General features: G+C 35.1%; 1 protein-coding gene, 2 long non-coding RNA genes, 1 other non-coding gene and 1 pseudogene across 7 annotated transcripts; 1 reads left to right on the top strand and 4 right to left on the bottom strand.

Annotated features, from left to right (window-relative positions):
* The first annotated feature begins 20110 nt into the window (after window positions 1-20110).
* Window positions 20111-23690, top strand: LOC125590211 (protein PHLOEM PROTEIN 2-LIKE A8-like). The gene is made up of 3 exons (XM_048763510.1): window positions 20111-21916; window positions 22359-22583; window positions 23051-23690. Exons 1-3 carry the CDS (start codon window positions 21435-21437, stop codon window positions 23415-23417), a joined length of 1074 nt encoding a protein of 357 aa, XP_048619467.1. The 5' UTR covers window positions 20111-21434; the 3' UTR covers window positions 23418-23690.
* A 21107-nt stretch (window positions 23691-44797) lies between these two features.
* On the bottom strand, window positions 44798-46350 carry LOC111213980. Of its 3 annotated transcripts, none has more exons than XR_002663498.2 (4): window positions 46216-46350; window positions 45735-45915; window positions 45430-45608; window positions 44798-45165 (listed from the first exon to the last, which is right to left on the bottom strand). It is a non-coding gene; the product is annotated as an uncharacterized LOC111213980 (long non-coding RNA). The 3 variants fall into 3 exon arrangements; XR_002663500.2 differs by having other exon boundaries at window positions 45735-45908; window positions 46216-46344; XR_002663499.2 differs by having other exon boundaries at window positions 46010-46319.
* A 14976-nt stretch (window positions 46351-61326) lies between these two features.
* On the bottom strand, window positions 61327-63297 carry LOC106454818. Of its 2 annotated transcripts, XR_007326440.1 has the most exons (5): window positions 62913-63297; window positions 62649-62838; window positions 62446-62514; window positions 62233-62268; window positions 61327-62152 (listed from the first exon to the last, which is right to left on the bottom strand). It is a non-coding gene; the product is annotated as an uncharacterized LOC106454818 (long non-coding RNA). The 2 variants fall into 2 exon arrangements; XR_007326439.1 differs by having other exon boundaries at window positions 62649-63296.
* Window positions 63298-65799: 2502 nt separating this feature from the next.
* LOC125591022 lies at window positions 65800-65920 on the bottom strand. Its single transcript, XR_007327010.1, has one exon. It is a non-coding gene; the product is annotated as a small nucleolar RNA snoR130 (small nucleolar RNA).
* Window positions 65895-67411, bottom strand: LOC111213969 (annotated as a pseudogene).
* Between the last annotated feature and the right edge of the window lie 4678 nt (window positions 67412-72089).

Here is a 72089-nt window from a genome sequence, read left to right as displayed (position 1 = left end):
AAAGACGACGACGACCACCGTTGTCTACGGTAAAGCTCTTCCCACCTCTCCTCACCTCTTCACAAGCTCACCGTCTGTTTTCTCGTCTCGGGCTCAGGCTCTTCACCGTTCAAGCTTGGCTCCTCTGTTCAAGCTCCGGAGACCCGCCGTCAATGGCTGTGAAGAAGCCCCACCGTAAATGGCGTGAAGAACCCTAGATCTAATTTTTTTTAGTTAGATTTAATTATTTTTCTGTTTTGTTCATTGTAAACCGATTTCAATTGTAAATCAATTCAATTGCAAACCATATTTTTGTGTTTTAATTGATTAATCAAAATTTTTTAATTGATTAATCAAAAAATTTTAATTGATTAAATAATAAGAAAAAATATATTTTTTAAAAAATATATTAATTGATTTTGTGACCGAAAAACGACTACGACATCGACCATATAACAACTTAAGAGCAGCTGTGGAGTAGTCGTAAACGAAATAGCAGTTAGTTGCATATCAGTCGTAATATTTTGCGACTGAATTGTGACTGTTTTGCGACTAATAACAGTAATCGTAAATCAGTCGCTAGTCAGTTGCAAAATAGCAACCGATTAACGACTAATTGTTTTAGCGACGCGTGGTATTCCGACTATGCGATTCAGTCGCAAAATAGTCGCAAACACATGTTTTACGACTGATTTGTGACTATTTTTGCAGTTGGTAATTACATGTTTTCTTGTAGTGTATTTTTATTTGCCTATATATATGTGCTTAAGGGTAACAAAAACCCTAAGATACCTCAGCCACATTTTCTCATTTTTTAGATCTGAAAACTCTTATTAGTTCTTGCTATTAATCTAAGTACTTATCTTGCTTATATCTTCCTAATCTTCTCTAAACATGATTCTTCAAGGATCGGTGACAGATTCTTGGGTTTCTATGGCTTATAGTGAGTAAATTTTTAGAGTTCTTGGGTGGGTAGATTAGAGTGAAAGATGGAAGATTGATGATGCTTATGATTAGATTAACATTGTTCTAAGCTTGTTAGGTATTCTTAATGCTAGATTGGACTTGATTTCTCTAGTTTAGATCTTAAGCTATTTAACGCCCGAAAGGTGTATGTTGAAATGCTTGAACCAACCTAATATTGTCCTTTACGGATTTGGCCAACGGAAGTTGATGCCCGAGATGTTAAGTGGTTAGTAGACTTGTGATTCTTGCATGCTTGATTGCGTTAGGCCAATGGAAGTTTTTGTTTAATTCATGATAAGCATAGGGATTTCTGTCACAGAAGTGGATTAATCTATCTGAATGAGATCTAGACCTTTAGAGCATATGTTAGTCGATGATGTCTGGTATCTAAATCTGAAGTCAATCATCTCTGATCGATTACCTTACCCAAGAGATTGTCTTTCTTAGTTTATTTCTAGTAGTAGTTATTAGTTGTCTTTATATTTCATGATATCACTCAAATTACCCAAAGGAGTGATTTATACTTTCTCAAATAAGAGGTCGAGTTGTAGCACTTAGGGATCGAATTCACAGGGAGCTAAGGAACCAATTAGATCTAATAGTTTATGATTAAGCTAGGCTAATAGTTTTAAAGCAGTAAATAAAGATATGGAAAGCAGTAAACAGAAAAAAAGTTGAACAAGACAATTGTTCAGCTTGGCAAAGAGTTGTTTGATGGAAGGATGGTTACTAGACTTAGGGTTTCATTCAAGTTAATAGAACTCTAAATTATAGATGCTAAGGATTGATTTTAGAACTCGATATCTAATGCAAAAGAAAACCAGCTCTCGCTGTGAGTCTAATCTATTGACTAAGTTCGGTGTTTCAGCTCTCGCATGTTAACACAGATCGAGCGTCGATCGATGCTATGGTAAGAGCGTCGATCGATGCTACGGATTGAGTGTCGATCGATGCTATGGTATATGCGTCGATCGACACTGCCTTAGGCAAGCGTTATCGATCTGATCAATTATGTTCAACTAGATTCCTAGACCAACTCTCGTATGCGCCCAGGTAGCTAGTCTAGCACGGCTCGGGTTCCGTTAATTGATTGCACTCTCGTGCATTTCAATTGTCCTATGATTCTAGGAACAAACAATCAGTCACACTCTCGTGCTTTTCTAACTATTCCAGATCCTAGTATTACAAGCTACCCTGGTGTAGAGATCTATAATATCCTAACAATCATATAAATCAGAAGTTCATTCATAACCCTAGAAATTCCTAAACCTAGCAGGTGGATCTACTCATGCATGATAATTGTTACAGAAATCATAGAAGAATATATATAGAATAGATAAAAGAAATAATGAATCCAAAGGAGTTCCAGGAGGACTCTGATAGGAGTTCCTCCTTTTTCTTCTAACTCAGAACAAGAATCAAAGAAAGCTTAGATAGCGTGTAGCCGTCAACAATGTCTTAGAAATAACATAAATAGGGTTTCTGGTCGTCCAAGGGTATTCTGGTAATTTGGGTTGCTTCTGGGCTTCAGTCGGTCATAAAATATGCTCGGCCCGCATTCTGGCATCCATATCAGTCGATGTCAAGAGTTCTGCATCGATCGACATACGTTCCTCTTCTCGACAGCTTGCTCTCGCGAGACAGACTGATCACTCTTCAGTAAAACGGGCATAACTTCTGCCTTAAACCAGTGGAATTGGAAAGATAACTCACAGATCTATCTTGTATCAAAAGATGAGCTCAATCTAATTGTCGGAAGGTCTCCGTCCATAGTTGGACATCTGACACGTTTGTGCAGTTCTGCACCTCAAAAGACTTCAAAATCACCATATTTCTCCAGAACGTACCCGAACCTGTAAATACTCTAAATAGACTCTATATAGTAGTAAATATATATTAAATCACTTATAGACCATGGCTAAAAGTGGGTAAAATCCATGGTCTATCATTTCATTAGCTTAGAATTCACTTCACCTTCCTATTTGCTTAGATTAAGGAGATTTGTGTATTCTTAGTGTTATAGATCACTAGTTCTCTGTGGATTCGATCCTAAAGTGCTGCATCGATATACCATTCGATTGTGGTAGCGTGCACATTAGGTTAATTGGCCTGTGGTAAAACGCAGAACATCAATTTGGCGCCGTTGCCGGGGAACTAGTTCGATTTGTCATTAGGATTTCTTATTTCCTTGAGACTAAGCTTTTGTTTTTTTATGTTTTGTATACTTTTGTTCTGTTACTAACTCCCTTTCAAGTGTTTGTTCTTTTGCTAGGTACAATCATAAGAAAGGAAGATCATTGCCTCTTGACTTGGAATCAACGTTGAAAACTATTTTGGAAAGCTCAAAGAGAATCTCGGAAAGCCAAGAGAGAACCTTGGAGAGCCAACAGAGAACTATTTTTGAGAATCAAGAGTGGATGATATCAAGAAGCTCCACATTCTGTGCAAGAGCTTACGAACCAAACCCCACAAGCTATTATGAAGCTTATGAATCATCCACCTCAAACAGGTATCAGCCTGATGGAGACTTTGGTCAAGCAAACCATTGGGAGTTTGGTGAGAGATACCAACCTTGGAACACAGAATATGGCTATCAAGCATCTCATCCTTCCCAATCCTATGATGAAGAAGAAACTTGCAGTATGCTGAAGTTGATTTTGGAAAAGTCAGAGAGGATGGCTGAAAGGATGGAAGCCTGGGCACATGCAAACAACAAACACACCCACAAGATCGAAGAACAGGAAGAAGAGAGCATCCATGTCCACGACAACAATCCATATGAAGCACGTACCACATACATGGAATGTGATTTTGAAGAGGATGCTCATCTTGAGTATGATTTTCAACATGAAGCTGAAGAGCCTATATACGAGTTTGAATCACTCTCTGAATGCATGGCGGATGAGAATCTTGTTATAAGATCTGAAGAACAAACCGAGACTATGACATTCATGATTTATTATACAAGCATCGATGAAGAAGAAGTAGGCTTTGTTGAGAACACTCTCGAAGATCTGGGTGATGAGAATTTGGTTGTTGAATGCTTTGAGGAGACAAAAGAGAGCTTGGTTTTTATAAACGAGCTCTTGCGTGAAGAAGAAACGCATGTGATCCCTGTAGCCAAGGAAGAAGCAAAGGGTGAAGTGTAAGGCCCGATCCTGGATATCTTAATCCAACCGAACCGCGGTCTTACTACAGACTATAAGTCAGTTCGTGTTGCTTAAGTCCGGATTCTAGACCATATTTTTCTAAGTGTTTAACATTTATTCGAGGTTCATACAATCAAACAACTAAACACAGCGGACTAAAGGCAAATGATTTCATATATATAACTAAGTCAAATGTGATTCATACATAGTATTCATTCGTTCATCATTCAATGCACACTAGGCTAGAACATAATACTTAAGGTTGCACAATAGGCTACATATATCCAATATTACAAACGACTTGTCCACCACACACACATCCCATCCACGGCTGAGATCCTCACGGTTCCTTGGCTTTTCCACGACTACCTGTGGTATCTGGATCCATCACAAAACACACACAAACACTTGGTTAGATTTATCATCAACAATAGCAATCAATTGCATGGATGGATCCGATCCTAAACTATCAAACCACACCAGGCCAGAAAATGACCATCTCAAATATACATGGAAAAACTAATTAAAATTCATGTAAACTCATGATAATTCAAGACTTAGAGAATGGCCAAGTCGGATTCCACAGAACCAGTCTCGATCCCACTGATCTCGACACTGATTCACCAAACCGGCCTCAACTGATCATCTCTAAATCAATTCGATTGATTCCATTTAAACCCATGATAATTCATTATAAATACCCACTAAGAAGAATCAATCATCAGATCCCCTCAAATCCTTCAGGAACTATGGGATCCGATCATACCTTCCAAACCAAGGCCATGGAGGATTTCTCCTAATCGGCCAAGACCAAGGTTCGGCCTTGTTGAGTCTGAACCCACAGACTCGATCAGATTATAGATGAAGTAAGAATAACAAGTAGACAAGACAGAAAGGATGCTTCCAACACAACCGTCCCACACATCAGGCCGGTTTAGCCGCGGTGGCGGACAATGAACCATGGAAAGCATCACTGACCTTAGGCGTACGTTCCCCTGGAGGGTTCTCCTTCTCCTGGTCCTTATCTTGTTCCTTCCGTCGAGTATCCATCCTTGGTCTCCAGTCAGTCTTGATCGGACAGTGCCTTGGTCGGAAATCTCCCCCACGGTCTGATGCTCTCTTTCTTTCTTTATCTCTCTGTCTCGATTTTGGCAGAGTTTTCCCTCTGTCTTCTGATGCCATTTTCGATGGCAGAGGCTCTCTTTTTTATAGAGAAACTCGGTTCCCAACTTCCCATGACGAACCGGTACGAATGAGAGAGAGAAAGGGCACAACTGCTCCAATTGGCACCTGTTCGTGAATCAGGGGTGAACTGCCCCTTTGGGACACGTCCTAGACACGGAGGGAACATTCCCTTACTCCGTAGGACGTCCTGGTCTGATCGTCCCAATCATGGTCCAATCGATCCAACCTGGCACATACCCGGACCGGGGTTCCGATCCGGTAACCGTCCGGACTGTCCGCACTGGTTTGGACCCGAACACTTCGGTGAGCTGAGATGAGCTTCCCCTTAGCTGTCTCAGCTGACCTAGCTAGTCCTTCAGCTCCAGTGAGCTGAACAACTCCAGGTGAGCTGGTCACATTCTTTACCCAGCTGGATGAGCTTGACCCGGACCACGCCCAGCTGTCCGTCTACTCGTCCAGCTCTCCTTTACTTCCTTCCTTCTTCTGATGATCAAGTATCCATGTCCTGAATCACTTAACCATCAGTTTGGACCATGATACACCTGGTTTCAGGTCAGATGACCTGACTTGGTGCGTCTCCATGTACCATGGTCCATCCTGCGATCCTATCTAGGATCAGGGACATGACAAGTCTCCCCCACTAACAATGGATTCGTCCCCGAATCCAAGTTAGAATCCTCGTCATGCGTAAACTGTTTGTACCACTCTGGATACTCAGATTTCATCCTTGCCTCCGTTTCCCAAGTGATAATGTCTTTACCATTGTACTCCCATACCACTTTAATCATGGGAACGGTCTTCTTTCTCATTGCCTTCTCTGATCGATCTACGATCCGAACCGGCCTGGTCTCTAAGGTTAGGTTCGTACACAGATCATCAGGAATCTCAGGCAACACAACCTCCTGATCTGTCAAGCATTTCCGGAGTTGAGACACATGGAATACATTGTGGAAAGCATCCATCTTGGATGGCAAGTCCAACTTGTATGCTACTGCTCCCACTCGTTCAATGATTTTGAACGGACCTAAGTACCTCGGACCTAGTTTCTTTCTTCCAGAAATTCTAGTCCGGCCCTTGAAGGTTATCATCTTGAGATACACAAGATCCCCAACTTCAAATTCCAAGTGTTTCCTACGCTTATCAGCATAGCTCTTTTGGCGATCTTGTGCTGCCTTCATATGGTCCTTGACCATCCGAATCTTCTCTGTAGTTTCCTCAACAATTTCAGGACCCAACATACTACGCTCCCCCACTTGGGTCCAGCATAAAGGTGTCCTGCACGGCCTTCCATACAAGGCTTCATATGGCGACATGCCAATGCTTGTGTGGAAGCTATTGTTGTAAGCAAACTCCACCAAGGGTAGATGCCTCTCCCAAGACTGTCCCCAGTCTAAGATGCATGCCCTTAGCATATCTTCCAACGTCTGGATAGTCCTCTCTGACTGTCCATCCGTTTGGGGGTGATATGCAGTACTCATGTTTACTCTGGTTCCCAAAGCCTTTTGAAAAGCTTGCCAGAAGTAAGATGTGAACCTCGGATCCCTATCTGAGACTATGCTTGCTGGAACACCATGTAACCGCACAATCTCATCCAAGTAGATCCTTACAATCTCATCCACTCCATACTCCTTCCGTATGGGTAGGAAGTGTGCCGACTTAGTCAGACGGTCCACCACATCCCATACTGCATCTTTCTTGTTCCGGGTTGTAGGAAATCCAGTCACAAAATCCATTGTGATGTGATCCCACTTCCATTCCGGAATAGGCAGATTCTGAAGTAAGCCACTGGGAACTTGATGTTCAGCCTTGATGAGTTGACAAGTTGGACACTTAGCCACCCATTCAGCCACATCAGTTTTCATCCTTACCCAATGGTAATATCTCTTCAAATCTCGATACATCTTGTTCAACCCAGGGTGAACAGAGAACTTAGACTTATGAGCTTGTCTCATAATTTCTTCCTTCAGTTCCTTATCATTAGGAACACTGATCCGGCCATTGACCAAGATGGTACCGTCGCGTGCCGTTTGGTACTCAGTCTTGTCATTGGCTGCAACCGTTTTCAGGTTCTCATCCAAACATTGTGCTTTACGAATCCTGGTAAGGAGATCGGCTTGGTTCACTGCCTCTAACCCCAAGGGTTCTTCCTGACCCGTAAGAGTGTTGAGACGTAGTGACCTTACCATCCCTTCCAGATCATCAGCCTCCCTTTCTGCTGATACCTCAGCCCGTCTACGGCTCAAGGCATCAGCCACCAGGTTAGCCTTACCTGGATGGTAAGCTATGTCCAGATCATAATCTGCAACAAACTCCATCCACCTCCTCTGCCTAAGGTTCAACTCAGGCTGAGTAAAAATATACTTCAGACTTTTATGGTCGGTAAGTATCTGCACCTTTGCTCCATAAAGATAAGATCTCCATATCTTTAAAGCAAAAACCACAGCTGCCATTTCCAGGTCATGGGTCGGATAATTCCCCTCATGCTTTCTCAATTGTCGTGATGCATAGGCTATTACCTTCCCTTGCTGCGTGAGGACACAACCAAGTCCTGTGATCGATGCATCCGTGTATACCACATAAGGCTGATCGGCGTCAGGTAGCACCAATATTGGAGCACTAGTCAGCATGTCCTTCAGTGCTGAGAAACTTTCCTCACACTGGTCCGACCATGCGAATTTCACATCCTTCCCGGTCAGTTGTGTCATGGGTTGAGCTACACTCGAGAACCCCTTTACAAACTTCCGGTAGTACCCAGCCAAACCTAGGAAGCTTCTCACTTCCGTAGCATTCCTGGGTTGTGGCCAATTCCGTATACACTTGATCTTTTCAGGATCAACTGATACACCCTTGTCCGACACTATGTGTCCAAGGAACCCAATGCTCTTCTGCCAAAAACTACACTTGCTTAACTTAGCAAAGAGTTTCTGCTCCCTCAGGCGTTCCAATACTGCCCGGAGATGCCTTTCATGATCCTCCTTGGTCTTTGAATACACGAGTATATCATCTATAAAGATGATCACAAACTCGTCCAAGTATTCTCGGAACACCCCATTCATCATGTTCATGAAAGCAGCCGGTGCATTGGTCAGTCCGAATGGCATGACCACAAACTCGTAGTGTCCATACCGTGTCCGGAAAGCCGTTTTCTTGATATCACTTGGCTCAATTGGAATCTGATGATATCCAGATGCCAAGTCTATCTTGGAGAACCATTTGGCTCCCCTGAGTTGATCCAACAACTCATCAATCCGAGGCAATGGGTACTTGTTCTTCACAGTCACCCGATTCAGCCCTCGGTAATCAATGCACAACCTGAAGCTTCCATCCTTTTTCTTTACAAAGAGGACTGGTGCTCCCCAAGGTGATACACTAGGGCGTATGAAACCCTTATCCAACAACTCCTCCAGTTGTTTCTTTAGCTCGGCCATCTCGGCAGGAGCCATGCGGTATGGACTTTTGGACAATGGGGCCGTCCCTGGTTCTAGTTCTATCTTGAATGGGTCTGCCCTATCAGGGGGAACACCCTGTAGCGACCTGAACACATCCTCAAACTCATTGACCAGCGGTATCCCATCCGGGTCACCACCCCCCACGACCTCCTTAGTGGTGATGGTAGCCAAATAGGCTTCACAACCATCCAACAGCATCCTTTCCGCACGGAGTGCTGATACCACCTTCAATCCAGGAGTCGAACACAATCCTTGGAACCAGACCGGACGACCACACTCTGTTTCAAACTGCACCCTTCCACGATGACAGTTCAGAGTGGCCCGATGCTTCCCAAGCCAGTCCATGCCCAATATCACTTCGTGATTCTCAAGGGGGACTACAATCAGATCTACAGGCATCTCCGTGTCCGTGATCAATACCGGAATGTCCTTTACCAGCCCAAGTGAGTGCATGACCTGACCACCGGCCGCTCTCACTTTGCAAGGATCACTCCCAGTTCCCATATGGAACAAACCTTTACCAATCATTCCTGGACTCACAAAACTATGTGTAGCTCCAGTGTCAAACAATACGTGTGTTTCCACACCCCCAATACTTAAGGTCCCTACACAAGGTCCATTCAAAAGTATCCTAATCCATTCTAGATTCCATACCATGCAATCTACAATTTAAAAAGATCAAGTTTACAGAAACTATTACCAGTAATCGATTGAAATTGTCCAGCCTCATCCGTGTCCTTGCACAGTTCGTACACCCTTGGTGCGGATGACTGGTTCCGGTTCTGGTTCGGCCTGCTCGTCTCTCCACGACCTTGCTCCGGGCCGGATTGATTCTTGGGACAGTCCCTACGGTAGTGTCCCACCTTCCCACATCCGTGACAAGTGGCTGAGCCACTGCTAGAGAGTGGACTTGGACAGTCCCGAGCCGAATGATTCATCTTACCACAGCGGGTGCAAGCTCCCATGGCCTTCCAGCACTCCCCACCATGGCGTCTTCCACACTTAGAGCACTCCGGCTTACCACTTGAGGTTTTACCCTCATCAGCCGAGTCCCTCTTTCTCTTCCGGTCACCACCAGACCCAGTAGTGGTCGTGTGGCTCCGTGACTTCTGCTTTGCTTCCTCAGCAATGTTAGTCTCCAGGATAGCCATCCTTTCCACCAGTTCAGTGACAGTATGGAAGGTACGGACAGAGCAGTAGGTCTTTAGGTCCGCCCTTAGACCTCGGATGAACCTCCGGACCTGAACTGCTTCATCCTCCAACTCCCTTCCCACATACTTCCTTAGCCGGTTGAATTCCTCCTCGTACTCACGAACAGTCTTGCGTCCTTGAGTTAAGTCCAAGAACTTAGACTCCAAACGATCCCATGCCTCAGCAGGGAAGTACTTGTGGTTGAACTCAACCTCAAAGTCCGCAAAACGATCAATGGTGCCGTTGGTCCTCTTGTCCAGGGCCAACCACCAGTTGTGAGCATCCCCTTCCAAGAAGTGGACTGCTATGTCCCTCTTGTACTCTTCAGGACAACGAGTAGAACTGAAGTTGCGTACCAACCTGCTCCTCCACTCATCGGCCTCAATGGGATCCACACTTCCAGCAAAGTGTTTGGTTCCCAACTTTGATATGTGCTCAAGCACCTTAAGGTAATCGACCTTATGTGCTCTCCTTACCGGTGGCTCGATCTCCACCACATCCGCAGTACGTCTCACCCGCGTACCGGCAGTCCGTGTGGCTACACGGGCAGGAGGATTAGCCTGACCCACAGACGAGTTCACCAACGGGGTAAAGGTCTGAGTCAAGGCAATCAGCTGATCTCCCATGGCCTTCATGGCATCCAGAACATCCTTTAGGGAAGGTTCAACCACAATAGCCTCGGGTCTGGTTCCGCCACCAACCGTATGGCCAACCTGATCATCATGATCATCAGCATAAGATGACTCCGCATCTTCCTCACGATCTTGCATATCCTGATCCTCAGGAATCTCCACACGTGGTTCATCAGGTAGGATTGGTCCCTGTGGCAGTCCGGTTTCATTGTTCACCAGTCCATCCGTGGTTGGCAACAATGGTGTTGGATTGACTATGTCAGTCACAACTGCTCCGGATCCTCCCGCAGCCTCCTTTCCTCTCCTTGATCTCTTCTTCGTACCCTTAGGATAGACAACACAAACAAGAGGTTAATTCATAACAGAAACTACAAACCTCTACACAATCCAAAGGTTAAACAAAAACAACCAAATCAACAAGGTTAATACCATAGCCTCACCGCGAGTACCAACAGCCGGATGTGTGTGTGCACCATAACCCAACAAATCCTAGAATCAAGCATGCTCTGATACCAACTTGTAAGGCCCGATCCTGGATATCTTAATCCAACCGAACCGCGGTCTTACTACAGACTATAAGTCAGTTCGTGTTGCTTAAGTCCGGATTCTAGACCATATTTTTAAGTGTTTAACATTTATTCGAGGTTCATACAATCAAACAACTAAACACAGCGGACTAAAGGCAAATGATTTCATATATATAACTAAGTCAAATGTGATTCATACATAGTATTCATTCGTTCATCATTCAATGCACACTAGGCTAGAACATAATACTTAAGGTTGCACAATAGGCTACATATATCCAATATTACAAACGACTTGTCCACCACACACACATCCCATCCACGGCTGAGATCCTCACGGTTCCTTGGCTTTTCCACGACTACATGTGGTATCTGGATCCATCACAAAACACACACAAACACTTGGTTAGATTTATCATCAACAATAGCAATCAATTGCATGGATGGATCCGATCCTAAACTATCAAACCACACCAGGCCAGAAAATGACCATCTCAAATATACATGGAAAAACTAATTAAAATTCATGTAAACTCATGATAATTCAAGACTTAGAGAATGGCCAAGTCGGATTCCACAGAACCGGTCTCGATCCCACTGATCTCGACACTGATTCACCAAACCGGCCTCAACTGATCATCTCTAAATCAATTCGATTGATTCCATTTAAACCCATGATAATTCATTATAAATACCCACTAAGAAGAATCAATCATCAGATCCCCTCAAATCCTTCAGGAACTATGGGATCCGATCATACCTTCCAAACCAAGGCCATGGAGGATTTCTCCTAAGCGGCCAAGACCAAGGTTCGGCCTTGTTGAGTCTGAACCCACAGACTCGATCAGATTATAGATGAAGTAAGAATAACAAGTAGACAAGACAGAAAGGATACTTCCAACACAACCGTCCCACACATCAGGCCGGTTTAGCCGCGGTGGCGGACAATGAACCATGGAAAGCATCACTGACCTTAGGCGTACGTTCCCCTGGAGGGTTCTCCTTCTCCTGGTCCTTCTCTTGTTCCTTCCGTCGAGTATCCATCCTTGGTCTCCAGTCAGTCTTGATCGGACAGTGCCTTGGTCGGAAATCTCCCCCACGGTCCGATGCTCTCTTTCTTTCTTTATCTCTCTGTCTCGATTTTGGCAGAGTTTTCCCTCTGTCTTCTGATGCCATTTTCGATGGCAGAGGCTCTCTTTTTTATAGAGAAACTCGGTTCCCAACTTCCCATGGCGAACCGGTACGAATGAGAGAGAGAAAGGGCACAACCGCTCCAATTGGCACCTGTTCGTGAATCAGGGGTGAACTGCCCCTTTGGGACACGTCCTAGACACGGAGGGAACATTCCCTTACTCCGTAGGACGTCCTGGTCTGATCGTCCCAATCATGGTCCAATCGATCCAACCTGGCACATACCCGGACCGGGGTTCCGATCCGGTAACCGTCCGGACTGTCCGCACTGGTTTGGACCCGAACACTTCGGTGAGCTGAGATGAGCTTCCCCTTAGCTGTCTCAGCTGACCTAGCTAGTCCTTCAGCTCCAGTGAGCTGAACAACTCCAGGTGAGCTGGTCACATTCTTTACCCAGCTGGATGAGCTTGACCCGGACCACGCCCAGCTGTCCGTCTACTCGTCCAGCTCTCCTTTATTTCCTTCCTTCTTCTGATGATCAAGTATCCATGTCCTGAATCACTTAACCATCAGTTTGGACCATGATACACCTGGTTTCAGGTCAGATGACCTGACTTGGTGCGTCTCCATGTACCATGGTCCATCCTGCGATCCTATCTAGGATCAGGGACATGACATGAAGAGTCTACGGAGAATCGAGCAATCTGCACTGAAGAATCCTCTAAGGAGGTAGAAGAAGAAGAGTCTCCAGTGGATAAGTCCTTTGAGAATAATTTTGGTATTCTCTCCACCAAAGAGCTGAAGGTCGATGATCCAAAGGTGATTCCATTTGAGGAAATCAGGATGAACGAATTCAGGGGATGGTTCTACGATGAGTATGATCCCGGTGATCAGGGATGTTGCAACAAGGACTTCTGTGGGCCATCTCTTGTCTAAAAAGGCTATGTAATCAAGCTTAGAGACTTAAAACAAGCGCACTTGGGAGGCAGTCCCTTGTTATCTTTCAAAGGTCAATCAAAACCGCTAAAAGTCAAAAGAATATACTTTCTCTGTCTACCCTGCTCTGAACCAGCCAAGCTTCAAGTAAGTGATATTCCAACTTTGTTCATACTTAGATTTTGTTTTATTCTTTCTCTTTTGGTCTTTTCTTCACCGTTACTCTCACACAAGGGACTGTGTGAAGTAAGTTTGGGGGAGAGACCAACTATCGCACCTTGTGCTCTGTTTTGTTTTCTTGAGTCTCATGCATTGCATTTTTCATACATTTTTGCATTAAAAAAAATATATTAATAACCTAAAATTTTTGAAAATTTTCGAATTTTTCAAAAACCAAAAACAATCATATAGCTCATTTTGTATCATTTGCATGTTAGGATCGAGTTTAGAGCATATAGGATTGCATTCATTTGCATTGGGGATTATGAATTTGTATGAGTTCGCGCTTAAGATTTGATAAATGCCCTCTGAAGTAGTTGTTTGTTGCTTTATCTTTCTTTCACATCTAGAATACTCCTTCTTGAAGAAACCTACCTTTGTGAAACCTGCATGATCTTGAAGCAACTCTAAGACTATTTGGCTTGCAAATGAATGTATTATTCTTGCTTTGGGGTTTGAAATGCATTCTCATGGCTTAAGCTCGGGTTTTCTTTACCCATTTTGCCAATCTTCTGCTAACCCGATCATCTCTTCCCACCATTTGACCTTAACCTTCATTTTAAACCTATCATATGTTTGCTTGAGTGAAGCATTTTCTTGATAGCTTTTGACATGTGCAAAATCTTGAGAGTATTGGGAACGACAATGGTTGTTTCTCATTACGGCTAGCTATTGGAACCTCGTTATGGCTAGCATATAGGATTGAGAGTGGGATTGGGAAGAGTTTTAAGTCTAAGCTTGTTGGGAAAGAATAAAAGAAAGAAAAATGAATTGGAGAGTGTAGAAAGAGAAGAAAAATTGCTAGGGATTTAAGTAAAAAGAAAGAGCTCTAAGTTTTAGAAAAGAAATCCCCCTTAATGCATAGAAAAAAAAATATAAGAGTGGGGGCAAAAGAAAAAGAAAAGAGCCAAAGTGAAAAAAAAAAAAAAAAAAAGATTTCCCTAGCAAATTAGCAAAAGAAAAACCAAGTTCATTTGGGTGAGTGAAAATAAAGAAAGATTTTTGGGTTTGGGGTGAGAGATTGAAAGTTTGACATTAAGCAAATGGGTAGAACTTGCATATATCTTAGGATTGGGTAAAAAAAAAAGAGAATCAATTGTTGTATGCATGAATTGTTCTCTTTCTTAAATAAATTTTGTGTAATGTCAATTGCTCTTTGTTTGAGAGAAAGTCACAAAAAAAAAAAAAAAACCGTGAGCCACCTACAAAAGCCTTGAACCCAACCAAATGAGAATGATTGATACTCCCTTTGCAAGACTGCACTTAATATCTAAATGAATGTAGGGAATTGCTTTGAGGTTATTGCAATCTGGTTCCGGTTTCTAGAGTAAAGTTTGAGTTGTGTTGCCAATATGAATCATATTTGATAGATTGTTTAGGTGATGCAATTTATAACTACTTTGAAGGACATTGGGCTGAATCTTGAATGTGAATTCCGTTGTTCTATATCCCCTATTTTCAACATCTTTCCCTTACTCTTTTTGAGATTACTTGAGGACAAGCAAAAAAGCATGTTTAGGGGAGTTGATGTATAGCTCTTTAAATGTTTTTAGCTATTGATTTTAGTCATTTTAGTGTTTAATCAATGCATTTAGGTGTCATTAGATGTTGCATTTGTCCATATTGCATAAACAGGGGTCGGAATGCGAAGTCTAAAGTTTTGGAGCAATTTCGAGGACTAATCCGCACACAATAGAAGTTTTAGGGTCAAACTGTAAATTGTTAAAAGAGCAGGGACCAAAGGTGCAAATATGCAGAAGATGGCCATGGATGAATCGAAAGCTTGAAAGCGTTCGATCTGAAGAAGACGGAGTGCTCGATCTGGTCTCTCGGCCGAAGCTTGGTTTCCCTTTTTCCCGAGACGACGAAGCGGTCTACCTTGCTCGGTTCATCTTCCTCGATCGAAGATGAAAGCTTCTGGTCCGCAAAGCATAAAACGGCCGCTTCAGAAGAGATGTGTTGCTCGATCCGATCCCTCGGTTCGTAATGACGAAGATGGCGGAGAGAGGCCGTTCGACTGCGACCATGGTGGTTCCGGCATGAGGAGATATCGACGGCAAGACGAGCAGGCCTGCGGAGTAGACGGAAGATGGAGACCCGAGCTCAAAACGCAGTGATGAAGAAGACAAAACGCGTTTTGTTTACAAAACGCAATCGCATCAAATAGCGTTCAGATTCTGAGACCTAGCGTTTAGCGATTGAACCTTATTTTTATTTGCCTATATATATGTGGTTAAGGCTAACAAAAACCCTAAGCTACCTCAGCCACATTTTCTCTCTTTTTAGATCTGAAAACTCTTATTACTTCTTGATATTAATCTAAGTAATTGTCTTGTTTATATCTTCCTACTCTTCTCTAAACATGATTCTTCAAGGATCGGTGATAGATTCTTAGGTTTCTATGGCTTATAGTGAGTAAATTTTTAGAGTTCTTGGGTGGGTGGATTAGAGTGAAAGATGGAAAATTGATGATGCTTATGATTAGATTAACATTATTCTAAGCTTGTTAGGTGTTATTAATGCTAGATTGGACTTGATCTCTCTAGTTTAGATCTTAAGCTATTTCACGCCCGAAAGTTGTATGTTAAAATGCTTGAACCAACCTAATATTGTCCTTTACGGATTTGGCCAACGGAAGTTGATGCCCAAGGTGTTAAGTGGTTAGTAGACTTGTGGTTCATGCATGCTTGATTGCGTTAGGCCAACGGAAATTGTTGTTTAATTCATGATAAGCATAAGGATTTCTGTCACGGAAGTGGATTAATATATCTGAATGAGATCTAGACCTTTAGAGCATATGTTAGTCGATGATGTCTGGTATCTAAATCTGAAGTCAATCATCTCTGATCGATTACCTTACCCAAGAGCTTGTCTTTCTTAGTTTATTTCTAGTAGTAGTTATTAGTTGTCTTTATATTTCATTAGCTTAGAATTCACTCCACCTTCCTATTTGCTTAGATTAAAGAGATTTGTGTATTCTTAGTGTTATAGATCACTAGTTCTCTGTGAATTCGATCTTAAAATACTGCATCGATATACCATTCGATTGTGGTAGCGTGCACATTAGGTTAATTGGCATGTGGTAAAACGCAGAACATCACTAATCCCACATAACCTATCTGAATCCTAAACCTAACAGGTGGATCTATTCAGACATGAAGTTGTCACAGAAAATCATAGATGAATAGATATAAAACTGCAATATAATAGATAATAAAAACCAAAGGAGTTCCAGGAGAACTCTTAAGGAGTTCCTCCTTTCTCTCCTAACCTAGAACAAGAATAATAGAAAGCTTAGCCGTTAATAATGGCTTAGAAAACACATAAATAGGGTTTTAGGTCGTCCAAGGGTATTTTGGTAATTTGTGGTTGCTTCGGGCTTCAGTAGGTCAAAAAATATGCTCAGCCCATATTCTGGCATCACTGTCGACCGTCACCAATGCTGTTTCATCGATCGACAGTCCATCATCTCCTCGACAGCTTTCTCTCGCGAGGCAGACTGGCCATTCTTCAGTAAAACGGGCATAACTGCTGCTACAGGATGCTGATTTACCTCAACCCGCTGACATTGGAAAGCTAACGCAAATCTCTATTTTGTGTCCAAATATGCGCTCAATATAACGGTGGGAAGGTCTCCATAAATAGCTAGACATTTGACGCGTCTATGCAGCTCTACACTCAAAAGGCTCCAAAATCACCATATTTCTCCAGAACGTACCTGAACCTGTAAATATTCTAAAAACACTCCAAAACATAATTATTATATCTTAAAACACTTATATACCATGGATGAAAGTGGATAAAATTCATGGTATATCACTTATATACATTAAGCGCATAAACAAATCAAACACGCGTGAAGACAAATTGAGTTAGACAATATAGGATTGAAACACAGTTGACTAACTATCACGGATCAAGCATCAAATTACTTGCTTCAAGTAACTTCAATTATGATATACTCTACACAATATGTGCATCTTATCGAACACACAAATCCTCGGTTATGATATACTAAAATGAACAGACAAGAGCATCAAAACTACTAAGAATAGAGAAGAATCGAGACTACTAAAATGAAGAGACAAGCATCGAGACTTCTAACTCCTAAGAATACAGAAGAATCAAGACTACTCATAATTAACAAGCATCGAGACTACTCTAAAATTTAAACCTGAAAGTAAAAAATGAAGAGACAAGCATCAAGACTATTCAAAATAAGTCTGAATACCTTTGATTGATTACTTGAGCTCTGTTATGGAGAAGGAGATTAGGTCGTAGATACATATATAGGATCTTAGGATTAGGGTTTCGGTTTCAAATCGAAGAGGAGATTTGGTGAGATGCAAGAAGCTGTGATGATTAAAGATATTTCAGAGTAAGGAAACAAATTGGTGAGAATATTTAGGGAGATCAAAGCTTTAGGAAGGTGAGAATCTCAGAGAATTGATCGAGTATCGAAAAGGAGAAAGAGGGCTTAGGGTTTCATAAGTTCGGGTCTTGGTTGTAACCAATCGGATCTTCGGTTTATAACCGATCCGACCCGACACCCGACATAACAAATAAACAGTTCCGTTCGGTTTTTCAACAGGATCCGAACCCGACCCGAACCGGTTTTATCGGACCGGGTTCGGTTCGGGTGTTCGGGTTTGGATTATTTGCCCATGCCTAACTCAGCAGATGGTGTGTTCATAAAGGGGGTACACTTTGTGTTTGATCCCACTGTGATCAAGCAGATGCTTCTGACGCCATCAGTTAACCAATCGTTTTACTGGAAGAATGTTGATCTGACTCAGACAATTATTTTTCTGAGTGGTTGTCGCTGCTTAGGATGGAGTAGTTTCTCTCTCACTGCTTTTCGCTCTCCTTATCAGATCATGTACCATGTCTGTGAACTGAACTGGGTACCTATGTATGATACGGATGCTATGATCAAGAATCGCCTATGCTTTCTGTTTTCTATCATCAACCGCAAAGCTATTATTTTCGCCGACTTTGTGTACAATCGACAGTACGATCAGGACAAGAAGATAGTCTTTCCTTATCTGATCTACCAGCATCTGACGCTTCGGAAGGAAATTTGGGTGCTGCCTGGAGGCGAAGAACTCATTGGTGAGGCCATTCAAATTTGGGGGATAGCTGCTGACAATCCAGCTCTCAATCACAGGGGACCCAGAGGTCGTCGAAGGATCGAGTGAAGCGATCACTTAATGTTTGATTTTGTCTGATTAAGTTACTCATTCAGGGGGAGTTATATTCAGTTTAGCTTATGATTTTTCGGAGCACTTATGTTTTTTTAGAACTCTTATTTTATTTTTTCTTTATGGTCTGTAATCACTAAACTGAATACCTAGGCATCTTTTGGGATGTATGGATTTCATTTTGGAATATTGTTCTTAACTATTAAAACCTTGTATGGTTCGAGTATGTATATTTTTTTTTTTTGCAGGTTTAGAGCTGAGATGACATATGCAGACAAAAGGGGGGAGAATATAAGCTCAAGAATATTGAGCTGAGGATGATATGGTTGGGATTTGCAAAATCAACTTAAGGACGTGGTTGCGATGTTTTAAGGAATGTGTATATTCGAGATTGCGATGTTTATGGAATGTGTATAAAAGACGAGTGAGTGAGATGAGATTAGAAGCGATCAAGAATGAAAAAAGGCATAGCCGGCTGAGAGACATACATGTTCTAGAATTCTTAAAGGATTAAGACTTGTTAAGACGTGTGTAACGAGTAAAAAGGTTTGAAGACTTGGATTTTGGGGTAGTTAGGAATAGGCCAGCCATGATTTGCGTGTGTGTAGTCATGTAAACCTTATTGAACAAGACTGTTGAGTTTGTTCAAATAATTTCTAATAACTTATGTGTTGAAAAGCTTGTTCCGTGGATATCCAAGTTCTAGGTATTTCACATAAGAGTGTATTTTATTTTTAATTTAACACATAGTATTAGGTAGTAGTAACGCGCAGAGTGAAATAGTTTAATAGATTATTTATTTTATGTTGTACTAAAGAATTTTTTGTACAGTTTTTTTTCTGGTGATGACCATTCATATATCCGTTCGGATTCAATTAATCAATTCGGATTTCGGATTTTTAAGGTTAGACATTTAAATCGCACTCGGATATTTACAAATTTTGGTTTGGATTTGGTTCGAATCATTGCGGGTCTGGTTCGGATTTAAGTTCGAATACTCATTTTAATAATGTATTTTTAACAAAAATCCAAATATACTTAATATTAAAATAAAATAATATAAAACGTAAAAGTTTGAATAATGTAAACCTAAATATTTTAATTTATATAAAAATTAGTACAATTTAAATATTTGGATGGAGAACAAATAAATATTTTGAGTATGTTAAGCATTTTCTGTTATTTTTATATATTTACTTGTGAATATGTTGATAATTTTTAGGTATTTTCATATTTTTGAATATCTGATCGATATAAAATTTAAAATAATTAACATATTTAAATATATAATTGTGATTTAGATATTTTTAGTATCCAAAATATTTTATTTTGGATCAGATTCGGGTATGGTTATCTGGATATTACACTTTTAAATCGATTCGAGTAATTAATCACTTTTAGTTTGTGCTTAGTATTGCTTTCAAATCTAGTCCAGTTTGGTTCTTTGGATCCATATATTTTACCCAGACTTATTTTCTTCTACTAATAAAAAGTAAAATAAAATAAATGTAAAACAAATATTCTCAGTTTATTTAACATACATAATTATTGGACTATACTTTAAAAATACTAATAAAAATGGTTTAGAATGGTGTCCATATTTTTGGGTATGTTGCAAAATTTACGTAGTCTAAAACCAATAACATGTATTTTCTTATAATGTGATCTATTCATCTAGCACCTGAATTATGTTTTTCAATCGATTTCACGAAATTCCTTTTCTTTTAAAACTTTTCTGATTTTTGATTTTTCTTGCAATCTGATTATGTTTTTAATTTTTGCTCTGATAGGAAAACTTTCGTGAACAAAAACAATATTTGGCTTAACTAAAGATCTGATTTTGTGTGTGGTATTTCTACCTTAATTTCCTGAATTCATAACCAATTACAATTATTTATGAGAAATTCTCTTGGATATCCCTTTTTAGTTTATTTTCACAAAAAATAGAACTCAAGGAGAAAAATGACCAAATTTTTTTTTGTTAAAGGGTAAAATATGCATCTATACCCTTAGGGTTAACTAATCTAGACGTAGGATTTAGAGTTAAATGGTAGACTTTGGGGAAGAGGTTTCAAATTTTTAAAAATAAAAATTAAAAGTTAAAAATTTTAAAATTAAAAGAGGCTATTTTAGTCATTTTAGTTTTTGAGAGCTATTTTTGTAACAAAAACTTAAAAATAGCTATTTGAGAAAATTGTCCATTATTTATTGTCTTGGTGTACAGAAGCCTCAATCATGGCTAAGTTCGGCAAGATACAAAACTTTCAATCTTTAAAAACATTCTCATTCCATCATTTTAGTTGATGTGAATCTTAATCATTTTGCAATTTTTTTCTTTTAAAATGATATTATTTAGTAGTTGTACATAGAGAAATTCCGTTCACTAATACAAATGTTAAAAATACGAAAAACTAAAAATGAACTGATTAAAAACAAATTAGTGTGAACACATTAAATTGTATGTGGTAGAATTAAAAAAAATAGTATATGCATGCATTAATTGTTAAATGGCTGTGAGGCCGACATGCATACTCAAATTGAAATTGATGTGAGACTGACACGTGTTCAATGTAGTGTGAAAACATTAAATGATAATTCTTTTCTTTTAATATACTAGGGATAATTAAGGAGCATTGAAAACAATTATGGACATATTCTCTCTCGTTGCAATTCTAAATTTGATACTTGGGTTAAATAATTTACGGAGACTGGGAAGAAGACCCTCTGCAGCCTACAAGGATTAAATAATTACTTCGGTCATGGAGATAATTATTAAGCAAGTTGTCAACTGAAAAGAATATGTCATCTATTAACATGGATTACAATATGGCTCAAAACATATGTTTTGTAACAACTACAAGAATTGGTCATGGCGGCTTCTTCTTCCGGTATTGGATGGAAGTCAACAAGGCCTCAAGTTTTCATCAATTTCCGGGGACAAGAGCTACGCAGAGGCTTCATTGGCTTCCTCGAGCCGGCCTTGAAAAACGAAAACATTAACGTTTTCATAGACGAGCTGGAGCTGAGAGGGAGGGATCTACAGAACCTGTTCGTGAGAATCAAAGAGTCCAAAATCGCGCTAGTGATCTTCTCCAAGGACTACGCCAATTCGGAATGGTGCTTGGATGAGCTGGCAAAGATCAAAGAATGTATGGATCTTGGCAATCTTTATGTGATTCCCATCTTTTACAAGATAGAACCTTCCGTTGTTAAACATCTTCAAGGTTACTTTGGAGAAAGTTTTATGAATCTACAGAGCAGATATACACACGATCTGGATAGAACCCGGAAATGGGAGGAAGCTTTAGCATCTGTTCCCCAAAAGTTTGGTTTGCCATTTCCAGAAAACAGGTTCTCCTCCCCTTTCTTCTTTCTTTATTAAATTAATATCTTATATCCTGAATCAAAGTTCAAATTTGTCTTGAAACTGTTATGTCAATTGTCAAACTAGAAAGGCAAGCTAATTAATAACATGTACGATTAGCCCCAAGTAGTTGTCGTTCGGGTTTCAGTCTAACAATTCAAGTCGTAAACTGATTACTAATTGATATTACCCACAAGTTGGTTGTTAGATGAATGATATATTATCACGACAAGCTGAAAACATTATTAATTCTAATATAAGAGGTTGAACTAAATGTATGGTTCAAGGCATCTTTACAAACATCAGGGTCAGAAAACAACTAACCAAAACTCACTTTTCGTCTAAAAAAGCCTCTTACGGCTGCTTCTTTATCTTCTTTTTGTTCTTCTAATGTTGTGGAATTCGTGAACCACTCTTGTCTTATGATAGTGACAGGACAGATTGGGATTTTATAAAGTCAATAGTCGTGGAGGTTAAGAGAGTGCTTGAGCATATAGAAGGAAATTCAAATCAAAGAGGGCAGCCCCAAGCTATTCAAGTACAACAGCCGGACGTAAATTTCCAGCGTGCCATGTTCAGTGTAAGACAACTCAAGATAAGCGGCTCTCACAATGCAAGATATTGGATCTTTGAGTCTATATACGAGCCACCAAAGTAAGAGTTTTCTTACGAGTTCATACTATATACAATTTTCGACAACGTAACATCCATGTCTTGATCAGATCTTTAATTTCCCTATTAGTCTATTAATTACTACTATACATATTATACCAGAAAAAATTAGATCTCCTTGTGCTTAAGACCACCTTTTTAACCTACATTTGAGGGAAACTTTAATATAAATTCTAGGTGATTATTCTATGCGCGCTGCCCGGAATCAATTGACCAAAATAAATATTGTGATCAGTCATATTCCGAAAAACTAAAATTAGTTTTTGACACAAATGAAAAATAATTAATTTAAAAAATAAAAATAAAAATAAAAGGGATATACCGTTAAATTTTAGTGAAATTATATATAGTTGTTCTTATTTTCATACCATGTATATATGTTGCTATGCCTTTGTACAATGTGAAATCATTTTCTTATAGAGAACCTGATAATCGTTAAATTATGCTAGTGAGGCGGCCATTGAAATTGCAAAGATGAAAAGATGTTATTATGTGGAAGTATGCGGAAAGTTCGACACCAAAGAACTGATATATAGGACAAGATACGAGGTGGTCTTTGTAGTCAAAGTAGAGGATACAATGACAAGATGGAACAATCCGGCAACAGCGCAACTAATGGTACCCGATAACGGCCTGCAACAGCGGGAATTTCAGTTTATTGATCTCATAAAAAACGAGTGGATTGAAATTCAGGCGGGAGTTTTCGATGCACAGCCGCATAAAGAGAAGATCGCTATCTATTTGTATCAGCACCAGTCTAACATTCGGATGACGGGGCTTCTGGTTAAAGGTGCTATAATTCGTCCTGTGGAGTAAGCAAGGGCCGATGCAACCACACCCATAAGTGTAAAACTCTGTACGAGACATTTGATCCCATGAAAATATTTGCTTCATTATATTTTTCTCTTTTTTGAAGGACCAAGTCAATGCCTTCATACTAAAAATATTGATGCCACTCTTCATTGTCTTTTCTATTCCCCACCCCTCTCACAATAATAAAAAGTGAAAATTGGCAAAATGAGACACTTGTTTGTGAAACTTAGGATTGTATAGTTTCTGTACATTATTAATGAATAAGTGTTCCCTTTATATAGAGGTTACAAGAGAGATAAATGTAAATACAATAATAGGAAATATTACAAATCATAAACATAAACGAATTAGGAAATATGCAAGTTGTAGCCGCCTCTCTCTCCTCTCCAAGTCTCGCGGCCGCCTCTCTCTCTCTAGGGTTGGGCCGTCTTTCTCTCTAAGCGTATGGGCCGGTTATGGACCGGGCCGGTTATGAACATCCACCAATTCATTTATAACACTCCCCCTTGGATGCCATAACCATACAGGGATTGTAATACGCTTAATATTGCCTCAATAAAACCTTATCAGGAAAACCCAGTGGGAAAAAACCACGATTAAGGAAAAAGAGTACAACACGTACTACTCCCCCTGATGTGAACCTCAGTGGAGGTCCTTCAGCCTACGCATCCCAATCTGATGCGTGAGCTTCCTGAACGTGAAGGTAGGAAGTGCCTTGGTGAATAGGTCAGCTGAATTGTCACTGGATCGTACTTGGACGACCTGGACCTCACCGGCTTTCTGAAGCTCGTGAGTAAAGAAGAACTTAGGCAATATGTACTTCGTCCTATCACCTTTTATGTAACCGTTCTTGAGCTGAGCAATGCACGCAGCATTGTCCTCATACATCACAGTTGGCTTTTTGTACTCGGCCATCCCGCAATCAGCTCAGACGTGTTGGGTCATCGACCTCAACCAAACACACTTGCGGCTGGCCTCATGTATGGCCAAGATTTCGGAGTGATTAGATGAAGTGGCCGCGATGGTTTGTTTCATGGAACGCCATGATATGGCATACCTCCATGTGTAAAGACATATCTTGTCTGTGATCGAGCTTGATGTGGATCTGATAAATAACCAGCATCAGCAAAGCCAACTAAACCATCTTTGTTATGGTTAGTATAATATAAACCCAAGTCTTTCGCTCCTTGCAGGTAGCGAAGAACATGTTTGATCCCATTCTAATGCCTCTAGGTCGGACAGGAGCTAAACCTAGATAGTAGGTTCACAGCAAAGCTTATATCAGGCCGTGTGTGAGTTGCCAAGTACATTAAAGCTCCTATGGCACTGAGATATGGCATTTCGGGACCTAGGTCATCTTCATCGTCCATCTTGGGACAGAATGGGTCAGTGTCCAGGCCGAGAGACCTCACGACCATGGGACTGGTCAGAGAATGGAAATCGACCATATTGAATCTCTTTAGTACCTTTTCAGTGTATGTCATCTGATGCACAAGGATCCCATCAGTTATATACTCAAGTTATAATCCCAAACAGAATTTTGTTTTCCCGACATCTTTCATCTCGAATTCTTTCTTAAGGTATTCAACTGCTTGGGAAATTGTATCCAGAGGTTCCTAGGATATTCAGATCATATATTTTGATGATTATCAATATTTTTCTCGAGAACTTGTTGTACATTCAGCTCAATACCCTCTAGTACTTTCATTATCCAGTGGACCATATAAATATGCAGTCACTACATCAGTTTGCTGCAAGTCTAATTTTCTCTCTTATATAGCCAGACTTATTAAAAATCTTAAAAGTAGTTGCATCCACCACGTGAGAGTATATCTCCTCATAATCTATTACTGGTCTTTGTGAGAATCCTCGTGCAACATTAGCTTTATATCTCATGATTTCTATTCTTCACAAGACCCATTTATATCCACTGGTTTTAACATCATATGGCGTCTTAATCATATGGCCAAATACGCTTTTCTTCTTTAAACTATTTAATCCCACGTTTTCATTCAATCTGTTCTACGAGTGCGCACTCTTATATTGACGTGGGTTCATGATCCTCGCTTATATTCATAAATTCATGTGCTACCTTATATCATCTTATGTCGACATTCCTTATTGTGTTCCTTTATGTTCCAGATATGATATAATCGATTGAGATTCATTATTATCATGACCTTTAATACTTTGGAGCTTGGCGTCCCAAGCTACATTGTTTGGTACATGTACCTTAGAGCCGGCCGGCCTTATCTCTATGTCTGGTATGGTTTCCTTGACCTCGGATTTGTTTTATCATTCTATGCACCTTTCTCTTTTGTTTCCGAGGATTCTTATCTTTTGGAACTTATTGGTCTATCTGGTATAGATTCTGTAGCAACTTGAATGTGTCTCTCTTGGACATCAATTTAGTTGGTGCTTTACAAGCTGGTTTATAATGACTTAGTCATTCTTTTTCGGGTCATCAAATGTGTCTGACATTTGATTAGCTAGCTTTGTAAATGTATAATCTTTGGACGTCTATTTCACATTCTTTAGTCCGAGGATCTTGCCAAGACAATGATGGTCGATGCCATTCTGTTTCTCTTACCAGCTTATTATTTTCTCCCCTTAATGATTGTCGGATACATTAAACTTTGTAATCCGTGTTCTTGGCCACTAAATAGATCACCCATATTTGGCTCAAGGTACTTCATTATTTGTGGGAGATTCATATCCAACATATATCCCCATCCTCATCCTCTTCTAAGGATCCATCTTAGACGGCACATATATTTGTGGTGGCTTATCCAAATATCTCAAGATGTTATATGTCTGGCTCATGACCCGTAATAAATTTGAGATGGGAATATCTATGCGCACTTAATGGTATGATGCTTATTAGTTAAGATGCATGTAAATTCGTGTGTCCCCAAGCCTTGGACTGAGAGTTTGGACCTACGGGTAATGGCCAATACAGATTTATAAAAGGATTCAGCCAAGCTATATATAGTATGGACATGTGCGGATTTGTCCTCACTGCCCCCTCATGGACATACTATAATCTTTAAGTGCTTTGGGACATCATGGCCTAATGAGTTTCCCTTGTGTTCATGCTACACACGTGAGATTCTATGGGATAACTCTTTGTGCCCTTTCCAATATCAATTTCGCATCATGTTTTGGACCAGGATGGCCAATCCGGTCATACCATAAAGTGTATAATTTCGTGGGTAAACCATTCTGTTTACCATGACTATTGCCTCTATCATATTGATCTTGGCATAGTCTAGATCAATAGAGAATGAAGGTATAGTTTTTAGGACTCATTATGGCCTTGGACGATTTTATACATATATCTGAAGGAACTCTTTGTTTCCTTCGCTCATTGTTTCAATATGGAAACCATTCATTCTTATATCTCTATATAATTTCAATGGGTTTTTTTGGGTCAATATAAAGCATCTAAATGCTTGCCCTTATATATATCGGGCCATAGCCCTTAATGTGTACCATACCCGCAAATCATATTGGCGTTTTCAAAAATCATTCATTCCTTTTATTAAATTTTAATAAAACAAGTTCATAGAAATGAAAAACATCAAAACAAAGAACATAGAATTTAGATTACAAATGTCGAAATCAATCTTCTGTTTTTTTTTATTTAGACAATCTGAAGTTTCATAATCCATAAGATCGTCCTTCTCATGATTGAAGTCGTTTTCATCATCTTGGTAAGTCATATGGGCTTCAGGATTCTTTCCTTTCAAGCTCTCTTGATAGAGGTCAACTAGATGCTTGGGAGTCCTACAAGTCTTAGCCCAATGATTGCTCATTCCACATCTATGACACACGTATTTCTCTGATTTAGTCGAGTGTTGGCGTTTGAAAGAAGATCCACGGCCACGACCATGGCCTCGTCCAAATGAGCCACGGTCCCATCCATGGTCTCTACCATTTCCTCGCCCGCGGTCAAAGGATCTTCGACCGCGGCCACGTCCGTTCGATTTGTCTCGACCACGGCCATGCTGGCCGTTTCCTTGGACGTGGTTGGACTCTTTATTGTCCTCTGTAGCGTGTGCATCAGGTAGTGGAGCTGATCCAAGTGGTCTCATCTGACTGTTTCTCATTAGTAATTCATTGTTCTGCTCAGCGAACAAGAGACAAGAAATAAGATTAGCATAGGTTTTGAAACCTTTCTCTCGGTACTGTTGTTGTAACAGCCCATTGCTTGCATGGAAAGTGGAAAAGGTTTTCTCAAGCATATCGTGTTCCGTAATACTTTCACCACACAGTTTCATTTTAGAAACAATCTTAAACAGTGCAGAGTTATATTCGTCCACATACTTATAGTCTTGGATCCTCAGATTCGTTCAATCAAACCGAGCTTTTGGTAAGATCACCGTTCTCTGGTGATCATATCTCGATTTCAATTCATTCCAAAGATCTAGTGGATTCTCAATGGTTAGGTATTGATCCTTGAGACTCTCAGCTAGAGGATGACGAATGATCAAGATGGCTCTATAACGATCCTTTTCATTGGCATTATTGTTCTCGGTGATACACTCACCGAGTCCCTTGGATTTCAGGATGATCTTAGCATCGAGCGCCCGCTGAAGGTAATTGTCTCCAGATAGATTTAGGGCAGCGAAATCAAGGTTGTTGATTTTCGACATCTGAAGTTATAGATTAATATTTTTAGATCTTTTAGGAAATTTTTTTAATGTTTAAACGATTATGGTTTTATGTTCAAACAATCAAACAAGCCTTCACAGCCAAGATCTATGCCTCACGGCCAATGAGCAAGCCGCACGGCCATGGATGCAAACTAGTTCATTTTTATGCATTTAGTTTGTCGTGTAATTGCAATCCTAACATGGTTTGTTTCTATCAGTTCATGATGCAATCAAAACAAGCAAACTTATCGGCCAGGCAAAGATCAAGCCACACAGCTATTTGATTCAATTCAACACCATTCCTAGAATAAGTTCTAAGTGTAATTGCAATCAATCAATGTGATTAAGTTATGGTATGAATGCAACAAGGCCACACGGCCACGAGTATGATCAAGTCTAGAACAGTTTAACCTAATATGTAGTTTCAGATTTTGATTTTAAAATAATCTAAACTAGGTCATTAGGGTTTTAGTTTAAACAAGCCAAACAATCAGATTCGAGTTTGAACAATCCTAACAATAGTTCTAGGTGATCAAATCAACCAATCAATATTCAATTTCAAACAATCAAAATCGATTTTCAGAATTAGGGTTTTAGGGTTTCGATTTTACTAACAAGCAATTTCAATTTCAGGATGATCAAATTCAATCTCAATCAATCAATCAATTAGTTTAATTAATCAATAGTTTTCGAATTAGGGTTTAGGGATTTCGAAAATTTGATCTTAGATCAAAGGGATTTGATTTGAGATTCAATACCTTTAAGGTTCTGATTTTAATTGATCAATGGATCAATCTTGATTTTTAGGGTTTGGGGATCGAACTTATAGAGCTTCGATTTACTCGCTTAGGGATTGATCTATTATCCTATGGCTTTCATCTTAGAGATTATATTTTAGGGTTTCATTCTTTACAATCAACCAAATTCGATTCTTTATGTTCTTAGAATTCAAAATACCTTTAGTGTAGTTGTTTGTAGAAACCGGACCACCAAGAATGAACCTTGAGCTTAGACACGATCGGGACGCGAGCTGGCTGGGATGCGAGCTTGACACGAGCTGTCTTGGACGCGAGCTGGAACGGAGTCGCGAATGGATTAGGGTTCGTCGGTATCGTCGGATACGGATTAGGGTTCCAAAGCAAATTGGCGCGCACTGTATCTGTATGTGAGGGCGCGTCGGTGGTCAGATCGACAAGCGGTTTGCACTGACTGATTCGTCTCGGCCAGGGCTTCGATTTGATATCTTGATCATTTTCTGGGTCCTCACGGTTTGGGAGAACGGCCTCTTCGAAGTTCCGAGGCAGATTCCTTTTCATTTAGGGTTTTAGGGTTTTAGCGATTTGGTTTTAGGCTCAGGGTGTTAGAGGCTATCGTGCTGATAACGTGTTATGAAACTTAGGATTTAGAACTATAAATTCCTGTATATTATTAATGAATAAGTGTTCCCTTTATATAGAGGTTACAAGAGAGATAAATGGAAATACAAGAATATGAAATATTACAAATCATAAACATAAACGAATTAGGAAATAGGCAAATTGTAGCCGCCTCTCTCTCCTCTCCAAGTCTCGTGGCCGCCTCTCTCTCTAGGGTTGGGCCGTCTTTCTCTCTAAGTGTATGGGCCGGTTATGAACATCCACCAATTGATTTATAACAACACTACTTTTATTTGTCCCACTAGGATTTTTGATCTTTTATGCCACTTTTGTACATGTTTTACCTTTTTATAGTGGAAAATAGTATTTCAAGTTTTAAAAATTTCAAAAAATATAAAAACTATTAGAAACATAAGTAAGACTATTTGAATATTTTAAGAAATAAAATAATTTATTGAATCATATTTGATTTTATGTCCTACCTAAGCATAGAATACTCATTCTTATAGTCTATTTAGTTTAGAACTTGGATACAAAGTATATTACAATGATCTAAGTTGGATATAAAACATAAACTATTTTTTCTTATTTATTGTACTCCTGCTAGGATTTATTCTGTTTCACTATAGCCAGATAACGGTGGTCTAATCTACCTTGAATACATGTTGTAAAGTTTACTCTATGGCTTAATTTAGCTTATTTATGTTTCATAACCTACTCTAGCAATAACCTTAGGCTCTGCTTGAGGAAAAATATATATCCTACCTATTAGTCATCGTTCTAGTCTACGTAATTTATGTATTCCAACTAAATAACAAAAAAATGGAAGTTACCATATTTCAGTTATTATCTTTCATAAATCTACCCTAAATCTACATTAAATCTAACACAATATCTTATTTCCGACGTTTTTCTCTCCCACAATCCTTGAATTAATTAAAACTAGATTTTAACCCGCACATTCGTGCGGATATTTTTTCATTTCATAAATATATTTGATATTATTATAAAGATTTTAAATATATAATTTCCATTTTATTATTATATATTGTGTAAATCAATAATATTATTTTTTAATTTTTTATTCGGCATTATTAATTACATGAATTTTGTTATTATTTATTGTGTAAATCTTCCCACGTTTGGAAGATTACATGAATTTTGAATTTGTTTTTGTTACTATATTAATACATTATTTTATAAAAAAATATTTTAAATTTTGGTAATATTTTCTAATTTTTTCAACAGATTTTGTTAAAATTAAAAAGAAAAATTATAATTAAAATTTGATTTTTTATTAATATTTTAAATGAATTACTAAAATTTCATAGTTTTCTAATAACATATTTTTAAATAGTATATGAACTAAAGGTTATCATACACTATTATATTTTTGTATATAAACATTTAAAAAATATATTGTTGAGAGTTTTCAAAATAAATAAAAAGATAATATATAGCTGCAGATATAAAATTTTAACCTATGTTAATAAATTTATTTTTGTATAAAAATATTATATATTTTAATTTTAACCCATTTTAACGATGAATGATAATTTATTTAAAAGAAACAACTTAAAAATAAATTTTGTCATATTTAATTCATATAGCACTTCTATTTTTATATAATACATAATATAATTATAGAATTTATAAAAGAAATCGTATATAATTTCCATTTTCTTGTTTTATAATAAAATTTTAGTTAACATTAATTTATAACAATATTATATAACTAATTATAAAATTAATTAATATGTTATTTGATACAAATATTTAAAATTTTAAGTAAGATTTTGTTAGATTCTTTCCCAACAGATTTTCTTATACTTTAAAAGAAAAATAAAATATATAGTTGAGTTATTATTAATGTAAATAATCAAATATGTCATATTAACTAATTTTTTAAATGGTCCTACTATGACTGGTTAATGGTAGATAAAAATAGAACCCTAATTTAATAGATCAGATTCAAGCAAAGGTAGAAAAGTGTAGATTTGTCGTTCACACCACCCATAACAACTTCACAAACTATATAACTACTAGGACATAAAGACTCTTGGTACCATTCACGCGTTAGACCTAAAATAATTAGGCAGAAGTTTGTCTTAAAGTATCAAGAAGGATAAGCATCAAGGTTAATCTATCATCCTTACCTCAATAGTTCGATTCATGCAGGATAAAGAAACGAACATGATTCAATCGTTTCTCATGTATGTATACACAAAGATAATTTACCTGACAATTGGGTTCCAAGTGTGACATAAACAGAAGCTGTAGCAGAAAATGCTCATGTGTTCTTGCTACTCATTTTTGTCTTTCTCTCTTGTTACTACAACAAGTCTATTACCTAATATCTATGTACTTTTAAGCGTCTTACGGGCTTCTTTTGGGGACAAATTTGATAAATACATAGGATTATGTGTCTCAGAAAGTGGCTAAAATTTACATGTTAGACTTAAGATTTGATAAATTACAACAATGTTTACTCCTGAATACTTTTATCAAGAATTTTTTTCTCGTCTTGCAAGACCTTTAACTTAGAACAATTCAAATTCAAGATGAATGCCAATGGTTTTGCATTTAAGATATATCATCTATTATAGTTGCCTCCAGGTGAACCTGCAGCCTCTGGTCCACCGCCAACTCATAGAAATCCAGCAGCTTAGGCGGTATTGCGCACCGGATTAAAGCCCAATTTAATCTTTCAAAGAATTGATGTCGTTTAATCTCTGCATTACCTTTCTCTGACCCGAGTCTGTTCTCTGTCTCCTTAACCAAAATATCTCTTATCAAATCCTTTGCCTGAAGACTCCCAAGCGGGCTGTCAGGAAACTTGAGGTTCTTCAACACAACACTGCCCAAAGTCTTGTATCTGACCCGAGCCTATTCAATGGTGAAATGAAGAACCAGAAAATGTCATTGACAAACGCGCAGCAAAGAAGTACAATAGCAACCTGGAGTACAGAAAACTATCAGCATTAAACAGATTACCATCACAAATCACTACATCGCAGTCAGACTAAACTACCTTGACAGCAAACGCTAGACGGAAAATATGCCATGTCAACAATATGACAATGAATATTATATCACATACTGAAACTTCTCTGAATGCATGAAGAAACAAGAGCTTAACCAAGATGTCTTGTCCAGCCCAAGAATACGATGGGTGCCGTTTTACAAACCATAAGACAGCAAACGCTAGAAAGAAAATATTCATCAGCTACATCCGTGACATTGTCCCAAGCAAATGGAGCTTCAAAGATTTCCGACCAAGACGTCTGATTTTCTGCAGGCGTATCATAACATATGTCCATTAAGAGATGTTAACCAGAAAATTGAAAAGAGATACAATCAACTCATAAAATTAGGGTTTTAAGAATCCAGAGGAAACGTAGGATTTTGATGTTAACCAGAAACACATACCGCGTGTAAGGAACCGTAGGATTTTGATGAAATTGATGATGAAGTACTACAGAATTGAGCCGACGAGAGAAGACGATGAAGAACAAATACCAGGAAGAAGAAACAGAGAGAAGAAGAGACAAAGAAGAAGAAATATAGAACATGGACGACAGATTTTAAATCTATACTAATAAAAGAGACTAATCGAAGTTCCAAGAGCGTCCACGTCGTTTTAGAAACCCTCTTCGAAAAGAAACCACTACTATTATTATCTTATTACATTAAATCACATTACCATACAACACATTATTACCATATATACATTAAATCATACGAAAATATAAGTAAACTACATTAATACCCGCGCCTTGCGCGGGATAAACATTATATATAAAAATTATTTAATGTATTAAAAGTCAGTAACTATTAAATATATAATTAAATTGGTGCGATCATATAAATCAATTTTATTAATCTAAAAATATTTTTTTTAATATTTGATAGGATATGTAATTAAATTTAAATGATACTAACATACATAGTATATTTTAGTATATTTTTAATATTAATATCTATTAAATGATGATTTCTACTCATATAGTTTTTTTTTATCATTTGTATCTTTTATAGAAAAATAAATAAATTACTGATAACAAAATTTTCATTGTGGGATTAATAGTTTTAATAGTTTATAATTTAAAAAAAATAAGTTGTCAATGTTCGTTCAAAACTTTTACCAAAAAATTGTTCAAAGTAAATTTTGAAACTAAAATATTTATGTATTTTATATGGTTTATAGTTTAATTTAAAACGATATATATATATATATTAATAATTAATTAAATTATACTTTTTACTTATATAATTTTGTAATCATTTGAATGTGAGACTTTTAACAGTTTTAGTAATTTATAGTCGTTTTTAAAAATTCAAAATATAACATATACAGAAAAATCTAAATTTTTTTATTATATGGTTATTGTGGTTGTTTAATTTATTTAATAGTTTAATATTAAACAAATATGATAGAAGATACAATATTTTTTATCAAATCTTTATTATTCAAAATCATTAATTTTCATATATACTTTAGGCACATTAGGCAATTCCGTAAATTCTATTTAAGGAAATAATAAAGTACATTAATAATGAATTTATTGTTAGTATAATAAAAAGTTTATTATATAATTAGATGGACCAACATATTTCTCTAATGATTCTAAGAATCATCTTAGTGATGACACGTGGCTACAAAAAGAAGTTGTAATGTTTCTCAAATAATATATAGGGGATATACATTTAAATATGTAAATATATAATATACGAATTATATATACAATAATCAGTAAATACACAATTTAAAAATATATGTAATATACGAAAATAATATTAATAAGTAAATACATAATAAAAAATATAAAAAATATGTTAAGCATTAAAATTTATCTTAAAATGTAAATACACAATTTAAAAAAAAATAGAAAAAGTACATTAAACCTTAAACATCAATCTTAAAATGCAAAAATATTGATATTAAGTAAACATATAATATACTAAAATAATATTAATAAGTAAATACATAATATAAAAAAGAGAAAAGACAAAAATAACACTAAATCAAGTTTATGTTCACAAACTAGCACTCAAGGTCAAAAGTCACAAAAATAGCACTTAATGTTTTATCAAAAGTCACAAACTTAGGGTTTAGAGTTAAAGGGTGGGTTTAGGATTTAGGGTTTAGGGTTTAGGGTTTAGAGTTTAGGGTTTAGGGTTTAGATTTTAGGGTTTAAGGTTTAGGGTTTAGGGTTTAGAGTTTAGGGTTTAGGGTTTAGAGTTTAGGGTTTAGGGTTTATGGTTTAGGGTTTAGGGTTTAGAGTTTAGGGTTTAGGGTTTAGAGTTTAGGGTTTAGGGTTTAGAGTTGAGAAATGAGGTTTTGGGGATAAGATTTCAAATTTGGAAAAATAAAAAAATTAAAATTTTCAAAGGATAAACTTAGAAAGGTGCTATTTTGGTCATTTTAGTTTTTGAGTGCTATTTTTGTGATATAAACTTAGAAAGGTGCTATTTTGGAGATTTGCCCTATAAAAAATAAAAAAATTACATTAAACACTAAACATCTATCTTAAAATATAAATAAGAAAAATAAAGAATGGAAATATTACATTACACATCTATTTTAAAATATAAAAATTAAATACATGTAAATATACATTTAAATATGTAAATATATAATATACAAAAAGTAATAATCAGTAAATACATACAAAAATATAAGTAAATATACATTTAAATGCATAAATATATAATATACGAATTATATATAAAATAATAAGTAAATACACAATTTAAAAAATATATAATATACAAGAATAATATTAATAAGTAAATACATAATATAAAAAATATAAAAAGTACATTAACCATTAAACATTTATCTTAAAATGTAAATACACAATTAAAAAAAAAGTACATTAAGCCTTAAACATTTATCTTAAAATGTAAAATATAGATATTATGTAAATATATAATATACGAAAATAATATGGACAAATAAATACATAATATAAAAAATAAAAAAAGTACGTTAAGCATTAAACATCTATCTTAAAATGTAAAAAAAAATGGAAATATTACATTATACATATATCTTAAAATGTAAAAATTAATTACATGAAAATATGCATTTAAATATGTAAATATATAATATACAAAAATTAATAATAATTAAGTAAACAAATTTAAAAAATGAAAATACTACATTAAAAAGTAATATACAATATAGAAAATGTAAATACTACATTAGTCAAAATAAAATTGGTATAATTTAATCTATCAATAATAGGAATCCAAAAGAATGTAAAAGAATTATCTTTTAATTGTAAACATTGCATTAGTTTTTTATATGAATTTGTTAAATATATAAGAATTTATCATTTTATCATTAATTATCTATTTTTCATATTAAAAACTAAGTGTTTTCCATAGACCATCCACATAAATATAAAAATATATTTTCAAAAGAAGCATAGATGATAAATAAATATACAATATCAAAAATAATAAGTTAATATATAATATCAGAAACAGAAATATTACATAAAACTTATATCGTAATATTATCATTTGATATCAGGAAAATAAAAATATATAATAAGTAAATATTCAATATAAGAAACATAAATATTACATTAAATATATCTTAATATTATCATTTAATATAAAAACAAAAAAAATAAGAATAAGTAAATATACAATATAAGAAAAAAATATATACAATATAAGAAATATAAATATTACAATAAACATCTAGCGTAATATTAAAATTAGTAAATATACTATATTGAAAAAAATATATATATAATATAAGAAATAGAAAAATTTCATTAAAAATCTATTTGTAAAATGTATAATAAAATAAATAATAAGTAAATATTGCATTAAAGGACTATTATAATATTATCATTTGATATAAATGGAAGAAAATTAGAACAAATAATATAACATTTGAAAATCAATATAAAAGCAGGAAAAAACTAAATTACACATCGGTCTGAAAAACGAATAGTAAAATAAATAGTAAGTACATATGAATATAAATATTACATTAAGCATCTAAAGTAATATTAAATTAAGTAAGTTAATAACATAAGAAAAAATCACTACTAAAATAATATATAATATAAGAAATATAAATATTTCACTAAACATCTATCATGTTATTATAATTTGATATAAAGCAAGAAAATTAGAATATGTATATATACAATATAAGAAAAAAAATTAAATATAAAATATAAAAATGGAAAAACTAAATTAAATATATATCTGAAAAATATATATAAAAAACAATATAAGAAATAAAAATATCACATTAAACATCTATCATAATATTAAAATAAATAAATATACAATATAAGAAATAAAAAACTACATTAAACATCTATCTGAAAATTGTATACTAAAATAAATAATAAAAATAAGTATACAGTATAAAAATAGAAATATTACATTAAAAATTTATCATTATATTACCATTATATATAAAAGTAATAAAATTAGATTAAGTAAATATACAATATAAGAAACAATAAATAATAAAGCCCTTTATCGAAAAAACAATAATAATAAGTAAATATACAATATAAAAAATGAAAAAACTACATTAAATATATATCTGAAAAATGTATAGTTTTACATTTTTATTATTTCCAAATATTTTTATAAGTAAATGTATGATATAAAAATAAATAATAAGTAAATACACAATATAATAAATAGAAATATTACATTAAACATTTATCGTAATAATATCACTTAATATAAAAACAAGAAAATTAGAATAAGTAATATAAAATATAAGAAAAATAAACAATAAGTAAATATACAATATAAGAAATAGAAAAACTAAATTAAACATCTATCTAACATTTTTATACTAAAATAAATAATCAGTAAATATACAATATAAAAATATAAATATTACATTAAATATCTATCATAATATTAGAATAAGTAAATATGCAATATAAGAAAAAATAAATAATAAGTAAATATGCAGTAATACAAATATTACATTAAAATATTATCTCAATATTGTTATTTAATATAAAAAAAAAAATATTAGAATAAAAAAATATACAATAAAATAATAAAAAACTAAAAAATAATTAAATGTACAGTATAAGAAATTAGAATATTACATTAAATATCTAGCGTAATATTAGTATAAGTAAATATACAATATAGAAGAAATAAATAATAAAAAATATATAATATAAGAAGTAGAAAATGTATATTAACTATCTATCTGAAAAATGTTAAATAAAATAAATAATAAGTAAATAATATATTAAAATATATTTTAGTATTACCATTTGCTATAAAACAATAAGAATAATTAGATAATTAACATTTGAAAATTAATATAGTTAATCCCTAGTGTGTGAAAAAGAAAAATAAATTGCCATTGAAAACAACAGGAAACTTTCGACAGAGAAGACGAGAAAAGGGAGTGGAAAATTTAAAGGTTTACCGTGTTTTTTCTATTTTAAATTTTTTTACTTTCAAAATTGTATTAATAAACCAATTAACAATTATTATATTTTTTAATTAAATTAAATTTCAATTAATCTACGAGTATAATCGTATTAACTATAATTAAAATTCTAGTGGGACAAATATTTTTCACAAAGTCCTATTGGGACAAACCTAAGTTGAAAGTGTCATATTTTGCCAATTTTCTCTTTAAACTTTCTAAAAATAGTTAGAACAACTTTATTGAAAGAAATATCTCATTTAAGATGTTATTAACTTGACATTTTCAAATTTAAGATATCTATCTAATATTTTTTTGGTCAAGTACATATATATATATATTAGGGTCGGTCCGCACTGTGCGCAGAATATATGTTAAATGTGTGATAATCTTTTGTTAAGATAACACTTACGACGTTTCTGCTCCCATTGGAGATTTGCGAAAACCTTGATAGTGCCATTGCACAGTTTTGGAGGAGTTCGATTCCACCAAAAAGAGGAATACACTGGGTGAAATGGGAAAAGGTTTGTCTACCAAAAGAAGTAATCTAGCACTTTTGGCAAAGCAATTATGGGGATTGGTTCAGTACCCTGATTCACTGGTTGCCTGAGTCTTGAGGGGCAGATACTATAGGATGACCTCGCCATTAGGAACAATCTCTGCAAGTAGTACATCATATGTGTGGACAAGCATTTACGCCGCAAGGAAGCTTTTGCTTCTGGGGATTAGACAGAAGATTCATTCTGGTTATGAAGTCAAGGTGTGGGAGGATCTGTGGATTCCAACGATACCTGCTAGACCAGCTACACCTGTAGCACCTGTGATGCACCCGAATATGCGAGTTAGTGACCTCATTAACCAGGAATTGAAGGAATGGGACGTAGGGATACTAGAGGATTATGTCCACCCGATGACATACCACTCATAAGTAGTATGGCCATAAGCTCTACTCATCATTGTGATACTTTCTGCTGGAACTACACGAAGAATGGCCAATAAAAATTTAAATCTGGATACTGGGTTGCTCAAAATCTGTTGAAGTCAGAAGAGGAAAAAGAAATACTGGAACCAAGTATCACTAAACTTTAAGCCTTTGCTTGAAAGATGAAAGCGCCAAGGAAGATGTGCCATCTTATATGGCAATTGATAACGGGTCAGGTGGCAGTAACGAGGAATCTAGTAAGGCGGAATATGAGGTGCGATAATTATTTCCCAAGGTGTGGAGGATTAGAAGAATCGGTAACACATGCAATATTTGAATGCCCTCCAGCACTCCAAGTATGGTCAGCAACTCCTACAAGCCAAGGTATATTTCCAGGGGCAAGCGCCTACACAAACATGGACTATCTCTGGAGGAAGAATGAAATCTTAGAACCAGACCAAGACATGGATCCTTATCCCTGGATAATATGGTATATTTGGAAGGCTCGTAATGATAAAATTTTCAGGGGAATAGACAGAGACCCGTTGGAACTAGTTCGATACGCAGAAAGTGAATGTCAAGTATGGTTTAATGCAAACGAGATGATACCACCAGTAGTACAGGCCAGCAATATTGAGGAAAGCAAAGTCTTAAGCTTGAGTAATATTTGCATGTTAAATGGATCTTGGACAGCTTCTGATCGCTTTAGTGGATGCAGATGGATCTGGATGGATAGCGGGGAGAACACACAACTTATGGGAACACGGAATTTCACTCGATGTGAATCAACATTGCATTCGGAGGTAGAAGCACTGCGATGGGCGATGGAGAATATGCTTCAACACTCGCCATGCCAGAGCTTTGGAACAGACTGCAAGGAGCTGATTGCAATGATAAAGGAACCCCATAAGTGGCCAAGCTTCGCGACAGAATTGGAGAAGATAGAGACGCTGCAGATTTGCTTCCCGGACTTCAAAATCACCTATGTGCCACAAGTGCGCAACCAGTTTTATGATTTTTTTGTGGCTAAGACTGCTAGGACCTTTCGTAGGGAGTTACTTTTCATTGGTTGTTCTATTCCGGTGTGGTTACCCAGACCACCTTAAGCTTGAGTAATAGAATGGCCGTTCGACGTTAAAAAAAGAAAAAGAAAAGATAACACTTAAAATTATTATATAAGACAGCTCTATTTGAAGTGGTTTTTCATTGGTGTAGTGATTTTATATTTAGTACTGGTGGTTTGATAATGTTGCAATTTGTTTAAAATGAAGAAGTTGTTATTTGAACAGGGGCAACACTTTTGAGAGTCACATATTTATATAGTTTAGGAATTTTATAATGTATGTGATGAATTATTATTTATCGAGAAATATAATATGTGTATATTTTTTGTGTAGCAAATAATTTAAATTATTCAAGTATTATTTGAAAATGTAAACGGAATGGCTCGTATAGACATGGACGTGTTTGGACTGAGCTAACTGAAGCAATGGTCTAGGGTACCCATTTTTTCATTTTTTTGGCCCCCAATTTTTTAGCTATTATACAAATGTTGATTATAAATATGATATACATATTAATATATTTATTAAAAAGATACATAAATTATTTATAATGTTCTTCAATTTTTAAAATTTATAAGATAATAATATGTTTGTATGACTTAACATGATTAACAAAAGAAAATTTGTTTGTATGTACATAAACAATAACATATCTTTTTCATTTGCGCCCTCGAATGTACAAGACCGTAGATGGACACAAATAAATATAAAAAATTATTGAGTGGGATTCATATAAACTTATTTTTAGCTTATTACATTAAACTAAATCTTAGAAAGTTTGTATATTCACATATTCACCAGTTATATTTGCTTAAAAATTTATGCATTGAACATTTGGACCATTTAAGTTATTTTGATAGGCGATGTCGAAAGTTATAGATGAATAAATTGGGTGTTGAGAGAGGATGAGATTTAGCTTTACCAAGGTAGCATATTTGAACATAGATTTAGCTACTGTTATAAAAAAATTACATGAGAAGATTGATTATATTTTCTATATTTGATTTTTTACTCAAAAATAGAAGAATCAAAAGATTGGGTATGTTACTTATGTTTGGCAATTAGATTCAATATTTAAATAAAAGCATTTAAAAACCTTGATCAGCCACTAATTCCTGGTATGCAGTATGTAATAACTAAAGTCACATATATAAAATTATAGACGTATAAATAATTTTAATAATTTTTCGTATATTTTATAATATGTTATATATTTGAAGTTAAGTTTGTGGTACCATATGCTATTGATGTTGTTAAAAATTAGAAATAGAGTAAATATGAATAGTTGTTACCATTTTGGGTGAATAATTACAATTTGTAGAGAACAAAAATAAAGTGAAGGCATTTTGATATGAAATAGAAGCTATTTGGATTCCCAAGGTTCATTGCAACGAACTCAACGACTATCTGCTACCCTTCATGAATTTTATATTTCTTGCAACTCAAGCTAACTATATGGGGGTTTAAGGTTCGTTGAAGATGGTACAATATGTAAGATTTAACTTTTTGTGGCATAGAAAAACAAAAACCACAAAACAACCATAAGACTAATATGACACATCGCTTTCGGGCTTGAAGAAACTTTCTAACAATCACAAAACATCTTTAATAATCTCAATCACTAATTTCGGAAATCTGTCATTGGCATCTTTACCAATGCAGCAGCTATATTAGCTTTAATCGCTCTAACTATGTTTCCCTGATCAATAGATCAAACAATGCTGTCACTGCATCTTTCTTCCCTTTTGGGGACCCATTCTCGAGAAGCTCCAGTTAGGCAAGTATGGCACCGCCTATTATGATCTTGTTCTCCTCGGGTAGCGAAAGTGTAAAGAGTGTCACTTGTGCATTTTCTTTTGCTTCCATGGTCCCATCTCTGATCTCTAAGTACTTGAACTTATGAAGTGACTGCACAAGCAAACATTATCAGCTCTTTGCTGTTGGTTATTCTGCTCACATTGAATCTGTGCAGCATCTCTCCTCTGCGAAGTGTTCATCAGTGGCTACAGACAAATCTTAAGCAGCTCCTTCTCCACGTCAAGCAGGTTACTCGGGATGTCTATGTCTTGGAGCATAGATTTGAACTCATCATCAACCTCGACCTGAGGTTTGAAGTCGTTAGGGACTTAGGGTATATTTATTGAAGTTAGAAAGAGAAAGCAACTTTGATCAAAGGTAAAGTTCATACCTTGTAAGAGAACCTCCTCTCATATAGTACACTTTGGCATTGTTCCTCAAACTATCAAAAACAGCCTTGTTGGCAAGCATAATAACATAACAGTTTTGGTTTATTTGCTCTGGTGTAAAGGTTTGCCTTGTCTGCAAAAACCAAAAAAAAATCAACTTCACATATATGAATGATATAAAATTATCAAGAAAGAACCCAAAACCTCATATAAGAGTCCAATGACACGTTTGATATGAGCACCAAGACGACCTTTTTACTATGATGCTGATAAACTGAAGCCGCTCGGTGTCATTGGAGAACTTGACATGAGGTCCACGCACCCGTTACACAAACCAACGCCGACCACCACCACCGCCAAGTGATGGCCTCCCTCCTCAGCGACCAAGTGATTTCCTTCCGCCGCTGAAGCTGCGTCTATGAGAATTCTCTTCAGATCTTCAACGGTGACGTAGCTCTTACTCGATCGTATTACCCATCATGCCTCTGCTTTCCTTCTCTTCTGCACTTGCTGATATACTTCCTCTTAGGGAAAAAACAGACCCGGAGAGGCCGTTATGCTCTTATACGGTGGAGGAGTGAGATATGTACTCTGTCAAAGCATATTCCAGCTGGCCGGCAATTTTCCTTTATGAATCACGGCAGAGAAGACATGAACAGAATGAATGGTACTGAAACTGTGAAGATGATTCTCAAGGATGAGGCCTTACCTTTTTATAGGTGTAGTAGATACACCGATTGGAAGAAGGATAAGAATCATTGATTGAGTGGTCGTGGTTGCAGTGGGTCGCAAGAGTTAAGATCTCCTAAATGACGTTAAATCAATGCGGCTTGTAACGTTTGTGAGGAGAAGAATCGACATCGTGAGCAGTCATAGATGCACCGATTACGGACGAAGGATCGTCTCTATGGGAATCTCAGAAGCTCCATTAGCGGTTAAGTCTCCCCGGATTTTGCGGCAGGCAAGAAACCCTAGAAAAGAATGTCGGCTTCACTCTTTCTATTGGGCTGGATAATCAACATTTTAATTATTATAAAATAGTAGCCCAATAAACCCGTCAAGAACTAAAAAGAAAGAAGCAAAATGCGTATGAGAGTTTTGACACGTGTCAAACCCTCCTTTCTCTACTTAGTATGAATCAAAGCCCATTTTTTTGAACAGGCCGAAAATAAAAGAAGCCCGTACGGGAGACAAACTAAATGACGCACTGCGTTTTGTGAATCAGGACAGGTGTCGCAACAGCAGTGCCTTAATTGATAACATGGCATCCTAGCTGGACACTGTAGGAGGGATTCAAACCCTTCTTTATATATAAAGACTAGGGCCGGCCCGCGCTACGCGCAGGATGTGATGTATTTTTTTTTACGATACAAATTTTTTTTTGTATGTTCATTTAGTTGGCGAAGTAATAATTTTAATCGATTAGTGTTGTTTACACCGATCTATTGTGTTATTCATACATTTTCACTTTTGTAGTTTTTAGAATATTGACTTGGACGATTAATTTGGTTCTCAGACATCAAATATAGCAATCAATCTATATATTAATTTGTGACTAATATGTTCGATACAACATGTAGAATGCATGAAGCATTGATGATGTTGTTGCATTTTAAGGTCGGATCGGTAACATCATATCAAAGGATGGTTATGAATTTCTTAACTTGCTTGGAATAGAAGCAAAGGTTGCACTTGTTATCCATGACATGAAAGTTTGTTGATAGTTTGAACTTCCAAATATTCTTTTTAGTACAGACTCGTGAAGACAATGTTAAATGGCTGTAATGCTAGTCTACATTTAGTTAGATATAATAATATATAATTTGTTTATACAATAAAAACAAACTTATACATTTTTACTCTTGTATTTATTGTTTTTTATCTTATTTTATTTTGTTTTCTAACTATTATTTTGTGAAAAAATAATGATTATCTAAGATTTTTATTTTGTTTTTGTAATAATATCTTATTAAGTTCACTTAACTTGATTTTTGTGATTAAAACAAAAAAAAAAAGTCTGATCAACATTTTTCCGTTTATATTGGTCGGATCAAAATTGTTGAAAATATCATTAATGATTTATGACACTATTTTATGAGATATCACTATATATTTATTTTTATTAAATTTCACTATATATTTTTTAAAGTTATGTATTTTTAAATTATATTATTTATTTTTGGTAAAAGAAAAATTTTATTTGGCTTACATGTTTGTTGGTTCTCTTACTGTTTTTTTTTATCATCTTGGAAGGAATGTTATGTACAATTACTATAAGGAGTTTGCTAACTGAAACTTATGAAAGAATCAACAAATTAGGAAAAAAACTATGAGAAACCATAAATCAGTGCTAGGCGTGAGCTTTAAACCATCTGCACATGAGTCCTTTCAGCTTCAGCTTGAGGAAGTAATGTGTAGATGAAATTTCTGAGGCTTTACCAATCAACTTGGCAAGTTTCTCTTACTGTTTTTCTAAATATATGTTTTGATTATGTATTAAATTCTTTGTTTCTCAATTTTTTATCGTTTTCTCTTAAATTTAAATTCGATAACCAATTATGGACTAAATTTCAATAAGCATAAATATTGCAATAAGCATAAACATTAGCCCACTAAGCTAATGCGATACACATCACAAAACCTTAAATATACAGAACCTAAATGAGGCCATGTACCAAAAAAATGGAGATTATTTTGTTAGGTTTAGTTAGTGCCGACGCCCATATTCAGATGGACCTATTTAAAAATATTTATAATTCAAATTAAGTAATGCTCATAACAAATAACCAAATAAAGATTAAATAACAACCTCTTGCTGCTAATTAAAGTATGTGGACTACAACATTATTGAAGGAAAAATAGAGCTTTGAAACAAAAAAATGGAACTCGATTGTGTTTTGCGAGTTCCAAGTCTCCACAGTTGGAGTTATCAGTGTTTGCTAGCTTTCTTTGAACTGGTGTCTTTTCATCATCAATGGGAGTCTCGGTAGAGGTTATGACTGAATCAGTATGTGTAGGCTCTGCTTCTGTGCTGGCTGGACGTCCTTCAATAACTGGAACATAATCAGATGCCCGTTTGTGCGGTCCGAACACTGCGTTTCATCACTGTATTTGGGACCACAGAAAGTTTTACAATTACAACTCCATCCATACCATCAGAAACTCCACAATTACTATAACTTTTCTAATGTGAAGCTTAGATAATGAGCTAATGCAGAAAGCAAGTAACAACAAATCTCTTATTTTGTTATTGTTAAATAAGAGACTTTTTAAATAAGTTAATTGAGCCCAACATGAAAAGGAGAGACAACGCAACCAACACATGTATTTGGTCATGTAATTATAGTGATCCTTATTCGGTGAACTTACCTGAGGGGTGAATTGAGATCGTTGCTATTAAGTTCAGATTGTGTGACGGATTCAATTTTCTTAACACCACCATACTTGGAAGATGTGGCAGAGGAACCACTCTCTTCTCTATGGAGCCTGCATTTTTGTGTCTTTAATGTGGGAAGTGTGTCATGATGTGGCATTGAGGAATAAACGACCTGCACAGACAGATTAAGAGAGCATGAAACCTGATGTGTTCATGTTATTGTAAGTGACATTCTCTCTCATTTCATTCATTCTCTGTCTAAAATGGAAAGAGCCATGGTTCGACATGCAAAACAGACCTAGTTTAACAGCCATTGGAGATGCCTCTCGAGCCGATGGAGGTCTTTGCTTGCTCCTGGAGTCTCCAAAGCTTTAACACCTTTCATTTGAATCTTCAGATTCTCCTCTCCAAACAGAAGAAGAAAGAGAATGACATCAAATCCGCTAACAGAGAACATGGAACCTGCAGTGAGCTGATGTCTGAAAGTGAGCAAACTGTAGACATTAGCGAAACTATCTCCAAAAGAATGAAATAAAAAAAGAGAATATGATGATCAAGGGATGAGGCCTAAACTTTTTATAGGTGAGAATCACCGCCTAGATGAAGGATTAGATGCACTGGATGCGAGATCGTGATTATAATGTGCATGAAGAGTAAAGCTTTGGGTAATGGGGTTGAATCAATTCGATTTGTAACGGTTGGGATGAGAAGGATGAAAACGGACATGATATGAACAGTCACCGACTCGAAATTTGCAGACGAAACGACGAACTACATACCTTTTCAGAACCGCCATTGATGGCTCACAGAATCAGACCTTCGCAGCGACGGCTAACCCTAAATTCGTGTGTCAGGAAGAAGAGATGGAATAAACGGGCTTGCCTTCTGTTCGTAATTCGGCCCAGATAAAGACAAAACCCATATAAATCAAGACAGTTTTAATAAAACGCAACATTTTAAAGAAGGTGAACACGTGTCACTTTCTCCTTCATCACCTTAATGACGTGGCATCACCAGGAGAGAGGAAACATTACTTTATATATATAGATATGGAGATATATATATATATATATATATATAATATATGTGTGTGTGCGTGGGTGTATATATATGTATATATCACAAGAGCTTGTAAAAATCTATAAAAGTTAAACAGCACACTATAATTGAATTTGGAGAAGGAATAAAAAATAAATAAGGTGAAGTCTAGTTAAATGTGGCACTTGACTGATTGGGTGAACGATACCCGGAAGCCTCTCTATCAATGACTACACTGCTTCTAATTTCTCGGAGAAAACCTTTTCAAGATAGGCCATTTCTGCCAATTTTTTCGCCACGGCTGCTTCCGCATCTCCACATCCGTATCCTTGTCATTGTCGTCATCATTTTTATCGGGTTCACTTGGTTTATCGCAAGGGTGTCAGTCACATTCGTCATCTCTCCATTCAGTGGTGGAGCCCATTGAATCATATTACCTCCCTTAGCTGAAGTTTCTAGGGGTTGCATAGATTGAACGCGTCTGTGCTGCTTCTTACTTATTGTGTTGAGAGCTGAGTATTCCTCTAGAAGAACTAGGTTTTCGGCTTCGAGCTGTGATATCTTTCCTGCACTTTTCTCTAAATACTTGGAGCGTTATTCTATCCTACCTTTCAAAGCTTGGACCTCCGAGGTGAGTACTCATTGAGGCTTTGCTTTTCCGAGCTGTGTGCATCTCACTAATCTGTCGTACATATCCGCGAGATGGGCTCGCAACTCCGTTTCACCCATGATGGCTGAAGGTTGCTCGTTATGCTCACTTTTCATTATCGCTAGTAGCTCTAGTTACCCTTTTCTAGCGTCGAACTGTTAGGGTAAATTTGTGCATAGTTCTTTATGGCACTACGGAAACAACAAGTGACTAGTAATACATAGAAACAAGGATCAAAAGTAGTTTACTATTGATGAAGAGAGTAGGGACTACAACATATTGGATAATAAACCCTAGTTCTAGCCACCTAATTCTATAATCGAAGTCTTGAATAGTAGATACCTTATTCTAGAGTTTGGGTCCCCTTTTAATTAGTTGTCCTTGGTCAAAAATTAGGTTAGATCCTTCCATATTTTGAAATATGGAAATATCTTTCTTTAGTCTAAGTTTTTCATTTTATCCGGATGCATGAATGAATACGACCTTGAAGCCGAAATTCTTCTAGAAAAAAATTGAAGGCCGACATGATGTTCAAAAGTATAAGTAATGACTCCACGAATAAATTATCCCCAGAAAACAACATGTCCATATAGCATATAGCTAAAATATTTATACTCATGTTACTTTTATTGTTCCAATCCTTTTCTATATCTTTTCTCAAAATAGTGGCATGAACATGTGTCCATCGATTGCACCAATAGATCTTTTAAAGTTGATCAATAATTTGTTTGGATTGTAATATTAGATGAAGTTGTGTGAGCTCGTTTGGTTTGGACAGGACTAAGCAAATCAACCTCCTCTTCAACACTTCATAGAGTTTTCTGATTTTAGCTTCTTGTGAATGACCAAATATTTTCTCAAAATAGCTCTAAGTTGCATTTTGAATACATTTGTTAAGAAAGATTGCAACACTTTCCTGAATATGTCACCAGTCTACTTCAACTGATAATCTTGCTTAAACTTTTCGGATAGTTTAATGTATATACATAGACATATTTTAATCGTTACATTGTTCTTTATAACCATGAATTAGTTCATATTACATATCTTCAATTACGTTCTGGATCCATATTCATTTGTATCCTTTATATATACTCACAGAGTAATTAAGGATCCATGAATGGTTCTCCAAAATGAATAATTCCATGTTCTACTTCATCATCTTCAAGCATTTGGTAAAATGCTTATTTGTGTATTTTTAACAAAAAAAAATGAAAAGTAATTTAATAAAATAAAAATATTATTTAATGAGTAAAAAACTCAAAGAAATAAATACTTCTTGTTCAATCTTAAAATGAATTAAAATGAGACAAAATAAAAATCATAAAGCGGAACAAAAGTTTTAGTTTTCTTATTTAATTCGATCATTGTTATCCAGTATTCTAAGATAAAATGTGTATGTGTCCCTCTACTTTGAAATACAGCCACTGTTCCCCAATATAACGAGTTCATATTGATGACCAGCCAGTGTTCGTAATGAGTCAATTGCACGGTCAAACTTGTTATTTTGTGCTCTTTTAGAAATGTTGGTTCGTTTCATGTAAGCTTCATTCGTCACAAGTCATATGAAACGTTTGCCATTTCTCGTTTACAAGCTGAAGATATAAGGTATGCTAAGTGTTTCCGTACACCATTTGGAACTCTGATTGTACGTAGACAGTGCTTAATTTTGGTTTCCTAAAGGCACATCAGTATTCATTCTCGGTAACCGTCTCAGACTCGGTATTTTGATCCGCTTCAGAACTTGAATAGTATATGTTGGAAATAAAATAATACAGGAGTAGTCCCATTGGTAAAGAGCAGTATGCCAATCTACTGCATCATTCTTCCGGCTTTCAGGTCAAGCGATTCTTCATGTTTAAAGATAAATTAAATATTTTTTTAGCGAAAATATTCCATTTAGATAATAATGAATCTTCCTAAATCTACTAAAATAAGAAAGGATTTTAATATATGTGGCTATCTTCAAGAAAAAAAAGAAAGAAATATGCTATTATCTAAGGTACATTGAGTATTTATTAATCCTAAGAGAAATACAGGACTTCTACTATAAATATAAAGCTTCAATTGTAAAGAAAAGATAGTTAATTTCTCCAACTCTAAGAGGTCATCGATTTGATAGCCGCCGAGGCAGGAAGATGGACGCAAAAGACCATCTTCATCAACATGTCCATAATAGGCTATCAACATGTCCATTAAAATTCAAGGAACCCGGGTTCGAATCCCTGTGTACACCAAATGAAATCAATTTCTTTTGACGGGATGAGTCGGCTCTAATGGTTAGGGCCTTGGGGGCCAATTGTCATGCTTCCGGGTTCGACGCCAGTCGGAGGCGAACTGCTCTTCCATGTCATCAAAAGCGGGTACTGGGCCTTCGGGCTCAGGACATACCCTCCCGGGTGAAGCCGGCCCGCTGCCTGACCGGGCCCAGGGAATGACCCGCGAAGCGGAGAACCCTGGATTATCAAAAAAAAAAAAACATGTCCATTAAAATTTATGAAATTTATATGTTGTTAGCGATAATTTTTTTTTTTTTTGTTAGCGATAATTTTGGGTAATTAGAAATCTTTTATTGTTATTAAGCAAATATATATCTGCGAGATTTTATTTTTGTTACTGAAAACAGGTTACTACACCGGTTTATTATGGTTTGCAACCTAAGGTAAACATACTGTATATCGGCTATTACAAAATTGTTAGAAGCTTGAAAGCACTAACCGATATAAAATTATAAAATCCACCATCACAAAACTATATATAAACATTAATCAGAAAATTGCATACATGACGCAATTATCAAACTGAAATACGACATGTATCGCATATATAGCATACTTTTGGGATGATTACAGTTTATGTCATCAAGTGCATATGATAGTGACAATTCAATATAGATCAGATTGTTTGACTCATAAAGTTCTCATGTAAATTAAATAGAGTTGTGTATCATGCGCATAAATTTAAAATATCCTAATAATCATGGGACTGGTTAAAACCCAACTATTTTGAACCGGCTATTTAGTTGTGAAATCTGTTAGTTAATGTAATAATATAGAACTATACAAGTTTAAATGCAAACATATTGATCATAACTAGATCTCGATCCGCGCAACCGCGCGGATTTTGTTTTCATTTATTTTTACATAAACATTTTGTTTTCAATTCTAAATTGGTATATATTATAATATATATGTTTCTATCAATTTTTAAAACATAATAAGTATACGGTATATTTTTTCATTGAATAGATTATTTCAAACTTTCACATGTATTTGTATCTTCTTCTATATATATATTTTCGGATTATTATTTTATTATTAAAATCGTAACTATATATATATATATATATATAGATTAGTAAAATATTATTTTATTGTCATATTCAAAAATATTGTAACATTTCACAAATTTAGACAGTTTTTAAAAAATTAAATTTTTCGCTTCCTAGATTTATATTATCGAGTAAATAATTAAACATTTAGTTTTTGTTTAATTTTTAAAATAAACTATATAGTTAATTTGTTTTCATTGGTTTAAGGTAGTAAAAATTAATCATTGTTAGATAATATGATTTTTGTCATTTAAAAAAATATTTATAATTTTAAAAGTTAACATTGATAAATATTTAAATAATTAACATATGGAGCTATAGTATTACAACATTAAATTATATCTATTTAATTTATACTATCTATAAATCCAATGGATCATCTATTGTTTAAATCCAATTATTGATAGCCCAATAAAAATTTATGGTAGACCCAAAATTTAAATGATAAGATTAGAGATTAAATGTAAGATGACTTTTTAGGAATATGTCCATTAGGTCCATTTTAAAAAAAATCACACATGAATCAAGGCTGTGACTTCTGTTTTAATATATAAGATAAATGTCATTTTGTTGCTAATATTGCAGATGACAAAAGAGTCCTTAATGAAAGGTCTAGGTTTAGTTTAAAATGAGTGTCATTAGTTGTAATATCCCACATTATATCACCGTTAAATTCAAATTGTATTTCTCTTTTAATAGAGAAGATTAGTTAAAATTTTAAATATACTTTTTTTTATACTTGAGTTAAGGATTATATTTAAGAACAACTAGATTCTGATCCGCGCGGTTGTGCGAGATTATTTATATTTATATCTATACTTTCATGATTTTAAATTAAAGTTTTAAGATTTAAAAATATTTTATATACTTTGATTAACGTCAAGATTATATTTTTGATTTATTGGTTCTGGTTCGGTTGTGGATTTTTGTTTTTGATTGGTTCAAGAAATATAGTAATAATTTGGTTATTTATAAATTTGAGTTTTGGTTTTATTCAAACAACAATGTTAGAAACACAATAAAATTTTGAGTTCAATTCAAGTCTTTCAATATGAATATGGATAAGTAATTTTTAGACAAACATAATATACTCTTTTGTCTAGACATCCAAGATTGTCATACATGAACAAAACGCGAGATTATTTATATTTATATCTATAATTTATTTTTCATATTAAAGTTTTTAAGATTTGCTGTTATTTTATAAATTTTGGTTCACATTCATATTGTATTCTTTTCTTTGTTGGATCTGGTTCAGTTGTGGGTTTTTGTTTTCGGTTTAAGAAATATGGTGATAGTTCGGTTATTTATTGAATATGATTTTGGTTTGGGTTTAGTTTTTTTGGTTTTAAATTTGGTTCAAATAATAATGTTGAGAACCCGATAAAATTTTGAGTTCAATTTGAGCATGTAAGTTTGAATATGAATATGTAATTGTCGATCTGACGTGGCAGAGGCCGTTGGAGTTTGAATTGTGAAAGATGGAAGTGAACCTTCTCATTCGCTTAGAATCTTTGCAGTTAGAGTGATTGAGCTGAGGATGAACTCTTTTAAATAAGCAAGTAAGATTCATTTGTAGCTATGCTTTGTTATTGGTTGTTTCAGGCGTCATGACTCTGTACATCTCGATCGTTATGAGATCGGTGATCTACAATTATTTTCGCTATGAGATTGTAGTTCTGATCATACTCAAAGATATTACTCTGTATTGGATTTGTGATTGAATAATAAAAGAGTTCTCAGTTTACAGATATCAAAACTCTAACATTGGTCCGGTGAAAAGTTCGAAGCAACGCGACGATGTCGACGAGTTCTACGCCGGTGAATCCTCGATTTCAAGATGACTTTGAGGATTTTGATGCGCGAGCTCGAGCTGATCTTAATTTTAAGATCGGAGGATATACAAGACTGATGGATGCCAACTACGCGAAGACAGAAGAGATTAAGGCGATCGATGCTCGTTTATTGTCGATTGAATCGTCAATGAAGACGATCAGTTCAGATCTCCGATCTTTTATGACGATTATGGGAAAAAAAACCGATCAGAGCGACGGAAGTCCAGATCAAACAGCCTGAGTCCTCTTTACCGAGTAATCAGGTACATCATGAATCTTCGGAACAAAACCGGGATTATCCGTTAGGTTATCGAGCTGAGAATGTGAATCTAGCTACTTGTGACAGTATGTTAAAGAAGATTGAAATGCCTACGTTTGATGGAACAAGAACTTATGAGTGGATTGCTGATGTGGACCATTTCTTTACGGTGGGACCGTATAAGAATCATGTGAAAATGGATCTGGTTCCGTTATGCTTACAAGGTCAAGTGAAGAAGTGGTTTGCGTGGGTTAAAAAACATGGGGGTTTCAGGGATTGGGAGGATTTTAAGAGAAGGATGATAGTGAGATTTATTCAATTGAAGATAAACTTACCACAAGTTTATTTGCGATCAAACAGACAAGCTCAGTTACAGATTATTTGTCAGAGTTTGAAGATTTATCATCACAAGGTTCTGGTTTAGAAGATCATTATTTGGAAAGAATCTTTTATTTGGGATTGAACTGTGAGATGAAGGAGGTGATAAGGATGAAGGATCCAACTTCCTAACAACATTGAAGCTATTTTAAAGATGGAATCGAGTGTTTTCTGTAAAGTGGTTAGTACAGCTGACACTAGAGACCAGAGAGCAGTCACAAGAACTTATAATCAGCAAAGAAGTAATGGAGAAAGTACTCAGGTTACTATTCCGAGATAGGATAAGGTAGCTACAAAAAATCAAAGTGCTCAACAACAGCCTAGACAACAGTATACGGATTCGGAGTTGGATGCTTTGAGACGCAATAAACTGTGTTTCAAGTGCAAGGCACCGTGGGACAAATCACATTTATGTCCAAACAAAGAATTTGGAGTGTTGACGGTAATAATTGGTTTGTAGATGGAAGTATTGGATCAAGAATCTTATATTCATATTGACGATGAGATAGTGTTACAACAGGAGTTGATGACTTTGTTGATGAATGCATTCCTCGGAATTTATTCACCGAAGACAACACAGTTACGTGGAAGAATCAATAACAAGGAGGTGATTGTCATGTTTGATAGTGGAGCATCGCACAACTTCATTTCTCCATAAGTTGTGAACATGCTGCAACTAAAAGTTTCTGCTGAACGCAGCCTTGATGTGTTATTGGGAAATGGAGTAACTGTGAAGGCATGGGGAATTTGCCGATCAGTTATGTTCTATTTCGATAAAACTGATTTCACATCTGACTTCATCTCCTTAGAACTGGGAATTGTTGATGTAATCCTAGGTGTCGAGTGGCTTGAAACGTTAGGTAAATGTGAAGTGGATTGGAAGAATCAAGAACTTTCATTTACCTATCATGGGAGCCAAGTGACTTTGTTTGGAGACCCTACGTTACATTGTCCAAAGCTCTCACACAAGTCACTCGTCTCAAGTGGTATTGGTAGTGAACAGGGAAGAGAAGAGCCGTTGCTTATCAATACAAATACATTAACTAGACCAGATATGAGTTCCCATTTAAATAAGCTTTTTCAAAAATTTGAAGATGTCTTTGCTATCCCTACATGATTACCTCCTATTCGAGGGAAAGAGCATGCCATTACTTTAGTTCCTGGAGTGTCTGCGGTATTAGTACATCCTTAAAGATATCCACATGCAAAGAAAATTGTAATGGAAACTATGGTTACAGAAATGCTAGTGGCTAGGATTATCAGACCAAGTATTAGTTCTTTCTCCAGTCCAGTGCTTCTAGTCAAGAAAAAAGATGGAAGGTTTCGGTTCTGTGTTGATTATAGAGCCCTCAATAGATCAACTGTGCCAGATAAGTACCCTATACCGGTCATTGATCAACTATTAGACGAGCTATATGAGGCTGCAGTGTTATCAAAACTTGATCTTCGATCAGGGTATCATCAAATAAGAATGGTAGAAGAAGATGTGAAGAAGACTGCATTCAGAATAGTAGAAGGTCATTATGAATTCTTGGTGATGCCTTTTGGGTTAACTAGTGCTCCTGCAACCTTTCAAGCTTTGATGAATTAGATCTTCAGACCGTTTTTAAGGAAATTTGCTCTGGTGTTTTTTGATGATATCTTGATCTATATCAGCGATATGACAACTCATTTGAAACATTTGAAGATCTTTCTGGAGGTGTTACGTGTTCAGAATTTGTATGCAAATCAAAAGACGTGTTCTTTTGGAGTATCTCAGGTGGAGTATCTAGGTCATATCATCTCTGAGCATGGTGTTGCATCAGATAAAGCCAAGACTGTAGCAATGCAAGAGTGGTCTTCTCCCCGTTCAGTGAAACAATTGAGAGGGTTTTTGGGGCTTACTAGGTATTACAGAAGGTTTATTCGGGACTATGGAGTAATTGCACGGCCTTTGACAATGTTGTTGAAGAAAGATAGTTTTATGTGGTCTGTACAAGCCGAAGATGCATTTCAGAAGTTGAAGATAGCAATGAAAAGCACATCGGTTCTAGTTTTACCGGACTTTGACAAGCTATTTGTAGTAGAATCTGATGCTTCGTGGGTGGGAATCGGTGCTGTATTGATGCATGAGTCTAAACCAGTGGCATTTTTCAGTCAAGCTTTGACAGATCGTGAACAACATAAACCAGCATACAAAAGAGAATTAATGGCAGTAGTTATGGCAGTGAGAAAATGGAAGCATTGCCTACTGGGAAGAAGGTTTCATGTTTATACTGATCATCGCAACATCAAATTTTTATTGGAACAGAAAGAAGTTAGTATGGAGTATCAACGATGGTTGACAAAGTTGTTGGGATTCGATTTTGAGATATTTTAGAAACCTGGTTGTGAAAATAAAGCAGAAGATGGGTTATCGAGAAGTATGTCTATGGCGGCATTGTTGTTGGCTGTAACTGTTCCGAGTGTATTGCAACGGGAAGACTTATACAGAGAGGTTGCTACTGATGTCAATATTCAGAAGATAATTCATCAGTTGGAAGAGAAGAAGCTGGAATCTAAAAAGTACATGGTTATTGATAAGAAGTTGTGGTCGAAGAAAAGCTTAGTGATACCTCACACGTCTGAGTTTATTCCTTTAATTCTCAAAGAATGTCATGATAGCAAGACTGGGGGCCATTCAAGAGTGATGAAGACATTACACATGATACAAAGATCTTTTGCTTGGCAGGGAATTAAGAAATATGTTCAGAATTATGTTGCGGGTTGTGATGTCTTCCAAACTCATAAACATTCTACATTTTCTCCTGCGGGGCTACTTCAGCCCTTGCATGTTCTAGAGAAGATATGGGAAGATATTAACATAGATTTCATTGAGGGATTGCAAACTTTGAGTGGAGTAAATGTGATTTTGGTGGTCATTGAGAGATTAAGTAAGGCTGCACATTTCTTATATCTGAAACATCTGTTCACTGCAGTAGATGTTGCTCATCAGTTTGTGGCTGAGATTGTACGCCTCCATGGTAATCCGAAAAGTGTTGTGTCTGATCGAGATCGAATCTTCCTGAGTAACTTTTGGAATGAGTGTTTTAAGCTAGTGGGCACTGCTCTGAAGTATAGCACATTATTTCACCCACAAACCGATGTTCAACCAAAAGTTTTAAACCGTTGTCTAGAAACATACATGCGCTGTTATGCATCGTCCCATCCACCTACTTGGTCTAAATATCTATGTTGGGAATAGTACTGGTACAACACCTCATTCCACACGGCATTACATTCAACTCCTTTCAAGATTATGCATGGAAGGGATCCTCCTGAGATATTACGTTATGAGACAGGATCTACAAAAAAAAAATTGAGATGGAGGAGTCATTGAAAGAGAGAGACTTTATTGGTGCAGATTAAAGGATTATTGCTTAAAGCTAAGCAATTGATGAAAGTCCAAGCCGATAAACATAGAAGACCTTTGGAGTTTAATGTGGGAGAAGCGTTTACTTGAAGTTACGACCGTATCGTCAGCAGTAAGTGGTGAAGCATTTTCATCAAAAGCTGGCAGCTAAGTATTATGGACCTTATAAAATCTTGGAGAAGATTTGTCCAGCGGCTTACAAGCTAGAGCTACCATTGGAATCGAAGATACATCATGTTTCCATGTTTTCCAGCAGAAACGAGCTTTAGGGAATCATGTTACTGTTCAACAACTTCCACCAATTTGTTTGGGTGAGAAATTTGATGATTGGGAGCCGGAGGGGTCTTAAGTTAAACACTTTGATGATAAAGGAAGGGTTTAGTTGTTGGTTCATTGGAAGGATCGTCCTTCAACTGATGATTCTTGGATGTCATCAATAGAGCTTGTCACCTTGTTTCCTTCCTACAAGCTTGAGGGCAAGCTTGGTTTCGATGGGCGGGGTATTGATAGGCTCCGTAATACATACTATTAGAAGAAGGGAGGAAATAAAGGAAAGGAGTTAAAAGCATATAATGTGGCAGAGGCCCTTGGAGTTTGAATTGTGAAAGACGGAAGTGAACCTTCTCATTCGCTTAGAGTCTTTGCAGTTAGTGTGATTAAGATGAGGATGAACTTTTTTAAATAAGCAAGTCAGATTCATTTATAGCTATGCTTTGTTGTTGATTGTTTCAGGCGTCATGAGTCTGCACATCTCGATCGTTATGAAATCGATGATCTAGAATTACTTTCGCTATGAGATTGTAGTTCTGATCATACTCAAAGCTATTATTCTGTATTGGATTTGTGATTGAATAATACAAGAGTTTTCAGTTTACATATATCGAAGCTCTAACAGATATCAAAAATTTTGGGATATTGTAAAGGAGGATTTAACTCTTATGGTTAATAAATTCCTTTTTGAGGGGACGGTGGCGAATGGACTGAATGATACGAATATATGTCTCATCCCAAAGACAACAAAGCCTAATGAAATGGCTCAATTTAGACCCATTAGCTTGTGTAATGTCAACTACAAGATAATTTCTAAGGTCTTATGCCAGAGATTGAAGAAAGTGCTACCAGGCTTGATATCAGAAACACAGTCAGCTTTTGTTGCTGGAAGACAGATTTCAGATAACATTATGATTGCTCAAGAAATGTTCCACTCTCTGAGAACTAAACCAAGTGGACGCAGTAAAAGGATGGCCATTAAAACGGACATGAGCAAAGCATATGACATGATGGAATGGTCGTTTATTGAAGATGTCATGCGTAAGATGGGTTTTTCAGAGACATGGATCACCTGGATAATGCGATGTATTACGTCAGTGAAATATAAGGTACTCATGAATGGACATCCAAGAGGAAATATTGTTCCTGGTAGAGGCCTACGCCAAGGAGATCCTTTGTTTCCTTTCATTTTTATTCTAAGCACGGAAGCGCTCGCTAGCCTTCTCAATCATGCAGAGAGCCAAGGGAAGATAACGGGGATGCGTGTCACACGCGCGTGTCCTTCGGTATCCCACCTTCCCTTTGCTGATGATAGCCTTTTCTTCTGAGAGGCGGAGCCCCGTGAATGTGAAGAAGTAATGAAAGTAGTCAGGAAGTATGGTAAAGCATCAGGTCAAAGTATCAACTTTGATAAATTGTCCTTACTCTTTGGTAAGCGGATTAATGCAAATATTAGACAAGAGATTAAAGATGCACTTGGAATACAAAACGAAGGAGGAATGGGAACTTACCTAGGTATCCCGGAAGACATAAGTGGTTCCAAGTGCAAACTTTTTTGCATTTCTCAAGGATAAATTGATGCATAGAGTGAGTGGATGGACAGGTAGGTGGCTCTCAAAAGGAGGGAAGGAAGTGTTGATTAAATCCATCCTGCTAGCTCTTCCGGCTTACGTTATGTCTACCTTCCTGATCCCTTTGGAGATATGTAAAAACCTTGCAAGTGCTATTGCTCAATTCTGGTGGAGTTCAAATCCACCAAAAAGAGGAATACACTGGGCAAAATGGGAAAAAGTCTGTTTACCAAGAGAGGAGGGTGGGATTGGGTTTCGTATGATCCATGAGTTCAATCTGGCACTATTGGCAAAACAATTATGGAGGCTAGTTCAATTTCCTGACTCTTTGGTAGCTCGGGTCTTGAGAGGAAGATACTATAGATTGAGCTCATCGTATGTGTGGACTAGCATTTCTGTTGCAAGAAAGTTGTTATTAATGGGAATCAGACAGAAGATACATTCAGGTTATGAAGTCAAGGTGTGGGAGGATCCGTGGATTCCAACGACCCCTGCGAGACAAGCTATCCCTGCAGCGCCAGTTATGCATCCTAATCTGAGAGTTAGCGACCTCATTAATCAGGTGTCGAAAAGATTGGGATGTTGGTCTATTGGAGAACTATGTCAATCTTGATGACATACCTCTTATAAGGAGTTTGGCCATAAGCTCAACTCATCGACGTGATAAATTCTGCTGGAACTATATAAGGAATAGTCAATACACGGTTAAATCTGGATATTGGGTGGCTCAGAATTTATTAAAGACAGAGGAGGAGAAAGAGGTCTTGGAGCCGAGTATCACAAAGCTTCAAGCATTTGCTTGGAAGTTAAAGGCACCTACGAAGATATGTCATCTTATATGGCAATTGTTAACCGGTCATGTGGCGGTAACGAGGAACTTAGCAAGACACAATATGAGGTGTGATAATTACTGCCCAAGATGTGGAGAACTAGAAGAATCTGTAACCCATACCATATTCGAATGCCCGCCAGATTTACAAGCTTGGTTCTTATCATCAACTCCAACAAGCCCAAATATATTTCCACTACCAAGCGTCTACACAAATATGGATTACCTATTATGGAGGAAAAACAACATTATCGACCCAGAACGAGACATGGATCCTTATCCCTGGATAATCAAGTGTATTTGGAAGGCTAGGAATGACAAACTTTTCATGGGGATAGACAGAGATCCTTTCGAGCTAGTTCGACATGCAGAAAGTGAATGTCAAGCCTGGTTTGATGCGAACGAAGTGGTACAACCAGCTTGGGTAATATTTGCTTGTTAGATGGATCTTGGACAGCCTCTGCTCACTTTAGTGGATGTGGATGGGTCTGGATGGATAGTGGTGGGAACATTCAACTTATGGGGACAAGAAATTTCACTCGACGAGAATCAGCCTTGCATTCGGAAGTAGAAGCACTGCGATGGGCAATGGAGAACATGCTTCAACATTCAACATACCAGAGCTTTGGGACAGACTGTAATGAGCTGATTGCAATGATAAAGGAACCTCATGCTTGGCCAAGCTTTGCGACGAAATTGGAAAGGATAGATACGCTACAGATATGCTTCCCGGATTTCAACATCATTTATGTTCCACGAGCGCGCAATCAGATTTCAGACTTTTTAGCTAAAACTGCTAGATCCTTTCATAGAGAGTTACATTTTATTGGTTGTTATATTCCGGTCTAGTTACCCAGACCACCTAAAGTTTGAGTAATAGAATAGTCTTTTGACGTCAAAAAAAAAAAAAACAGTAATGACCATCATTAACAGATCAAATCAAAACAAAAGCAGATCTGGATGACTCAAATCAAATTTTGGAGCAAATTGTTAACATTACAGACAATCAGTCACGATCTGAGACATATTAAACATGCAACTGAGCCGAAAATATATCATTCGTCCCGACAGTCGCCATCCTGAGATCATTATCACTGAAACTAAATTTGGTAATAGTGTTGCCTAAACCCGTAAAAAAAATCCAGTAAAACCTCAAAATCTTTTTTCTCAGCTAGAACAACCACCAAATTCAGTTCACATAAAATATTTCCCCCCACTTCTTCATGATATTAATTTAATAGAATACCTAATTGTCACAATTGAAACCCAGAAGAAAAAAAGAAAAAAAATTGTGTATATTGATAACACTAGTGGTTGGTCCGCGCTTCGTGCGGAATTCTGATTTTTTTATAAAAAAAATATGTGATATATGTTTGTATGCTTTCTATTGATTTTGTTTATTGCAAGAGAACCTTTTGTTTTGTGGGTGGTTTAAATGTGTGATCTGTAGTCAATGTCGAGTGAGGTGGTGCATCTTCATCGCTACTCCTACAGTCCTACTCGGAGGTAGCTTCTTAGGTTTTGATGGAAATATGTGGACGTGACTTTTAACAAATAAGCATTTATTAAAGGGGTTATAATTGTGGTCTTGGATTTGTGTTTGACGGGTTATACAATGTTGTTAAGGGCTAGTTTATATTGGGATTGTTATTATGATAGTTGGTTTTTTAATGTTAGGGTTTGTGTTATTTGCAGAAGGTCATTGTAGGGAGTTTCTTTGTAACTTTTTTTGAGAAGTAGATGCAATGAGGCTAAGATGTGGCATGGCAGAATGTTGTGTGGTTGTAAGACTTAAAAACGTTTTCTACTGGTAATTTATGGTTGTTTGTTGTGAAGCATCGGTTGTTCACGTATCTTTTTACTTTTTAATATGTAATTTAGTATTTAGTTTGTCTTTTCAGAATTTTATTTATCATGATGTAACGCAAATATTTTTTGTTATACATTTTAAGGTGTATTTTATTATTTATAAATATAGAATATTAATAGAATTTGATCAATAATAAGGACTATAATATATAATAAAACATTAAGTTAGATTTAGGGCTTAGCGTATAGAAACATTTTAAACCTTAAATTTTAAATTAAAAAATATTTAAAATAAAATTATTTTTGGAGAAGGTACACTAATAAGAAGAATTGAATAGTATATCTGAAGAAAATGTAACCAAACATACATGTGAAAATGACGAATCTATTAAAGTGAATCCGTACTGAGAAAAGGAACATCATCAAAATGAAAAAAAAAGAAGATGGAGCTCTGCTTGAAGAACACTAGTTTTTTACTTTATATTAGACTCGTTGTCGTGTAACTACGTAAAGTAAAATATGAAAATATGTATGAGAAAAAAAAAAGAAAGAAAATATGTATTAGAGGTCACATAACTTGTATAACAACAGCTGTGCTTTAATGGTAGTTGGTTTGTCTCTCAAAAACCCAAAAAGGTCAAAGATTCGAAGAATGGAAATGAAACAGTGTGTTAAATATCAGTCTATAATCTTCTTAGTCACAAGTTGTGAGTTTTTGGTTACATGCACGACATGGATTATAATCCTTCCAATCATCGACAGCTCTAGCTTTCATCACAGCTTCTTCGTCTTCGGCATTATCTTCTTTGTCTTCTTCCTCTCTTCTCAAAGGGTTATCATTGCACCATGACGTGCTTCCTTTCTTCTCAAAGTTGAATCACCTTTTTTGTAATCTCAGAAAGGGTATAAGTTTAGCAATGAGTATGATTTTGTGTTTGCTTGGGATGGAAATCTGAGCTATCATCCTCTCTCTCTCTGTGTGGAAAGAGCTCCATCAACGATGATACACTAAGAGGATGGTTCTTCTGTTCGTGAACCTGGATACTTGAGCACTCCCTTGTAACACATCTTGTGCAAATGTGGCAAAAGTGATTGGTTGTGCCGGTCTAGAGTATTGCCTCTTAGCAGTATCTGTATGCCACAGATTTCAGCTTTCTATGTGCGAACATCAAGAGCACACTGAAAAAAAATTAGCTTCCCCATTCAAATTATGGGATTTAAGTAACACTTTCTTAGTTTTTATGCTTAACAAAGAGGTATTTGCGATGTAAAGAAAGCAATAACTTTAACTGTTTTCCTTGATTGTGCGGAAAGCATTTCCTCTTCTATCTTTAGAAGTTCCAGCAGATCAATAGCCTGCAGCAAAGCTTAATCATCAGAAGGAGCTATATCTTGTGATAGAACATACGATTCCAATAAATGATTTTTAGACAAACCTTACAAATAGCCCAATTAATCGTGGAGAGCAACACCTGCAAATAAAACATGCATTAGAGATCACATTACTTCTTTTTTTTTTAACTTCATCAATGAGAAGAAGCCCGAGTCCGATTCACATCCCATCTTCAAATAAGCAGTTATTGATAGAGATTTTCATTTTAATTAGCGAATAATGATGAATCAACAACGACTTCTTGACAAATACTTACTTAAAAGCTGAATAGTATGAGTATTCCAAAACATACACGCAGAACTCACATCTTCAATTTGGGAAAGACCTGTGGATATTAAAATTAATAGAATCAAATCATGATAGACATAGCAAGAGCAAGACACTGCTCTCGGAAAAACAGAAACCAAAATCTACAAAGAGAAAGAAGAACATGACAAAATGATTTATTTATATGCGTACCTTGGAGAGTGAGAGAAGGAACATCCATGAACCGGGCCCGACAGAAGCAACCACATTGAGGATATACAAAGCTTTGCCATTGAGGTTATTGATCCCCACGACTGCAATAACTCGACCGTGGAGTGATAGTCGGAAAATCTTTCAACGGATAGAAAGTGAGAAGAGGCGAGGCCTCTGGTAGTGCCAATACCTATAATCGAATGGAGATGATTAAATAAATTTATTTCTAGTTGAGCTAAGAGCATTGAAGATATTGGTTCAAACCAAAACGCTTGTGTTCATATATAGGCGGAGCTTCAATCGTTTAGTCTGAAAAAAGATGAAGCCAATTTAATGCCAGGAAGTGGAATTATACAAAAGTGGTCTGGAGGCTGTGAAATATGAAGAGACACGGTGGTTCTCCGCAAGTCGAGCATCGATAGGGAAGAAACGTAATAACACTTGGACCAGACTGATAAAAGTTAAACCCATTTAGTTTTTCAGTTGACACAAGCCCATTCAGAGAGAAACCGACTTTCAATTATGAGTAAAGAGATTGCCACGAGTCATAATTTGCTCCAGTCTAAAATTCTAAAAGATGAGGTGGATGACTGTGGAATTCTCCTTTATTATTTTATATATATATATATATATATATATATATATATATATTAGGGGTTTGTCCGGGCTACACTCGGAATTTTTATTCAACTTTCTATATCTTGTTACTTTTATTTGAATATAATATATATATATATTTATATATATATATATATATATATATATATATATATATATATATTGGAATTGGTTTTAAAATAAGTTGATATAAAAATTTAAAACTCTTTTTATGAAGTGTTTTATGCCTAATACAATTCAAATGTTAGAACTGTTTGTTGTGTGTTTTATTATATAATTTTTTTATTTTTTAAATTTTTTATTTAAATTATGAGATGATGGTATGAGTTAGAAATTAATTATACGCATGCAATCTTGTTGAGAGCACCCTCTATAAACCAATTTTCTACTTGGTTTATTTCAAATTAAATATATGTGGTCTAGCTAAATTTATAAAGCATGCAATCTTGGTTTGATATAAATATTAATCTTTTTATCAGTTTGACCCCAAAAATATTACCTAGCTAGATTATTACATAGAAAAATTGTTAACATAATTATTGTTAAACCTATAATTAAAAATTAAAAATTAAAAATTTGACACTCATGATGAATCTCTTGACCTCTTTCTCATAACTGTAACTAGATTTTGATCCGCGCAGCCGCGCAGGTGTTTGTTTTCACTTTTCTATACATAAATTATTGTTTTAGAACATAAGTGGTATATATTTTTAACGTTAATCATATACTTAAATATTTATATAACTATTTCAAATACAATAATTTTATAATTTACATGTTATAATTAATCAATTGTTTAAAACCGTATGTATTTGTCACTTCTTATTATATATTTATCTTACTGTATTTGCATTTACTTATTAAGAAAATTAATATATTCATAAGAAAATATATTTAAAAATTATTTTGTATTTAATTTATGCTAAATTCTGACCCGTCTTTCAAACCTGGATTTCTTTTTACCAATATTTTTTATGCTTATTCATTTTAGATAATATATTATTGTATATACAAAAGTCTAAGATATATTAATTTTTAGACATGTATAATATAGTTTGTTAATTTTAAGTCGTTCTATCATCATATTATATTTTTAAAATAAATAGTTTATATTTATGAAAATAAAATTTATACATTTATCAATTGAATATAATTTTATCATATTTATTTTAGTATAGTAATTTATTTATTTTTCATTTTATAAACTTTAACTTAAAATACATTAAGTTATTGTTAAAATATTTTTACACAGATTTATTAGAATTTTAAAATATAATATATAAATATATATTATTTTTAAAATGAAAATATTTTATGATTAAAGTAGTTACAAAGATTTTATATTATTAACTTTAAAGAAATACATGTTAATTTTTATACATGTATTATATAGTTTGCTAATGTTAACTTATAACGTAGTAGATTTTATTTTTTAACATAAATATTTTATACTTAAGAAAATAAAATATATAAATTTATAAATTTATAAATTTAATACAATTTTATTATATTTAGCTCAACATAATAATTTTCTTTTAATATGATTGATTATGATTATATAATAGATAAAATATTAAAGAATTTTTTATTTTTCATTTTATAAACAATAAATGGATATATTAATGTATAATAATATTTCGAACTAATTTCGAAATTAGTGAAAATATTTAAATATAATTTCGAAAATGAAGATCTTGTAAAGATCTTTTAAAACAGGTTTGTTAGAATTTTAAAATAAATATATTTATATTTAAAATAAAAATATATCAAAAGATATTATGATTAAAGTATTTTAAAGATTATATGTATTATTAGTCTTAATAAAATACATTTAATAAGATTTATAAGTAGTGATCCAAATTAAAAAATCACACATGAAAGAAGTCATGACTTCTGTTTTAATATATAAGATTATTATGCATATGGAATGAAACTGTAATTATTATGCATATGGAATGAAACTAGAAGCAACGTTTGGTTATACTTTTTGTGATGGGTGTGTGATAATCTGTAAAAATACAGGAAATGAAAAAAAAATTAACCTTAGTAATGGTATGGATATGGTGGTGGAAGGAGAGGTTTCACATTAACTGTATTAAAAAATTGAGGGGATGCATAATCATGATAATTAAAGCAACCAAAACCAAATATGTAAAATATTTGAAGTATTTTAACTTCATTGTCTTTGAGAAATATATTTAAAACCTAACGCAACAGACCTGTAATTATTAGTCAGTCCGTGCCTTTTTCCAAAGGACACAACTTCCTTCTGTGGTGCAACCTCGCTTGTGTTCCTCCTATCATCAGAGGCTCAGAGCTGTTACTTGGTTCAGTGGCCTCACCTCTTCCACCTTCCACAACACTATAAGCATCACACACACACCATGGTTGACGACACTGTTCTTAGGGCCATCATTACGGAGTGATCAAAGTAACTATAATAATTACAAAGTGATCAAAGTAACTATAATAATAATAAAATGGAAAAGACGGAAGTCTAGTTCAGAATCTCAAAGAAAAAGTTAAAAAAAAAAACCCTCAGAAGTTGCCAAGAATCTACAGCAATGGTTCCTCTAAAACCTCCATGGTAAGTAACCCAAGAGGGAGCCCCATTTTTTCACCGTTACAGATTACTAAAACTTTAATCACTGGAAATCTTGACATAGTTTCAAAAACAAATTAAAAATCATAGCGCCTTTAAAATGTATCTAGTGACCTCAAATTTTAGCTCAAGTGTTGAATGACATAACTATGTTTGGTCCACAACCTACCGCTACTATCTAACAAATCTCGTGGAGTGAACGAAAGAGATGATGCTTCTTCCTCTTCGAGTGTCTTCCCGGACCCTTCTTCGTCACATATGGAACAGATGCGATCTGTATTCATGACGATCTGTATTCATGATGGCCAATCAAAACAAAGTTAAAGATAAGTACTTTGAACATAGTACAACAACAGAGCCAGATTAACACTTATTGAAAAGACATGGATGAACCTGAGACTTGTTCCGGACTCCGACAAACAAAACTCTTGTAATAACAAAGGCTTCTCTTTTCCGAAAAGATAAAAAAGGTGAGAGCTTTACCAAGAAATGTGGCGATGACCCATGTTTGCTTGCTCCATCTCATTAACTCTCTTCTTGATCAAAAATCTTCAGATCCTTCAAAGTAGCTGAATTCATAACCGCCACATCTTCCAAAAGAAAAAAAAACAAATGTAAATCTACAATGCACACCAGATGTTCGACAAAATGCCAATATAAAAGTACATTACCCAAGGAGGAGCCGTCGAGTTTGACGATGGAGAGTCGCATAGCGCTTCCTTTTTCAAGGCTGACGAGAGTGACTACATACGACAGTGTTGGGTTCCTCAGAGCGTCAGCGAGAATCGGATCGGCGAGTAGTTGAGAGAGCAACGACCACCGCTTCTCTCGCTTCGTCCTAACGTCGTAATCGGAGATTACGACAAATTCGCCGCTCTTCATTGTGGTGGTGTCTCGGCTATCTTTTAGGGTTTCTCTTATCCAAGCCCAATCGACGAAGCCGAAGGATAGTCCGTAAATGAGATTTAACGCATTTATAGGATCCAAATCCTGAAGAATCCGAAGAGATCGAAGGTTCTAGTGGAATTAAAAGTACTGGGAGAGAATTGACTGAGATTAAATGCTGAGTTTATGGCTTCAATATAAATCATGAATCCGTTACTTGGTGGTGTGTTACGAAGAAGACGGTGAAATTAGTGTTCAACGACATGCGGCGTCGTCGAAGGAGATTACTGGTGGGCCAAAGTAATACGAAGGCCATCAAAATAAACAAAAACAAACCGCAACAAAGCCCACAGAATAACATACCGCAACGAAACCCAAGATCTAGAAGAGAGGATGCTTACGTGTGGCAAAATGCCCCTAGGTGATTGCTAACGTGGACGCAGAAGAAGAGAGAGAACATTTATTATTATAAATAGATAGATAGATAGATATATATTGAATATGTTTTTTATTACTTAGTCACAACATGATTTATTTAGTCACAACATGTTTAATAGGGCCAAATTTAATAGGATTCTATTTTAATAGATTGGATTCTCCTAAATAACTTTTTAATTTTTATTTCCAAAATACTAGCCAAAAGTCAGACTGATCAAAATAGGTTTTATCAAATGGTAAAATAACAATAATATCATCATTTATAATTTTAAGTACTTAATTATATATATATAAATAAATAAATATTAAAAATTGAAAAACAAAATCAAAATTCTACTCATAACATTTTTTTTAAAAAATCAGAAAATATATTTTAATAAATAAATTTATCATGAAAAATGTTTAGAAAAACCTTCATGAATATGTATAATATCTTCCTGAACTTGAGTTTAGAAATATCTTCCTGAACGTTTATGATATCTTTCTAAATTTGTAAAATTTATTCCAAATTAAGAAATGCTTTCATAAATGTGTAACTACACTTCTTGAATATAAATTGTATGTATATTTAAGAAGATCTTTCTAAATGTTTATATCTTCTTTCTAAATTTAATTTATATGCCTTTTAAGGAAAATATTTTTAAATATGTAAAATATATTTATAAATTTAGATATTAAACTCATTAAGGTCTTTCGAATATTTTACAAAAATGTTATACATATTTAATATCTTTGTAAATTTTATGAAGATATTAAACATATCTATCGATATCTTTGTAAAATCTAGGTAGATATTATACAGATCAAGAAAGTTTACCAAAACTTAAATTCATGAGATATTATACCTATTTAGAAAAGTATTCATAAACTTAAATTCATAGGATATCATACACATTTAGGAATGTCTTCTTAAACTCAAATTCATGAAGATATCATACATATTTAGTTTGGTGGAACCTCCCTTGGTCCAGTGGTTTGACCAAAGATTCATTAATGCTTCTACACCAAGAGGTCTGAGTTTCAATTCCTGGAGAAGACGAAATTATGCGAATTAAAGGAGAAAAGTCTTACAAGATATCTGCAGCATGGCGCAAGGAGTACCGTCAAGCATGAATCCCGTAGGGCGGCTCGGGTGATGCAGTTAGGCGTGAATCCTAATACGGCAGGTAGAATTGTCGGCTGTTGAATCCTCTGTAATATTTCTCATAGTTGTAATAGCACAATTATCCAGCGTTAAAAAAAAAAACTTAATTTCATGAGATATTATACCTATTTAGGAAAGTATTCATAAACTTAAATTCATAGGATATCATACACATTTAGGAATGTCTTCCTAAACTCAAATTCATGAAGATATCATACATATTTAGTAAGGTCTTCATAAACTCAAATTCATGAACACCATACATATTTAGGAAAGTTTACTAAAATAACTTCAAAAACAAAACTTCAAAAAACAAAATTCGATTTTTCAAAATGTAGTTTAAATATGTAAAGTAAAGGTATAGAGGTTGATTGCTTACAAAAGCCAAAAAATTAATTTTTTTACCAAAAAAGAAAGTTTTTGGCTTTCGTTTTTGGAAAAACCAATTTTTAGACCATCAAATTTTTAAAGAAATAGATTTTCTACAATTTAGGGAAACTAATTTTTCAAATAACTGTCAATTTATAAAGAAGAAAAAACACAAGTTTTCTTGGTTTTTTCATAACTTACATGCTTTTTATTTTTATTATTTTTTAAGAAATAATTTTATTATATTTATGCATAAATAAAGAAAAAGAAATAAAAAAGCTAACTACTATAAACAAAGAAGTTTTAGTAAAAATAATTTGTTTAACATATATAATACAAAAATAGTTTAAATTAAGAACATTTTTAAAATTTGTCATTAAAATTAAATTAATTATTTAAATTTAATTTTTGTAAAGTTTTCATGTTTTATTATAATCTATTGGTATTATTTCTTTTGAAAAGAAATTGATATATTCTTTTAGTAATTTTAAGTTTCTTTTAAAAATTAAGAAACCAACTTATAAGTAAAAAATTTCTAAATATAACAGAAAAAAAAAATAAAATATGGTAATCAAATCTTAGAAAAAAAAATCTAAAGAAAAAAAAAATCAGAAATGTTCTTTTTTTTTGTCTTGATAAAATTTAGATTCTTATTATTTTAAAATAAAAAAAAATTAATTAATAAAATAGAGTAAAATAAAAATCTAAAAAAATGATCATTCAATTTTTTCTAAAAACTAAAACTACTGTAAAATCAAAAACCATATTAATTTCTTCTACAAAAATCAAAATTTAAAAACCAAAATCACCATGTTTTTTTTTTCAAAAACTAAAATCTATTGCAAAATCAAAACCAAATCAAACTAAAATCCAAACACTAAAAACCAAAAGTCAAAAGCCAAAAACCAAAAACCAATTCTAAAAAGGAAGAATTTCATGTTTACTACTTTCATGATATCATTATTCATCTTAACCACTACAAATGGGAAATGTTTTTTTTTTAAAAAAAATTCTTTAAGTGACAAAAGACTCTTATACCATTGTTCTCTATATATATAATAAATAATTATTTAAATAAAAATAAATAAATAACTAAAAATAAATAAATAAAAATACATTTCTTTTTTTTATGTTTTTGAATTATACTTTTTTAAATTCAAATTTTTATGATTTTTTTTGAAATTTTTTTCGAATTTTTTTTTTCAAAATTTCTTTTTGAAAATCAAAAATTATGTTTGAAACTATTTTTTAAATATTTATTTATATATTTATTAGAATCCTAAATTTTACATTCCAAAAACCTACCCCACCTCCTTAACTTTAAACCCTAAGTATATATTAGTTAACTCTAAGGGTGTAAATGTCTTTTACCCTTTATTAAAAGTGAGAGTAAAAATAGTTAGTTGATATCACTCAAACTACCCTATAAGTGATTTGTACTCTCTCAAATAAGAGGTCGAGTTGCAATACTTAGGGATCGAATTCACGGGGAGCTAAGACACACAATTCATCAACTAGTTATGTGGTTAAGCTAGGCAAACATGTTTAAATGTAAATAGCAAGGTTGTGAACAAGTAATTGTTCAGTTGATTGATTGGGGTTTGAAGACAGATATGGAAAACGTTAGACTTACGGTTTCTATTCAGACAATCATGATTATAGAGATATAGAGACTAAGCATGTATTGGATATTCTAGAACTCAAACAATAAGAATAGTCGATCAAGTTCCGTATTTTTAGACTATCTATCGCCGGATCTAAGACCTTAGATGTCGCTTGTTGGTATTGAGAAAGTGTCGATCGATACCAACAATAGGTTATCGGTCGATACACCTTTCAGCCCGTCGATCGATGCAACTAATGAGTTGTCCATCGACGTACCTTCCAGGGAGCTTTAACGCACAAGTTTGACATGTTCATTAGGTTTAACTAAATCAGCTTCCGCTTTTTTCTAACAATCCTAGCACAATCGAAACTAATTCATACAGAGAACCAAGCTTCTCCTTGCGCCCTAATATCTATAGGCAAAGTAATAGTTAGCTACTCTAGAACAGATGCATTAAGAACAGTTTAATTGATGGATATCCTAATACTTAGAAATTCTATATTTTAGGCTAATCCATTATGAATATCTGAACTCTAAATCTAACAAGGAGAACTACTCAGACATAGCTAAACAATTCATCACAAAAAATATGAATACTGCATAAATAGATGAGAGTAGAAAATTGGAGTTCCAATCACAAATCTCTGAAGAAGTTCTTGGATCTTCTCTCCAAACCTAAAACTCTAAGTATTTTGCTGTATGAAAGTATGAAAGCGTGTATTGCCTAGAACAATGGCAGAGCACATAAATATTAAGTTAAAACTCGTTAGGGGTAATATGGTAATTCTTGTGGGACTTGGACTTAAAGTCGGTTGGAACCAATCTGGCCTTTGCGCGCTTCGCCGTCGATCGACAACATAGAGTGTGTGTCGATCCTCGATCATCGATCGCTAGGCTGGTCGATGGTCAGCTACAGGTCTTTATCATTTTATCTCCAAAATGCACCAAAATCACCAATTTCCTCCAAATCAGTCCAAAACCTGAAAACATACTAAAAAGACTCCAAAACAACTATAATGTATTTAAAAATACCTATATATCATGGCTAAAAGTGGGTAAAATTCATTGTATATCAACACCCCCAGACTTACTCTTTTGCTTGTCCTCAAGCAAAACAACGAGCAGTCTCTCGGGAAGCGGTTTGAAAACAGCAGGGACTCACACAATTTAAGAACTTACTATCATCACATCAGCAATATTGTAAACCACATCATATCAATCTTAACTTAAAAGTAAATTCTATGCAATATCCTTTAGCAACCAATTCCATTCATCCAGCAACATAACTAATCATGTCTGACTAATCCCTCTACTGACCTCATTTCATTCATATAAATAATAAAGGTGTAAGCTTTATTTTGGGCGTATCGATCACTGAACACATGGAATCAACTCAAACAAGTATCTGGACCTACATGTAACCCTTTTCTGGTTTCCCTTCTCTCTTCTCTGAATCCGATTTTTTTTTGGGTAAAGTTGTAGGCGAATAGTGGGGTCATCGATAATGTATCTACCCCTCGCTTCCAAACAATGTATGATCATTCTATTAGAGTAGAATAATGGGGTCGCATGAGACACTCCTACCCCTCTACACCGCAAGAAGTCATCTCAATCTTTTGTAAATATATATGGATGCCAAAGAAAAATGGAAGGAAAACCAGGGACACTAAGTTTAATACCTTCCAGACTTGCAAGAGGATTCCGATCCAATGTATACCAAGCCCCAAGACAAGCAAGTTAAGCTCAATTAGGTTGGAGGGCAGCTTGGTTCCTTCAAAC

The sequence above is a fragment of the Brassica napus genome, chromosome C7 (assembly GCF_020379485.1).
Source record: "Brassica napus cultivar Da-Ae chromosome C7, Da-Ae, whole genome shotgun sequence".
Lineage (NCBI taxonomy): Eukaryota > Viridiplantae > Streptophyta > Magnoliopsida > Brassicales > Brassicaceae > Brassica > Brassica napus.
The sequence above is the reverse complement of the archived record's forward strand: the minus strand, read 5'-3'. Positions and strand labels throughout refer to the sequence as shown.

What these genes read in the sequence shown, in the direction of transcription:
- LOC125590211 (XM_048763510.1), top strand. Translation starts at nt 21,435, where the DNA reads ATGGCGGCTTCTTCTTCCGGTATTGGATGGAAGTCAACAAGGCCTCAA. An exon ending in TTGCCATTTCCAGAAAACAG is followed by an intron (nt 21,917 to 22,358) that starts GTTCTCCTCCCC and finishes GTCTTATGATAG; the next exon opens with TGACAGGACAGATTGGGATT. An exon ending in TCTATATACGAGCCACCAAA is followed by an intron (nt 22,584 to 23,050) that starts GTAAGAGTTTTC and finishes AAATTATGCTAG; the next exon opens with TGAGGCGGCCATTGAAATTG.